At 31.7% G+C, this 58,179-nt stretch overlaps 6 protein-coding genes, 1 long non-coding RNA gene and 1 pseudogene across 9 annotated transcripts; 4 read left to right on the top strand and 4 right to left on the bottom strand.

Annotated features, from left to right (window-relative positions):
- Positions 1-23,942: 23,942 nt before the first annotated feature.
- Positions 23,943-25,373, top strand: LOC124945088. 3 transcript variants are annotated; one of them, XR_007099970.1, is made up of 4 exons: positions 23,943-24,174; positions 24,378-24,919; positions 25,136-25,187; positions 25,281-25,373. XR_007099970.1 is itself a non-coding variant. In XM_047485461.1 (3 exons), exons 1-2 carry the CDS (start codon positions 24,044-24,046, stop codon positions 24,874-24,876), a joined length of 630 nt encoding a protein of 209 aa, XP_047341417.1. In that variant the 5' UTR covers positions 23,943-24,043; the 3' UTR covers positions 24,877-24,919; positions 25,136-25,373. The 3 variants fall into 3 exon arrangements, 2 of the variants coding, with proteins under 2 accessions (XP_047341417.1, XP_047341416.1); XM_047485461.1 differs by having other exon boundaries at positions 25,136-25,373; XM_047485460.1 differs by lacking the exons at positions 25,136-25,187; positions 25,281-25,373 and having other exon boundaries at positions 24,378-25,034.
- On the bottom strand, positions 24,713-25,636 carry LOC124945089. Its single transcript, XR_007099971.1, has 2 exons — positions 25,585-25,636; positions 24,713-25,484 (listed from the first exon to the last, which is right to left on the bottom strand). It is a non-coding gene; the product is annotated as an uncharacterized LOC124945089 (long non-coding RNA).
- A 13-nt stretch (positions 25,637-25,649) lies between these two features.
- On the bottom strand, positions 25,650-28,957 carry LOC124945087 (putative disease resistance protein RGA3). The gene has a single exon (XM_047485459.1). The coding sequence runs from the start codon at positions 28,955-28,957 to the stop codon at positions 25,766-25,768; it is 3,192 nt and encodes a 1,063-aa protein (XP_047341415.1). The 3' UTR covers positions 25,650-25,765.
- A 5,976-nt stretch (positions 28,958-34,933) lies between these two features.
- On the bottom strand, positions 34,934-35,287 carry LOC124910098 (putative invertase inhibitor). The gene has a single exon (XM_047450719.1). The coding sequence runs from the start codon at positions 35,285-35,287 to the stop codon at positions 34,934-34,936; it is 354 nt and encodes a 117-aa protein (XP_047306675.1).
- A 7-nt stretch (positions 35,288-35,294) lies between these two features.
- LOC124910097 lies at positions 35,295-38,065 on the top strand (annotated as a pseudogene).
- Positions 38,066-45,714: 7,649 nt separating this feature from the next.
- On the top strand, positions 45,715-50,357 carry LOC124946119 (homeobox-leucine zipper protein HDG5). The gene is made up of 11 exons (XM_047486684.1): positions 45,715-45,859; positions 45,965-46,138; positions 46,210-46,415; positions 46,482-46,599; positions 47,430-47,627; positions 47,705-48,313; positions 48,377-48,595; positions 48,666-48,840; positions 48,920-49,188; positions 49,283-49,378; positions 49,456-50,357. Exons 2-11 carry the CDS (start codon positions 45,983-45,985, stop codon positions 49,900-49,902), a joined length of 2,493 nt encoding a protein of 830 aa, XP_047342640.1. The 5' UTR covers positions 45,715-45,859; positions 45,965-45,982; the 3' UTR covers positions 49,903-50,357.
- A 4,057-nt stretch (positions 50,358-54,414) lies between these two features.
- LOC124910096 lies at positions 54,415-55,026 on the bottom strand. Its single transcript, XM_047450718.1, has one exon. The coding sequence runs from the start codon at positions 55,024-55,026 to the stop codon at positions 54,415-54,417; it is 612 nt and encodes a 203-aa protein (XP_047306674.1).
- Positions 55,027-55,168: 142 nt separating this feature from the next.
- LOC124910095 (putative nuclease HARBI1) lies at positions 55,169-56,380 on the top strand. Its single transcript, XM_047450717.1, has one exon. The coding sequence runs from the start codon at positions 55,169-55,171 to the stop codon at positions 56,378-56,380; it is 1,212 nt and encodes a 403-aa protein (XP_047306673.1).
- The last annotated feature ends 1,799 nt before the right edge of the window (positions 56,381-58,179 follow it).

Genomic DNA, 58,179 nt, shown 5'->3' with positions numbered 1-58,179 from the left:
CAAATTCAATGAATTAGCTTGTTCCTAAAGCTAAGAATCCAAATGGGGAGCATCTAAGAAGAAGAACAAGGGCATAGATTTCGATTTTTTTATATTATTATTAGTAGTTTTTTTTTTTTTAATAGTAGGGACACCCAAATGGTAGAGTGAGGTGGGTTTAAAAAAAATTAGGATAAGTTTAAATAAATATTAAAAAAAATTAGATAAAACGAGTTAATAAAGGTAAATTTTACCATTTTTTAATAATTGAATAAACAAAATAATGAATTATATTAATTTTTTTTAAATTAAGGGTAATATCACATTTTAACCGTAAAAAAAATTCGAGATATACTTCAACCCACCTGAACTCCTACATAGATATTCTTTCTTGAATTTAATTTTTGTGTTCACTGGTATACATTCTATTACTGAAAATTTCCAAAAGACTTGCATCAAATGGTGTGCTTACAAATGAGCTTACTAATACTTAGTATGCTACTATAAATCAAACTAAAATACCATAACTTAAATTCAATAATAATAATAATAATAATAAAATAATCTTTTGGTTCAAATGAGGTAATAATAAATGGATTATGAGAAAAAAGTAAATGTCTAGAGTGGATTAAATAAATATATAGTTTTATAAAAAAAAATTACTTGCTTGGATAACAAAATCTAATATTATAATTTGATAACTTCAAATTAATTTGAACTATTTTGTGTTTAACAGTTAAGGGAATAAGCCCCGACTTAATCATTATTGATAATCAATATTGCCCCCACACTACCCCAATTAGTGCAATCACATTTGTTATTGAGCATCTTATTGTTATTATCTTTTTCTTCTACATTGCCACATTTGTTTATTAATGAAAAATAATATTGTAATGAATATTCCCTATTATCTCTCCAACCCTTTGTCCTATACAACAACCCCTAGTCCCCTATTGTTAGGTAGTTCAGATCTTCTGCTACCGATTGCCGTGTTCCCCTGTGGCGCACCAATCAGATTGCAGCATTATTAATTTAATAATAAATCAATCTGGGCAGGAGACGGAGGGAGGGAGAATCCGGAATCCGGGTTTAGGCCCGGGTTCACACAAGACGCCGTTAACGGAAGCGCCCGTTAACGCCAGGAAATAATATAATATTCAGATAATACCCAGATAAGATATCTTCGCTCTGATCTACACGCCCGTTGCCATGACCCTCATGTAAACCCCGCATACCCACCCATGAGAAGAACGCCTGCCGTTCATGAAAATACACTTACACGTCCATGTAAAGACCGAATTGACAGTCATATTATATTTACGTTTTTTAAATATTAATTTAATTTATTAAATAACACAGGCAGCGATATAATATTCGCTTCAAGTAATTCAATCTTTTATTTTCTTGGATTTTTTTTTTTATTTTTTTTATTTCATTTTTTTTGCCTCGAGACTCTCTGGAGCGAAGATATATTTGCTTCAATTCATTCTAATAAAAACCTCATGTAAAACCCACCTACCCACCCATGAGAAGACCGCTTGACTACCATGTAAAGACACTTACCCGTCTATGTGAAGACCAAAATTACATGGATTTTATATTTCCGTTTATTAAATATTAATTCAATTAATTGAAGATGACATGCAGCAACCGAACAAATCTTCGCCTCAATTACGGGCTAGGTTTTTTTTCATATTTTTTTTTTATTTTTTTTTTTTGCCTGGAGACTCTCTGGAGCGAAGATATATTTGCTTCAATTCATTCTAATAAAAACCTCATGTAAAACCCCCCTACCCACCCATGAGAAGACCGCTTGACTACCATGTAAAGACACTTACCCGTTTATGTGAACACCAAAATTACATGGATTTTATATTTCCGTTTATTAAATATTAATTCAATTAATTGAAGATGACATGCAGCAACCGAACAAATCTTCGCCTCAATTACCGGCTAGTTTTTTTTTCCTATTTTTTTTTATTTCTTTTTTTTTGCCTGGAGACTCTCTGGAGCGAAGATATATTTGCTTCAATTCATTCTAATAAAAACCTCATGTAAAACCCCCCTACCCACCCATGAGAAGACCGCTTGACTACCATGTAAAGACACTTACCCGTTTATGTGAACACCAAAATTACATGGATTTTATATTTCCGTTTATTAAATATTAATTCAATTAATTGAAGATGACATACAGCAACCGAACAAATCTTCGCCTCAATTACCGGCTAGTTTTTTTTTCCTATTTTTTTTTTATTTCTTTTTTTTTGCCTGGAGACTCTCTGGAGCGAAGATATATTTGCTTCAATTAATTCATTACTTTTTTTTCTTTATTTCAATTTTTTCGCTGGAAAAGAACATTTGTTCGCCTAGACCATGTTCCATGTAAAATGGATTGAATAGTCCCTTCTCGAGAGAACACTTATTCGCCCCTAGTCCCTGTGTCATGTTACATGGAATGAATAGTCGCTTTTCGGAAGAAGACATGTTCGCCCCGGTTACATGAATATATATACCCCCTAATATGATTATTTTATTATCATTTCCGCCCGATTCATCTCTATCTCTTCCTGCCTCCTTTTCACGGCGATTCGTAACCGGCTCCCCGTCGACCGAACCTGAATCCACATCTTCACGACTCCACAATGGTACGTATTCCTGACTAGTAGCTTTTAATATTTAGGATTATGGAACTACTACACTAGATTCTGTTATGTGATGTTGTTGTCTCTTTAATCTTTTGGAAACCCTACTCTCAAAATGTTACCTTGACTGTAAATCAATGTTATTTAGGAAAACTTACCTAGTGTTGTGTTTTGTGATATTATTTCCCTGAAACCCTAGTACATACTCACAAAGACCGTTTTTTTTTTCATGCACGTGCAGGCTGCCTCAGCATCCGTCCAAAACTTTGGCAAAGATTGGATTTTATGCCCAAATCAATTAACAAGTGAAGAGATAGTACTCTTCGTTACATTTCTCCCTTTTTTTTTTCCATATTGTTTAAGTTTTCATCCTGTTTAACTGAAATATTTATGATTGTTCTTAAACAGCACTTGATGCAACAATATGCTAACACATGTGGTGCCACGGTGTCAATGAGGTGGCGAGACGATGTTACCCACGTCATAGCATCCACCGATTCTAATGGTGGATGCGGTCGCACTATCAAAGTATTGAAGGGCATATTGAACGGGAGTTGGGTCCTTACCATTGATTGTGAGACTCTGTTATTCTTAACCCTTTACTGTTAACTCAATATTCATTTTCACATATATGAAACTAAAAACACCTATTGCTTTTATACAGGGATAAAATCATCAATCAGATTTAACTGTTACGTGGACGAGGAACCATACGAGGTGCAGCGAGATAATCATGGGACTGTGGGCGGTCCAAGAGCTGGCAGAATGCGTTATTTGAACAATGTAAGTTTTGTCTTATTCCCTCCTCCATATGATATTCAATTGTCCATCATTACTAATAATGTATTGTATTTTCTTTCAGCTGCCCAAACTCTTCGACAGTTACACCTTCATATTTGCAGGGGAATTCATCCCGGCTTACAAACTTGATCTTATGGGGTTTGTAATTGCTGGAGGAGGTACAACTAAAGAAATGGAGAATCCATTTGTCGAGCCCGAGGACGACAAAACTATAGTTGTATACGACAAGTCTAGGCACGATGTTAATGAACTTGTTTGGGTATTTGAGGCAGAGAATCCTCTGAAGACATATTTGGATGTGTTTGGTGTTCCTCACACAAGCTTGCTAGAATCCATTGCTGCTTGTGATTTGCAGCCTTTGTTTTTGTAATAGACATGTGTTGGTTTAATTTTTTACTTAATATTTGAATATTTTGCATTCTTGAAAATTCAATGTCATATTTGATTTCAGAATTATGTTTTTTGTTCTTCGAATTGTTTTTTTTTTAAACATCAGCCTTATATTTAACTAAATCTTGAAACATTAACAAATACTGTATAAATTGAAGTATAAATTTGATAAATAATTAATATTTTTTAAAACTACTGTCAAAATAATATTTGTGAAACAATTGTCAAAACAATAATGTGAAGAAATCTTCGCTTACTGATTGATTGATTGATTTATTAATTTAATTTCATAATAATTTTTGTCATTTAATTATTAAAATGAAATAATTTTTTTAACAAGTCACCTCACCGCCACCTAACACAGGTTTCATTAAATGCTGCATGCAGCAAGCCATGCTGCTAAGCTAGACAACTTTGTACTCTTCTCTCTCTCTACTGTACGACCATTTCTTCGCCGGAGTTATACTACATTGTCTACCATCGACCTCTCCTTCGCCGGAGACTTCATTATAATATCAATCCGTCTTCCTAAATTATAAAATGGTTTGTTTTTGAATGTCATCTATACCTCCTTTACTTTTCTTCCCAACCTTTTCTATGTTTTTTGAATCATCGACATGAAAAGGTCATGTTCTTTTTGATTATCAGGAAGGAATACGTATCAGCGAGAATGATATGGACGAGAATGATATTATTGATTTAAGGTAACATTTTTTAACTTCTCCAATTTTTGTAGTGCACATGTAAGCGAAGATCTCTTCACTACTACATTATGAGATAATATCTTATGAAGCGAAACTATATTCTCCTAATATTACATTCTTCATACTGTTGAAGTGAAGCATTCTTCGCTTATATTGTTTTCATTTTCCAATAATCTACAAACCTTTATTTTCCACTTGTTCAAACTGAACAGCGAATCTGCTACTTGTCGTCGTCAATTGAATTTCGATGGAAACGGCCAACCTTTGGAGGACATCGAATCCAACTTAATTCCACTTTTAGGTAGAGAATTTGAGAGTGAAGAAGAAGGCTACGTATTCTACTTAGCATACGCTAAACTAATAGGATTTGGTATAAGGCGCAGTTCAAAACATGTAGACAAGGAGGGTAAAATACTGGATAGAGTTTTTTGTTGTAGTGCACAGGGTGAACGGGGAAAGGACAAACGTGATGTCTATGTGAAACGTAGACGTTCTGTGACTCGGTTCTGTTGTGAAGCGAAATTGAGGATAAAGCGTGCAGACAATGGAAAGTTCCAAGTGGTAAATTTTATTAGTGATCATAGTCATCCTCTTGCAAGTCCAAAGAAAACTCACCTGTATAGATGCCATAGGAATATTTCTGCAGTTGCAGGCTTACATATCGAGATGGCCACTAACGTGGGAATTCCTCCTAAGTCATCACATGCTCTAATGTCTAAACAAATCGGTGGAAGGGAGAATCTAGGTTTTCTTCCTGAGGATTACAAAAATTACCTGCGCACGAAAAGAACCAGAGAGTGTAATTTTGGGGAAACAGGGGGTGTATTAGAGTATTTGCAGAACAAACAATCCAATGATCCTGGTTTTTATAATGCTTTTCAACTTGATGCGGACGATTTGATAACGAATATTTTTTGGTGTGATTCCAACATGCGGTCCGATTATTCATACTTCGGAGACGTGGTCAGTTTTGACACCACATACAAGAAGAATAATGAAGGTCGTCCAGTTGCGCTTTTTGTAGGTGTCAATCATCACAAACAATCAATTCTTTTTGGAGCAGCTCTATTATACGATGAAACTGCGATGACTTTTGATTGGTTGTTTGAGACTTTCACCAAAGCTATGCATGGGAAAAAACCAAAAACCATTCTTACAGATCAAGACGCGGCCATGGCTAAGGCCTTGGCGTCTCAATGGCCCGAAACAAATCATCGTCTCTGTATTTGGCACATATTTCAAAATGCAGCCATACATCTTAGCTCGGTGTTCCATAATTTCAGAGATTTTTCTAAGGATTTTTCTTCGTGTATATATGATTTTGAAGAAGAGATAGAGTTTGTTGAAGCTTGGAATCAAATGTTGACAAACTACGGGCTTGAAAACAACGATTGGTTGAAACGCATGTTTAGCATCAGGCGAAAGTGGGCATTAGTGTATGGACGACAAATGTTTTGTGCTGATATGACGACAACACAGAGAAGTGAGAGTATGAACAGTATGTTGAAAAGGTACTGCTCCTACAAACACAAGTTTTTAGAATTTTTCAAACACTTTGAAAGACTACTTGATGAAAGAAGATATGATGTGTTGAAGGCTGATTTCAAATCAATTACCAGCCAACCAAGTCTTAACTATCCAGTTTTGATCTTAAAGGATGCCTGCAAAGTTTACACCCCAGAGGTCTTTAAGTGCTTTGAACAACAATGGTTTATGTCGCATGATTGTGGTGTTGAAATGTTAGAGGATGTTGACACACACAGAAAATACAAGGTAACACCCCACACTAGGAGATGCTCTCATACAGTTACAGTTCATAAGAATGACGATAAGAATATCGAGTGTAGCTGCTGTAAATTTGAATTTGGAGGGATTTTATGTGCTCACATCCTAAAGATTTTCACAACGATTGACGTGTTGAAGATTCCTCCGGCGTTGATATTGAAGAGGTGGACAAGAACAGCCAAAGATGGAATATTTGGAACTGATCCAACCGTGGACAGTACTAATGTTGATCCGAGTGAGCTTCATAACATAAGATACAGAGATTTGTGTGGGTTGTCCATGCATTTATTTAACAAGGCAGCCGAAAGAGATGACACTTACAATCATGTCAAAGAAATCATGCTGAGCCAGTGCACGTTTGTGGATAAAAAATTGCAGGAGAGTTTAAATATGCAAACTCCACCAACCGGTTTATCACGTTCGGCCGAGGGTGCCCCTGTGCAAGCAAAAGGAATGAAAACTAAGAAGCCAACAAAGTCGGGTAAGAGAAGGAAAGGTGGACTGGAGAAGAACTCAAGAAAACGAAAATCAACAAGAATAACTAGTGAATCACATATTCCGGTATGAAATTGCTGACTTACCCTTCTTTACTAATAATTGTGTTATTAATATTCATATAATAACATACTTTTAAATAAATTTGATCTTCCTTTCCAGCCATCAAGTGCAATGCCAACGACAACTCCTCAGTTCTCAACTCCTCAACAATGGGACGAAAGTTTCAGCATGGACGCCAATACTCCGTTCACTGTTCTTTTGTCATCTCAACTATCGAATTCCAGTTTCATGTGAAATCTGATATGTATATAGTATTGTATGTACGTTGGATTTGAAACAAAGAATAAGGTCGAATGTATGCATGCGAAGTTTTATGAAATACCAAATGAATGACCACACTAATTCATTTCTAAAAAATTACAAACACCTATATGAATCGAATATTTATTCGCCCCAAGTCAACTAATATTAAGTATCCTTTTAGTTGCAAATTGAGAAAATGAAACATAATACTGAGGCGAAGATGTTTTCGCTTGAACCTAACCATCTTTGTCTGATGAAATTGATCTTTATGTTGAAACTGGTATTTACATGTCGTCGTAAGTGCAGTGACATGACATGTCATCCCGCTTCTCATGGATGAGATGGTGGCTTTACATTATCAGTAACGTGAGGCGAATATGTATTCGCTTCATCGAAAATATGTATTAGAGGCGAATATTTATTCTCTTCATATTTCTTTCATGAAATTAGAGGCTTCACATACATATTTTATGAAGAGAAGGTGTTTGAAGCGAATATTTATGCGGCTCATGTTTATTTCACTTAATTTATTCATTTAACACATAATTGAACAAGTATTTGAAAATCAAATTTCATAAAAAAAACACTTCATGTAAACACGTTCCTAAGTGTGAGGATGTGAAGTAACAATTTTTTAGAATTGAAATTACACAACATATTCTTTATTGTAACAATAAATCATTACAATTATAGGAATAGTTTAATTACCCCATCTGTCTATGAGTACATTATTGTACTCATGTGAACTAAAATTATTTGTAAAATTTAATTACACAATATGTATACAGTTCCTAAATCATTGACTTATCCATTTACGGCAGGAATTGTAGACCTCGCTCCTGGCCTTGTTGAGCTCCGAGCCAATGACACGCCAACAATATTCCATCCTCAATGTCCTTATTTGGTTCCTTACATTTCTTTTAACTCCAAAGCCAGTTTTCCACCCCTTCACCTCACCTTCATACGTCTCCATGTGTCTCATGCAATAAATGCCGCAGTCAGTGTAATTCTTTGAATCCTGCCATGGCAATTTCAGACATGTCTTTTCCAAACCGCCATACTTTTTAGCAAGAACGGGGTCTACGTCGTTCATATATTGTTGAATGTAGTCATCCTGATACATCATTACAAACAACATTATGTAATGTATTTTAGTGCTACTAGAATTCCAAAATTGAACTGTTTTAAATTTTAATTGTAGTGTCATACCAAGATTTGTGCATTCTTATATCTTCTTTCAAAGGGCGATTGCATAGGTGACTCGCGGTTATCAATTACTTGAAATTGCCTTTGTATGAAGTTATAGCAAACAAGGTAGAAATGTCTGTCATCAATGATTGGGAAAAACAACTGTGGATAGAATTAGAAAAGATTAGATTTGAACTGAGTGGTAAATGATATTATAAGGTATGACAGCCAAAGATGTACTTACGAGGTCCACTTCCCAGAGGTCCATTTTTGAAATTTGGAAAGCACGACCTTCTAGACAGAACCTGTCATTGAATTTTTCTCGCGTAGTTATCCCACCTTCACGAAAAATCTGTTTACAGCAGTCTTTAGTCTCACAAGAATAACATAATTGATAAATAACAGTGCTAGTACAACTTACGGTGAGCACGGTTGTGTAGAAAATCTTCTTGTAACGAGATTTGACATTTTTCCTACAAAGGTTGTGCAAAATGTATGACCAAACATCAATAATCATACTGTCTACCCAGGTTTCATTAGCCATTGTGAGCATGTCCCCGCGCGTCACGTGTAGACATAGGTGTTCCGCAATAAATAACATTTCACTGCATGGAAACAGCAAAACATTTTTCAAGATGGTGTGCAATTCCTATTTTTTATGAATAATTAAGCATTTGCAGCAAACATTACCTTGGATCAAGTCCTCCAGCAAATACGAAACCCACAAAAATCTTCTGAAAGTTTGTTAGTTTCTTGTCATCCCTAAACATTTTATTGAATTGTGGTGTTTTCAAAGCTGTAGGCAATTCCAATGCTTTAACCCATTCTGTCGTTCGCATGTTTGGACGAGAAGAGCCAGTTTGAAGTGGCGGTAGTACACTGGAGATGCCTTCTTCCGGTTCATTCATTACTATCTCCAAAGAATAGGCGGTGTGAAATGGCGTTAGTAGACTGGAGATGCCTTCTTCAGGTTCATTCTTCACTGTCTCCAATGACGAGGCGGTTTGAAGTGGCTGTGGTAGACTGGAGATGCATTCTTCAGGTTCCTTTTTAACTATCGCCAAAGAAGGGGAGTTTTTGTTGGTTTCGGTTTTGATGACATCGGTTAACCAATCAGTTTTCAAATTTCGTGGGGCTTTTCTTTGGACATTTAAGGCCTTTGAAGGTCCTGCTTCCTCATTTTTTTGGATAATTAGGGTAGGAGGCAAGGCTGGGGTGGTTGTAGTGCTGGGGTTCGTGTTGGTTTCTGTTTTGGGAGTAATTGGGTTGGCTTTGGTTTTGGCTTATGCCATTGGAGGGGTTGTGGTTTTGAGTGGAGGAATGGGGTTTGCTTTGGGCTTGTCTTGTGCCATTGGAGGGGGTGTGGTTTTGAGTGGAGGAATGGGGTTTGCTGAGGGCTTGTCTTGTGCCAATGTAGGGGGTGTGGTTTTGAGTGGAGGAATGGGGTTTGCTGAGGGCTTGTCTTGTGCCAATGGAGGGGGTGTGGTTTTGAGTGGAGGAATGGGGTTTGCTTTAGGCTTGTCTTGTGCCAATGGAGGGGGTGTGGTTTTGAGTGGAGGAATGGGGTTGGTTTTGGGCTTGGCTTGTGCCATTGGAGGGGGTGTGGTTATGATTGGAGGAATGGGGTTGGCTTTGGCTTGTGCCATTGGAGGGGGTATGGTTTTGAGTGGAGGAATGGGGTTTGTTTTGGGCTTGGCTTGTGCCATTGGAGGGGGTGTGGTTTTGAGTGGAGGAATGGGGTTGGCTTTGGCTTGTGCCACTGGAGGGGGTGGGGTTATGATTGGAGGAAGGGGGTTGGCGTTGGCTTGTGCCATTGGAGGGGGTGTGGTTTTGAGTGGAGGAATGGGGTTTGTTTTGGGCTTGGCTTGTGCCATTGGAGGGGGTGTGGTTTTGAGTGAAGGAATGGGGTTGGCTTTGGCTTGTGCCACTGGAGTGGGTGTGGTTATGATTGGAGGAAGGGGGTTGGCGTTGGCTTGTGCCATTGGAGGGGGTGGGGCTGGGGTTTGGGTAACTGTTTTGAGTGGAAGGGGGTTCTTGTGGGATTGGGGTGTTGGTGTGAGGGTGGGTTGTGTGTGGTCTAGGGTGTTTAGAGGATGGGTGTTGGATTTGGCTTGGTTGTCTGCGTTGATATTTTTTTGGATGTTGGGAGAAAGTGTGCTCTTGTTGGATGGGGCCGTTGGTGGGTGGTTGGCTTTTGTCTTCGTTTCGGTGGAGGGGGTGAATGTGTTCTTGTTCGATGGGGCCGTTGGATTGGTGTTGGCATGGTTGTTGGTAGGAAGGGTGTTGCCTTTCGCTTGGGTGGTGGCTTCCGTGTGGGGGTTAATGCCACTTCCTCTGGGCTGCTGCTTTTTGTTTTGGTCCAGACTCCGCTGTAAGCCTTCCCTCAGGATTGCATTGGAGTTTAGCACCGTGGCCAAGGGCTCAAACGCAGACTGTACAAGTTCCATGGCGTTTATCTGGTGCATCTCATTCAGATATTTAGCCCCTTGTGCCAATTCTTCGGCAGCGGCAGCAACCTTCCTCAAACATGACGCCAGGTTTTGTGTAATTGGAGCATGCTCAGTTGGATGGTCATCTCCAGTTTGTGGTGGTGTTGGCTGCACATTTTGTTGCATCGGTGGTTGCTCATTCGGCATGGCTATGCGAGCAACCACCCTACCATGTCCAAACCCCCCCTGTGCAGCCTCATACTCAACCCTTTCGTACATCTTCTTCTCGTCCCAGCATCCTAGAATAGGAAAACTCCTTGAGATCTTACTGTTTACCTTGAACTCAACCACACGGTCCAAGTAGCACAACTGATACATTAGCATGAACAAATATATGTTACGTTCAAAGTCATCAAAAAATTATGAATGGACAACCTCCAGCAAATAGATTTCTACACTCACCAAAAGAAAGGTTAATGGTCCATGGAAATAGGATGTCTTCTTTGCTTTCCACTTATAAACACTGTCGACTAGCCCGTCTAACGTGAACTTGCACCAGTTGTAGTCTTTGATTTTAGATACATCCTGGAGGGATTTCAGTACTTTGAATCTGAAAATAAAAAAGTAGTGACTCAAGCCATGTAAAATGATATTGAAGTTCTAAATGAGATCACAGAATTAATGCTAGGTTCTTTGGGTTTACCTGCACTGTGGATTTTGGGATGTCCACAAAAAACTGGATACAACAAACACCACGAAGTCCATCTTGAAGTTACTGTCTCCTTCTGTGTTCTGTAGAATTTTGTCAGGCATTTGGTAGGTTGAAGGACCTCCACTGTTCTCGAATCCCCATCTCCTTCTCCACGCCGTGAGATGTTCCTTGTACACCTTGTCGTCCGTGTGATTTCCTAAACACTCTGCCACAACTAATTCACCTCTGGGTATGTTCAATACACATTGAACATCCTCTTCATCAATCTGCATCTCCTCTCCACTGTGTAGGACGATGCTCCTCCTTCTGGGATTGAATAGACTCACAATGCACCGTGAGAATTGAAGTGGGCATTTTGATATGCCAAGTGACAGAAGGGAACCAAATCCGATGTCCTTCACAGCCTGCTTCTGTTCTTCAGATAACCTGTTAATCAGGTGATGAAGGCCCGATGGAGAGGTTCTGCTCTTGAAATCGACATCAGGGTCACGAGTCCTTCTTCTTTTCTTCTGAACCTGGTTCTCACTAAGTGCTTCATTCGCCGCGTTGGCCAGAATATCCAGTGGTGTCGTGGGCGTGCCTGATGCATCGGGTTTTCGTTTCCTTTGTTGAACACTACATTATCATTAGCAAATTGGATTACTTACCTAATCCAAATAGAGTCAAATTTTAACAATTGTAACATTCGCGTAATTACCTTAGTGTGTTCACTTCAGTCGTGGATTCAGTATATGGAACTATTTGCATATCGGAATCCTGATTCTGAGATGTTAAAGTCACATTTAGATTCTAACGACCTAAACTAAGAAAACGAAATAGACACAAGCATGCAACCGTAAATACTTCTTACCATTTTCGCTGGAGCCGAAGATACTAACCGGAAGACAAATGGGTTCGTAGTCGAAATGCCGGAGACGACAGCGCTAGGTCAGATGGTAGAATAACCTGGGTGTCTTACGGCCGAATTCGGGCTTCAGATGTTTTACAGTTTTACTATGCAAAGTGCACTCTTAGTGTGAATGTATTTTCATGAGGCCGTATCGGTTTTCACAAACATGAATAAGGAGTTTCTCATGAACTTCGTACGAGTCGAAGCGATATTCGCTTTTGTAGTGTGAAAGGTAATTATGCATTATGAAAAGTAACATACGACAATAGACGAGGATGTATTCGTGCAGAACTCCGCACTGTACGAATATATCTTCGCTTAGTACATGTCTTTCATGTTTCACATTATTTGAAAAAAAAATCCCACAAAAGAAACAACTATTTGATTCTCAATGCTGAATAAGCGAACAAATCTTCGATCTGCCAATCTAACAGATCGTATCCAATCTAAAGGAATGACGTTTGATTCGATGGTAGCGATTCACTGACCGGCGTCACAAAGTCTGAGACTTTGTGACAGTTGACTTGACATGTGGTAATTTTTTTGGCGCTTCATTGTACTAATTTCCTTTTTAATTGAGCTGTCAATTAAATTTTTTTATAATTTTTTTTGGAATATAAATGACATTGTATATATTTTACTTTGACGCTCATGTAATAAATATAAGGTTTGTTATGTATGAATAATTTAATATTTCATATAATGTTAATTATAGTAAATGTAATATTTTAATTTATGACCGTAGTCTTCAGCATTTTTTAATATAAATTTTTGATTCCTATAATGAGTGTAACAAGATAAGATCAAACATCACCTAAACTTTTTAATTAACAATATATAAATTATGATTGATGTTCCCTATCTAAAATAATGAAGACTGGTCCGATTCGATGTATAATGATTAGTTTAAGATATGATGTAACGTACAAAAATATGTCGGCAATGAATTATAAATAAAAATGAAATGTGATCCAGGGGATAGAAATTGAGAAATGGTTTGTAGCGAAGATTTATTCGCGTTAGTGTGTTTGCCACCCACATTCATTCATAATTTAGGTATTCACATACAAGCTTTGTTGTACTTACATCAGGTGTAAAGGGTATTCTCATGTAGGGGTTGTGTGTTTCACATGTAAGTCAACCTAGAATCCATTCAAGCGAATATTTATTCGCTTCAGATTAGTTTCTCATAATTTGCAAGTTTCACTGAACACAGATATATGTTCGCTTCTTTTCTTGTATAATTAGATGATTGCATGTGTTTAAAAATAGAAAAATGTTGTGCAATTGGAAACTGTATTAAAATATACTATTTCTTACTTTTTGTGATGTGACAACAATACTGCACACTGTTCCGATTTGACATGTCATGACATGCATAATACTTTTACTGAATCCATAGATATGAAATGATTTCTTTATAGGGTTTTATACAAAAACACACCTCTTTTTCAATGATGACATCTAATTTCTGCACGATGTGACAAAACAAAGGATTAATGTTAATATTAAAAGAATAAGATTAACAAATATTAAAAATAATTAAACTTAAATTAAAAATAATAAAAGCTTAATAATTAAACTTTAATTAAAACTTAATAAAAAGAATTAATGTTAATATTAAAAGAATAAGATTAAAAAATATTACAAATAAATTTAAATAATTACTATACATATAAAACCAGTTCAACCAAACACCCTTATAATTTTACTATTGGGATAAATATACTTTTATAATTATATTGAAATAATTATAACAGTGTACTACTGTCTACCAAACACATCCTACGTATTATATTGAATATAATTTTATAATTATTCATGAAAATGTGTTTATTCATGTTGAAATAATTTATTATCTAATATAATGTGAATGACAATATTGAATAATGTATTATTTTTAATATTATTAAGTGTTATTACATTTTCGTGAATGAAATTACTTTTTCATGATGTGACAAAGTGACTACACACTGTTCGGATTTGATATTTCATCACGGGAAATTTACTTTTTCTGAATCAATAGATCTAAATAATTTATGAAGAAAACAGATTTTCTTTTTGCTATAAATGTAGGGATTACATGAACAATCTTCGTCGGCAGCATGAAATATCTATTGAGCGTTTTTGTTGAGAGTGTGTGTTTTTTTCATATAGTTTGTTGGGATGTATCATTTGGGAGATTCTCTGTGATGGAAAACTTGTACAATCAAGATCAAGTGGTGGAAAACATCTTCAGTGTACACGAATGCTTGGTAACTCAAGTAGAAACTACCGATCAAATGAAGATCATTCGTGTACACTGCTGTGGTTGCTTCCCTGGGATGTATCATTTGGGAGATTCCCTGGGATGGAAAACATCTCAAGAGATAACTCAACAGGTGTAGGACCCCAGTTATGCGTGAGAGATCCGCTGTGGTTGCTTCAATGGAGATGCCTTGAAGCTGGAGATGCAGATGAATATTGTTAAAATGTACAAATGTTTATGAAACGGGGAAATGTTTATGAAACTTGTAATGAAAATTTGTACGTCGAATGATAATATTTATTTGTTATTTATATTTTCATGCAAATGTCATTAAACATTAATAAAATAACGAAATTGTTAAAAATAATAAAGTATTATCATATCATTGCCATAATTTTAAATGTAAGTTTTGGTCCGATTCGATGTGTAATGATTATAAATAAAAATTATATGTGATTAACGGAAAGAAATTGGAAAATGGTTTGTAGCGAAGATTTATTCGCGGCGTGTAATTTCCTCCCACATTCGTTCATCATTTTGGTCTTCACATACAAGCGTTGGTGTACTTACATCAGGTGTAAAGGGTATTCTCATGTAGGGGTTGTGCGTTTCACATGTAAGTCAACCTAGAATTCATTCAAGCGAATATTTATTCGCTTCAAATTAGTTCTGCACACGAATATATGTTCGCTTCTTTTCAAATATAATTAGATGAAGTCATGTGCTTAAAAATTGAAAAAAAAACATAATTTGCAACTTCATTAAAATACAATATTTATTAATTTTTTTGATGTGACAACAATACGGCACACTGTTCCGATTTGATATGTCATTACAGGCTACATACAGTAATCCATAGATATGAAATGATTTCTTTATAGGGTTTTATACGAAAACAATCTTCTTTTCTTTTTTGAATGATGAAAGATATTTTCAATACATTTCCGTTGAATGTGGTCGACCTGAAATATGAAGATCAAGCGAATATTATGTCGTTTCGTAACAATGTTTTGTTTCATATAGAAACTTACAGGCGAATGAATCTTCGTTTTCCAATTCATTACAGTATGACATGAAAGTGTCAACAATAATATGTAACTTCAAAGATTGGATGCGACATCATCTTCGTTTTTAAGGGTTTTACAGGCGAAGATCCAATCGATTGATCAATCGAAGGGGTTTACATGAACGGATCAGTCGTTTTACATTATACTTCGAATTGATCATGACATCCAAATTGCAATCAAAGAATGAATCAAAGCTAACGACAATGAGTCGATTTATATCACTACAGAATAAACGAAATACATAATGTAAAATATAACTTCAGACTATAATCAAACATAACTTCATAATATTGATGAATACACAAAAACATTCCATAATCCGTTTACATAAGTACTGCACAGATTAACCAAAAATATAGATGTTCAACAATAAAAATGAAGCTCTAGTCTGATTCATGAGATGATGACTCGTCTATCGGTCCTGTCAACGACACGACCTCATGTTCGATGACGGGTGGAATGTATAGCTGAATGGCTTCGTTCACAGCATTGATCCATCGGTTGGGGATGAAAACCGTCAAAGAATTTTCAATTATTGATGCGTACTCTAAGTAAAGATGTTGAGGAGTAAACATGAAGTCCTCCGGAGGATTGTCTCCATTTGAAGGTAGGGGATTCCGTAGGCCAAATTGTCTGTATATGACACTTGTGCAGTAGGAGGTAGTTCCCTGAAGGCCCAACAAAATGATGAATGGAGAACCCCTCATCTCGTACATCATTTCAGCAAACAGATACCACGGAACAATGAACCTAATTGGGTGAATATCCGAAATAAAATTCGGAGGCACGAGTCCATTGACCCTTTGCACTTGTAGATTGGCAAAGGAAGTGTAGGGAATTGAAGGACGGGGCAACCAATGCAACTTGTCTAACAACCAGAGGTATAGAACCAAAGGTGATCCACGGCGAGAATAGTTGTTTTCCTCGGGAACAAATTCGTTAAGACCAAGTAATGTCTCAGCAAGTACCAGGCTAGCCAGGTTTGGGGCGTTTCCCATCAGTGCAGGAACTACCCGTAGGAGCCTTTCCGAAGGCCGGCGTCCTGCAGCCGGACATAAAAAAAAATGAGCCAGAACCACAAGCATGATCAGTTTGCTTTGTGTGTGGTTGATGGTCCTCTCAGCTCCCTGGACACGCCAAATGTACTCGTCTATGTTTGTCATATTCAGAAATCCATGTTGGAGGGTAAACAAGAGAGCATCAAACATTGTACATCCATAGAAGCTGTCGCAAATGTGGACGGCCATATGAGGATCTTGATGGACAGGCAAGATCATGAGTGCATTTGTACCACACCTAAGGATTGAAGCAAAGTCCTCTAGCGTCGGGCATATGTGCATTTCCCCAATAACAAAAGAACGAGAGTCCGTATCCCATCTGCTTTGCATGTGGGCCATCAGTCCGTCGTTAACGTTTATTCGTAATAGAGGAAGAATCTCATCTACATGATAGACACTAAAAGGGACAGGGTCATCGTTGATCAGACTTAAGTATCGCTCCAGTTGTTGCTGCGATAAAACCAGCATGTCTGGGTCCATCTCTACATCCATCTTATGAGTTTTACGCTTAATGAATGAAGGGAAGACAACGGTAGATAGAGATTCGGGAAGGAGTGAGAGTGTAATGTGAGAGTGAGAGTGAGAGTGAGGGTATGAGAGTGATGATCTTGATACAGCAGTAGTTGAAGTTAATAAATGAGTTTTCATTCTGGAATTGACATCAATACATACCACAGGTAGGTGCATTACATGTTGCGAGGATATCTTCGTTTATGAATTGGCAAACATATAGTGAAGAAGATATCTTCGTCTCGGATATTAAAAATATGGATTGCACCAAAAAATAACATAAGAAGATATCTTCGTTTCGGATATTAAAAATATGGATTGAACCAAAAAATGAACATAAGAAGATATCTTCGTTTATGAATTTCAAAATTTACAGTGAAGAAGATATCTTCGTCTCGGATATTAAAAATATGGATTGAACCAAAAAATAAAATAAGAAGATATCTTCGTTTATGATTTTGAAAATGTAGAGTGGCGAGGATATCTTCGTTTATGAATTTAAAAACATATAGTGAAGAAGATATCTTCGTCTCGGATTTCCAAAATATGGATTGCACCAAAAATGAACATAAGAAGATATCTTCGTTTAAGAATATTTAAACACACGGTTAAGAAAACATCCTCGTTTATGATTTTTAAAAAATCGGTACAAGAAGACACATCAAACATCAATACATTATAACTCCATACATTAAGATCTGAACTGCCTTCCATACATTAAGATCTGAATTGCATTATAAGTTATAAATCAATATCAAACATCCATACATTAAAAAATGTGAATTGACCTGTGTAAACATAAGAATTACTGTACAAGTATAATTCCGTGTAAGACATAAAAATCCCTAATATCTTGATCTAATTGCAGTCTTTATCTTGAACCTATTGACATTGTGCTCAGACATAAGAATTCTGTATAAATATTTAATCCTCAACGTACTCAAAGCTTCTTCGGCCTTCAAAAGAACAAGAGAAAGTATAAGAACATCTAAAATTGTTCAATGTCATCTACTAAAAATTAGATATGGTATAACACTTACATTATTTTCGTTGATGTCAATAGACCAATTCTTCGCCGTTCCTCTATATGTTTCCATATGTCTCATTAAGTATACACCGCAGTCTGTCTTGTTTGTTCTGTCTTGCCAGTCCAGCTTTGGGGCCGTTATCCTGTATTTTTTAACCTTGGCAGCCATTCGTTCCATGCCTTGACTTAACAAGAATTTCACAAAACAATCGAGTTGTTTACTCAAAGTGACATACTTGTCCAAAATTTTCATTCCATGAGGACGGCCGGAGTTGTCAAGTACAACGATTTTGGAGTCCTTAATATTCACACAAACAAGGAAGAAATGTCGGGAAAAGACAACGGGTAGGAATATCTGCAAAAAGAACACAAACATTTATTACTTTATTGCATATTCTTTACTTGGAATTGAGGGATATGTACAGACCACGTCAGCGAAGATGAGGTCTTCTTTTGTGATTTGGTAGTTCCTCATGTCTTCTTCAATGGATTGGGAAAATAAGGTGGCATCATGCTCCATATTAACCTGCAAAATAAGGGCAGAGCATCAAAGTCATGAACATTGAAGGATACATAGCAAAAAAAAAGCAGTTCATGCACTTACATGTGAACATGATGAGAAACAAATTATTCTTGGTTCATGCCTTGGCAACCTACGGCATTTGAAGTGCACAATTATGGACCAAGCGTCAATCACTTCGCTCGAAATTTCGCGACCCATTTGCATTGAACGAAGTAATTGACGGGTAATATTACCAGGTGCACCTTCGTACAGAACGTCACTGAAAAATACATTCATTTAGAAGACCATAACTAAATAATTTCATTTTTAAAAATTATAAAAAAATGAGAACTAACTTACGTTGGAGGCAGGTCTTCATCAAACACAAAATCGGCTAATCTCTGCTCCTTGTTGGTTATTTTGTGGTCCAACATATCAGCAACCTGTTGCATGTAGGGGGATCGAAGGTGCACAGGAATTTTTGAGATCTTCCTCTTAGGATATTCTTTAATGTTGATGCGTCCCCCCCCATCACCTTCATCTTCATCTTCAGAAGATTCAACGGCCTTAGAAGCCTCAACCTGTTGCTGGCCATCACCATGATCAGTTGGTGCAACAGACTGACCTTGGGGTTCCTCAACATTTTCCTTCCCTGCACCATGATCATTTTGTTCAAAATGATGAGATTTGGGTACCTCAACCTGTTGCTTGCCTTCACCATGATCACTTGGTGCAACAGACTGAGCTAGGGGTTCCTCAACATTTTCCTTCCCTGCCCCCTGATCATTTGGATTTTCAGGCGGAGATTTTGGTTCATCAACCTGTTCCTTCACTTCAACCTGATCATCGTCTTCAACAGTGGTTGTCTGCACTTTGTGTGCCCCATCCGGTTCCTTGCATTCACCCTCATGATCAGTTGGTTCAACAATGGGTGAGTCATCTTTGTTGGGCAGAAATGAATCCTCATGTTCGTCCTGCTGAGGAGGGGGTGACTTGGCTTGACTGTGATGAAATACAGCCTCTACATCTTCCGGTTCAACAAGGACTGATTCATCTAAAATGTCCTCACGTACATCCTCAACAGATTGCGGTTGAAGAGGTGGTGACGGAGCATCATTGTGCACAACGGCAACATCGAGATCATTCTGTTCTTCGTGATCGGATGGATTTTCTTAATTTGACATCACTGAATCCTCAAAATCATTCAGTTCAGCCAGTGCTGGTTGATGGTCTGCATGGTCATCCACTGCATGGTCATCCACTGCAGTCCGACATGTGTAATCAACCCGGGGACTATTGACTTTCAAGCCCGCACACTGTAAAGTGTCCCCAAGTGCATCCCTTGTAGGATCTTCCACACCTACATGAACCGGACCATCGATCACCACCTTCAAGTGTTTCATGAAGCCTTCAGACTCTCTGAGGTTCAGGAAACCGGCCTCAAAAAAGGGCTTCGGATCGATGTTGCGTTTCTCCAACTCCCCTGATAGGTAATTCAGCTGTTGGGCTGTATCTTTAAAAGTTTGCAGGATTTTGGATGTCAACAACTGTACATTATGAAAAACATACTTCATTAATCTTGAAAACAGGATAATAAATAACAATGGGAGTCAATTTATTGTTTCCACATACCTCATTATCGTCTTCTTTTACTTCAACCGAGTCAACTGGATTCTCGGGTTGTCTAACTGCTAGGCGCGCCCTTGCCCTGCCAAGCCCAAAACCACCGGCACGACCTTCTAAGTTGGTAAACTCCAACACGCTGACGTCATCCCAACAGGAGATGATTGGAAATTTTCTTTCGTAGGGGATACGTTCACCTTCCACAAAAACACCATCTAGGTAGCAAATCTGGAGTAAAGGAGTGGGAGACATGTTAGAAAATATTACATATCTATAAATCATATATAAGAGAGGCAACAATACTTACCGATAAAAGGGTTATAGGTCCATCGAAATATGGATTTTTATTTTTACTTGCTTTTTCTTTCCAACTTCTTACACTGTCAACCAATCGTTGTAGTGTAAAGTGGCACCAGTTCAGTTCCTTTATGTTATCAACCTCCATTAAGGATTTGAGAATTTTGAACCTGAAATGAAAAAAATACATTTGTCAGTATTCAAAAATACAATTAGATATATAAGAGGTTTGAATACATGTTTACCTGGCTCGTGAATTTTGAACAGGACATAAAAAACTAGAGACAACAAAGACAACGAAGTCTATTTTGAAATCGTTGTCTGCACTTGTGTTACTTAATATCTTGGGGATCATAGAAAGTGTTTCGGGAGCTTTGGAGTCTTCCCCGGTCCATCTGGTCTTCCAATCCCTCAAGAAATTAAAATAAGCAGGGTCCTTAGTCTTGTCCAACCCAACGGACTCGACTACGTTCATTGAGCCTCTAGGGAGGTTCATCACGAGCTGTACGAGATCTTCATCGATACGGATCTCATCACCGTTGGCCAATACCAGAGAACTCTTATCCGGGTCAAAAGATTGGATTACATGTTTGGAAAAATGAGCAAGGCACTTGGAGACGCCCATTGTAAGAAGAGAACCAAACCCGATTTCCTTAACGGCTTCCCTCTGTTCTACGCTCAATTGAGGAATGAGTTGAGCGAGGCCATGAGGTGATGATCTGGTTAGAAATGTCACTTTACGTTTCTGGCGGGTTTTGGTTTTTTGGGGAGAGGGGGGAAACTCTTCATCGAATGGGGTAGTAGACGGAGAAATATTAGTGGTTTCTGGGGGTGGTTCTGGTAACTCTTCATCGACTGTTGGATTGGAGGTAGGAATAACATTTGGTTTTTTTTTTAGGGGGAAAGGTGGTGGTAAAATATCATCAGTACCTGCAGCAACATCAGTAGCTTCGACAGCAACTGTGGAAACTGATTCAGCAGTCGATGAAGACTTAGTATTCGTCTTCGGATTTCTCTTCCTCTTCCTTTCATAGGTCCTACAAGTCATTAATTTTGGTGGGATAGCATAAATCAGTATTATACGAAATAAATTGAATAAACATGTGTAAAATTAGTATAAACACAATAAGATCAACATACCTCTCTGGTTTAGTGCTGGGATTGACGTTGGATGCCGGAGTGGGTGCAGTTTCGTTTTCGTTTATGCTCCTACAAACTTGCAAGACGACCTCTCGGGAGTCGATGGGATGATCCACTTCCATGTTCTTGCCTTGGTTACCCGACATGTTCAGAAGATATCCTTGTAGTATAAACGAAATATCTAGGGTTCGACGTTCAGTGTTTGGATTATCGCCGGGAGATAGAGAGAGAAGAATATGAACAGTTGCTTATGAAAATGAAATTGAGGGAGAGTCGGCTTGTAGCGGGAAATTGAAATTATATCAACTAGTCATGGAAGCGAATAAATATTCGTTCGATATCGTAACTTCTTAAAAAAATAATAAAAATAAATGCAAAGTAAAAACTATTCATCGAAGCGAAGATTTATTCGCGGAATGTAAATGCACGGGTAAGTGAATTTACATTACAGGCAAGTTGGCTTCTCATTGGAGGGGAGGTGGTTTTACATGAACGTGAGGATAAAATTATTTGAAAATAAGAAATCTTCGCTTTCAATCATCTACTCGAAAAACATAATTCAAGCGAATATTTGGTCGTTTACTGATTGTCAATTTAATTTAATTACATTAACATTTATTAATAAACGGAAAAAAATAAAAAATAAAAAATAGCCTGGTAAGTGAGGCGAAGATTTGTTCGGTTGCTGCATGTCATCTTCAATTAATTGAATTAATATTTAATACATGGAAATATAAATTCCATGTCAGTTTGGTCTTTACATAGACGGGTAAATGTGTTTACATGGTAGGCAAGCGGTCTTCTCACGGGTGGGTATGGGGGTTTTACATGATGTTTTTATTAGAATTAATTCAAGCAAATATATCTTCGCTCATGAATGTCTCCGGCAAAAAAAAAAATAAATACAAAAAAAAAAAAAATCCGGTAATTGAGGCGAAGATTTGTTCGGTTTCTGCATGTCATCCTCAATTAATTGAATTCATATTTAATAAACGGAAATATAAAATCCATGTCATTTTGGTGTTCACATAAACGGGTAAGTGTCTTTACATGGTAGTCAAGCGGTCTTTACATGTGTGGGTAGGGGGGATTTACATGGGGTTTTTATTAAAATTAATTGAAGCAAATATATCTTCGCTCCAGCGAGTCTCGAGGCAAAAAAAAATTAAATAAAAAAAGTAAATAAAAAATCCAAGAAAATAAAAGATTGAATTACTTGAAGCGAATATTATATCGCTGCCTGTGTTATTTAATAAATTAAATTAATATTTAATAAACGTAAATATAATATGCATGTCAATTCGGTCATTACATGGACGTGTAAGTGTATTTTCATGAACGGCAGACGGTCTTCTCATGGTTGGGTATGGGGGGTTTACATGAGGGTCATTTCAATGGGCGTGTAGATCAGAGCGAAGATATCTTATCTGGGTATTATCTGAATATTATATTATTTCCTGGCGTTAACGGGCGCTTCCGTTAACGGCGTCTGGTGTGAACCCGGGCCTAAACCCGGATTCCGGATTCTCCCTCCCTCCGTCTCCTGCCCAGATTGATTTATTATTAAATTAATAATGCTGCAATCTGATTGGTGCGCCACAGGGGAACACGACAATCGGTAGCAGAACATCTGAACTGATTGTTAGGGTAGTCTCAATAAGACAATGTCACCAATTCTGTTACACACTTCTTTGTCATGACAAAAATAAAAACAAATCATTTAATATATATTTGGAAGCATTCTAATTCATTTTTGTATATTCATATTAGTTTAAATGATTATGATAATATGTGTTACTATGCATATAAATAAAGAGAAATGATTTGAGGGAATTTGGTGAGGAAATGACTTGGCATAATTTTATTTGTTGAAAAAGTCAAATAATTTCTCTCTTTACTCCCACTTTTACATTTTCCAACTAATAAATGTGATGACAAGTCATTCCCTCACGAAATTCCATTTCTCTATCACTCCTCATAAATAAATATAAACAAATAATTTTAAGTTGTCCATTAAAGACTTTAAAAAAACCTAAGTTTTAAATTATGTTATTATTATGTTCGATGTTAAGAAAGGCCCAATTAGGCCCAAGAAAAATGGAATTGTATATAAAAAAAAGAACGGTGGTGATGAGTGTTGTGGCGGTTCTGTCGGGCATATGTCGGTGCCCCTACGATGATGATGATGCAGTTATCATCGGAGAAATAGAAAAGATCGAGAAAAGGAAAGTTGGATTGAAATTAAAAAATGGTTCTTTGGGAGATCACTCTTGGAACTGCATATTTTCTAGGTTTGAAGCGAACTTATAGGTTGGCTCTCAAGATTCAGCGTCGTCTTATCACCCCTAAGCACCCTAAGATCCGCAACTTCGTTCGCGGGTAAATCTTCAATTCCCTTTTCATCTGTGTTTATCTGGATTCCGTCGAGTTTTTCTCTTCTTTTGTAAATTTATCATTGCGATTTCAATAACAATCAATTCAACTCATTGAAAGTAAATTATAATAACCTCCTGCTGCTGCTGCTGCTGCAATCAATTCAACTCATTATCCAGCGAACTTCAGATTTCTTTTGATTTTTACAGGAAGACACGAGCTGCGTTTGATGTAGCGTTGAGATTTCACAAAAACATACAGGAAAGAGATATTGAAGTTGGTCGGAATTTTGGCAACTGGATTCTGAGGTGGCTTGACAAGATGAAACCGTCAGCTCAGATACGCTGCGGTCACCCCACCACCACCACCACCGCCGCCGCCGCCGAGCAATCTCCTGCCGCTAGTGGTGAGATGACAAAAACCAATATCAAGTCTGACACGACAAACAAGTTACCTAAATCGTCTTCTCCCCACAACACTACTGGTGGTGGCCTGAGAAGATATGGAACTAATGGTGACAGTCATTCTGGTAGGAATCTTTTTACTGCATCTGGAAATGTTTGGTCGAGACCGTTTGAGAAGACAATGATGAGGCCATCCGGGGTCGTGATTCAGCAGAGGTTCTTGAGTATTGGGAGAAGAAGAGTGGGTTTAGAGGAGGGCGTCATTCGTAAAGACATAATGCAGTGGATCATGCAGCATGCATAACAACTAGAATTACACTGTCAAAAGCTCTCTTTCTTGTAAAACGGTTGGGAGAAGCATATAAATAATCTTCAACTTGTTTCATGTCCTGTACATTTTTACTAAAATTTACATCTTTCTTTATACTAGCGCGATTTAGGCAAGAAAGAAGATTGAATTTATCATGATTTTGCCTGAATCACGAGTTGCTTACAATCACTTACTTATACTGTTCTTGATTTATAACATAATAAAGATATGAATCATATGATATAATTTACAGAATCAAATGAAGACAAACTAAGAGTTTGGGAAGCGATGGAGAAGGACGATTGGAACAGTGGAAGAACAATCAGTGAATCTGAAAGGTTCCTTCGTCTTTACTCTTTAATTTCGTGCATTGTTTTTCCACTAATCAAAGCGTTGATTATGAAGACCTGCATTTATTATATGAACCTCTTGGAGTAAGTAACTCTTTTCTTTTAAAGAATCATTAGTATATTTCCATATTTCAAATCGTTTTCATCTGCCATTTTGAGATCAGTGATAGGATAGTTCAGGGTGAAAGATAATGTCTGGTACAGATCTTAGGATCATTGCTATTCTATTTTTCCTTGCAATATTAGGTTTTTCTGTAAGAAAAAAAAAGAGATTTTCAACAAGTTGTAGAGAAATTATCATCAATACTTCTAACAATTTCTAATTGATGGGCCAGAAGAGCTAGATAATAACCTCTGCTTTTAGTTGTTGGATGATGATGGAGATATTGACTTCATTTGAGAACCGAACTTAGTCTGAAAAAAAAGGCATGGAAAGGTTAGTATATAACATCATTGTCATCATCGAAATAGCAATAACTTTAACATGAGAGTGAGAGAGACATACAGACTAAGATGCAGTTGATGAGCTATTCTTACTTTAAGAAATCTACTTTGAAGTCACGTCCAATTCTTGCTTGATGGGAGCGGATCAGCGGGATAATGTAATCCGCCTCTATCAATGGCACCAACATAGGGCAATCATAGATGGACAAACACTCAACTGAAATGATGTTTTCCCATTCTTCCAACGATAGCATCAAGTTAGGGCAGTCCTTCAATATTAGATGCTTCAGAGAGTCCATTCTCGTGACTCCTCCTCTTGAAAGAGACACTAGATTGTGACAATCCCAAATCATTAACTTCTCTAGTGAAGTGAGTCTTACCATTTCTTCATCAAACAAATGACTTAACTTGGGGCAAGCCCAAATTTCCAATTCTCGAAGAGATAGGAATGACCCTAGTGTTGATGATAACTGTAGAGGAGGCTCTTCAAGTAGATCACACTGTCTTATTTGGAGAGTCTTGAGAGTAGCATAATGGTTCTGAAACATTCCCTCTGGAAATGAAACACTTGTTTTGAATCCAAAAAGGAAGAGCTCAACAAGACCGCTAAGATTTGAGATGTTATATAACAACTCATCACAACCATCACCATGGATAATTAAAACCTTTAGTGATTTGAGATTCGACAATGATTTTAGTTTTGGACATTTAGCTATTGAAAGTTCAAAGAGACTTGGGAATACTGTTAATATTCTTTCTGTTGTTGTAGGAGACACTAAATCCCTCAAATTCATCATGTTTTTTATGTGAAACATCTCTAGCTTTGGTAATAATACTCCATTGTCATTGCCACTTTCACTAACAAATATGTGCTCAATATTTTCCATCTCCGAAAGGAAAAGATATCTTAATGAATGAAGCTTCCCCAACCATTTAGGAAGATTCACACCTTTGTAACCAGTCATTCTCAAGTTCTCAAGGCTTATTGGCCCTTTCAAAGCTTCAGCTACAACATCATGTTTATCTTTGTCTTCCTCTTCATCATATTCCCAATGTAACTCTAAATTTCGAAGATTCAACCTTTTATCTAGATTTACTCCTGTAGCAACTGTTATATCACTAATTCTTTCAAGGTTCATGATTCTTAAATATCCTCTGAGATCCAGTTCTTTCAGTTGATCTACTTGACAATCTCTTTCCTTACCTATCACAAACAAGCTTAACGTCTGTAGACGTGTCAATTGCCCCATCTTGGGAGGCATGCTTTTTATTTGATTGCAATACATTAGATAAAGATGTCGGAGGCTAATCAAATCTTTCATGTTCTTTGGCAATCTTACGAGATTGTAACAATTATTGAGGTTCAAGGTCTGTAAGTTCCAAAGCCTACAAATAGAATTGGGTATTGTTGTTATCTCGGTTCTTGAAAGGTTTAAATATCTAAGATGCTTTAGATATCCTACACAACCCAAAACTTGATTTGCCCTCTTTGCGTCGATTGTTTCAAGGACACGTAAAGATGGAGATTGCTTCAAGAGATCAAACATGTTTACATTTGCGAGCTTCTGATTATTAACAAATCCTTCGCATAGTATTATTGATTGCAAGCCTTTAGCACTACCAATTTGTTCAAGAAAGTTATTAGTTGTTGTCTTGCTAAAATCATTACACACAGTTATGTGACGAATTCCTTTCTTGAAAACATTGCTCGAGGTGGCTTCCATTATATAACATTCATCTTCCATAATAGATAGGGCAAGATCGTGCATAAGATCATGCATCTTACACGTATCAGTATGAAGTTGTCCAAGATATGACACTTGTTCTATTGTACTCTCTTCAAAAAAGGATCTCAAGAACAACTCATTCCAGATCATATTTCCAACATCTTCTAGCTCTAGGTTATCAATTGTTGGAACTAAATCATGAGCCATCCAAAATTGAATCAGTCTTTGTTTTTTAATGTTAGTGTCCTTTGGAAATATAGCACAATAGGCGAAGCATCTTCTCAATTCATAAGGGAGATCAAAGTAACTCAACTTGAGAATAGGCAAAATAGAATTGTTCTCGAGTGATTGCTCCCATATTCCATTATCTCTTATTCTGCACCATTCTTTGGATCCCATCTTGAACTTCAATTGACTGCCCAATGTTTTTGCCACTAAAGGAACACCTTTACATTTTCTAGCTATTTCTCTTCCTATGTCAATAAGGTTTGGATTTTGCGGTATTCCATTCATAAAGGCGCGTTCTTTGAATAGTAGCCAACTGTCATCGTTAGAGAGCGATGATAAATGAATTGGCTCGGCCGTTCTCATTATTTCGGCCACCTTTAATTTACGAGTTGTTGTCAAGATGAAAGCACCTTCTGATCCACAGTTCAATATATCCTTCAGGTCATCCCATTTCGATTGATTTTCGTTCCAAACATCGTCTAACACAATCAAATATCTTTTTCCTTTCAATATATCTCTAACTTTCATCTGCAAATTTTCTAGGAATGAGATGCTCAAAGCTCCTCTTGTTTCGTTTTCAATAATGGCTTTGAGAACTTGATTTATATCAAATTCCTCGGAGACACACACCCAAAATCTAGGATTGAAATGCTTCAACACTTGTTCGTCGTTGAAGATCATTTGGGCAAGTGTGGTTTTACCCAACCCTCCGATCCCAACTATGGGAAGAATTGATAAATTTCTAGCAGCATTAGTTTCCTCAACTAAAATATCAACAATCTGTTTTAACTCATCATCTCTCCCGTAAATACAACTCTCGGTCAAAATAGACATAGTTTCACGCGATCTACCAACACTATACTCTGTTTTTCCTTCATCCTCCCTTGTTTCACGTAAATGTAACTTTTCTCGTTCAAACGAGACCTGGTCTAGTTTCTCTTGAACATCCTTAATTTTATGATTGATCTTAAGACGTATCAAAGTATCACTAAAGGGAGTTAAGATTGAATTGATTACTTGCCTCGAAGATGAAGAGGAGGCGTTACGACTTTTGACTTGATGGCGAATTTGTTCGGTGGTGCACTCATCTATGATGTCCCGAACCTCGTATGCTACATCTTTGAGCTTTCGCAACCAATCTTTCATTTGGTCATCTTTCTCCTTGAGTCTCCTTCGATCTGCATCTTTTAGTACGGCGTTGATGCATGATAAAGTGCTGGATAACTTTAGAATCTGGTTCTTGAAGCACCATAGAAAAGATAACTCGTCCTCAACAAGTGACAACATGTTTGAAATCAAACAGTTGATTATAGCTGCATCGGCCATTGTTGTTTGCTTACTTTGAATCTAAGAAACCATAGCTCATATATATTATTATGTTCATTTTGTGTATGGGATCAGCCAACAAAGAACATGAACATAAATCAACCACGTGTTGAATGGGCCAAAGCAAATGATCCAAAGTGTTACCCTACTTTGGTGACTTTTTTGTTGAGAAATATTGAATTATATATTAACGATTGAACAATGAAAAAAGGTCTCTTTTTTTTTCAAATAGGGAGAACATCAAAATGCATAGAAATAAAACACAAATGAGCTGTGTGTTTGCAAAAAGAAAACATCATAAAACTGTCTAACCAGTGAAAAATGAAATATTTTTAATCATTAAATTATTCTTTTATATCATTAAGTTTATGAAAAAGATAATTAATTATTACTATTTTACATTTATATGCACTCAATTTTTTATGTTTTTCTAACTACACTATTCCAAGTTGACTTGAAAAAAAAAATTCTAAGTTGGTTTGGAGATAATATCTGGTTTTAAAAATAAATAAAAATATTATAATTTGTTTGATATGTTTTTAGAAAAAATTAGTTTTTGAAGTTAATTTAATTTAATAAATTTATTATTTTTTAATAATAATAATATTTTTATAAGTTTGGTCAATGAATAGATTGAAATTTGATTGATAAAGAGAATGAAGAGAAGATAGTTGTGTTTTTAGAAAAATAAAAAAAGTTTCTAAGAAATTGTTAGATTAAAAATTAAGTTATTTGGGTTTTAAATACCCAATAAGGTAGTTTAAGTTTGGTTTTTAAATTTTAGATCTAGACATTAATTAACTTAAACTCTAAATGAAAATGGAAGTTGAGGTCACTCTGCAACAAAATTGAAGTTAGAATGTGATGTATGAGTTTTTGTAAATTCCAAAAAATAAACTAATTTAGACAATTTTATGTTTTTAAAATTTAGTAAAATCCTCCTAAATAATCTAAAGATTAAACATATTTTAGTGTCTTGCAAAACTTTTAAAATCTCAAATTAATTTTAAAATTTTTACTATTTAAAAAAAAAAATCAAAATTTAAGTAAACTTTTTAAATATTTAAACTCCATTTTAAATTTATTATTATAAAATTTACTAGTATATAAATAATTTTAATTTTATATTAAAAATAAATAAATTTATATTTATAGATTAAATTTTTTTATTATGTATTTAAATAAATATTTTTTATAGTGATATTTATTATTATTATTATTATTTAATATTTAAATAAATATTTTTAAAATTAAATTTAATTATATATAATTAATATTTTCTTAAAATTAAACTCTGACAGATTTTTTATTTTATTAATTTATGCCAACTATTTTGACTAAATTGATATCTTTAAGATAGTTTAATATGGATTATTTTGAAATTTTTAATTTTTATCTTTTTTTTAACAATTAAATCACTTAATTAATCTATCAAAATAATAAAATATTTTAATTTCTCTTTATAAAATTTAAATATAAACTTTTACATCTAAATATTTATTTTTAAAAACATTTATAAAATATCTTAAATAACCAACATCACACAAACTTAAGTGTAATTCTTTATTAAAATAGTGATTAACCTTATGTCAAAATACATTTTTAATTCAGAAAACTTATGAGATCATTTATTAAAATAGTGATTATTTTAGAAGATTTTTTAATTTTTAATTGGTTAAATTATAAATTAAGAATATGAACACGTACACTTTATCATTTATTAATGTAACCGAGTGCAAACACTATTTTGAATATAGACATAAACATCTTTTAATGTTGATTATGAATGTACATTTTCAAATTGTGCAGACATATTCCCATATTCCCAGTAGTGTACTCATGATCTTGTAGGATGAGAAACCACTAGCTACATGGCCATATTCCCAGTAGGGTCCCTAGTCGTATCTTTTCCCCACGAACTCATGATCTTGGAGGATGAGAAATAACTAGCCATGTAGATGGCCATTTCAACCGAATAAGTAGATGGCCATTTCAACCGAATAAACTAATTTAGGATGCTGTTATAAATGAGAACCGAAGTTTCAGTTGAAATTATAATGTATAGACAGAAATACAATTATATTATTTTATTTTTATTATTGTTAAATGGTAATTTTTTATTTTGGTTAGATTACAATTATTTTATTAATTTTAAATGATAATGCATATTTTTATTTTTAAATGTAGATGGCCATTTCAACCGAATAAGTAGATGGCCATTTCAACCGAATAAACTAATTTAGGATGCTGTTATAAATGAGAACCGAAGTTTCAGTTGAAATTATAATGTATAGACAGAAATACAATTATATTATTTTATTTTTATTATTGTTAAATGGTAATTTTTTATTTTGGTTAGATTACAATTATTTTATTAATTTTAAATGATAATGCATATTTTTATTTTTATTAATAAAAAAATCTTAATTTGTTTTGAGTCAGCAAACTAAACAAAAAGATAATAATGATGTTATTTAAATAATTAAACTAATCAAAATTTATCTAATATATAAAAATTAAAACTTTTTATTATTTAAAAATAAATATTAAATATAACAAATAATTTTAAATTAAATATATTAAAAAGAATTTATTCAAATTTTAAATATTTATTAATAATAAAATATTTTTTTAATTAAAATTAAAATTTAGATAAATATGTTTTTTAATATTAAATAAATTTGAATTTTTTATTAAATAATATATATATATATATATATTTATATATCATTTTTTATAATATTATTTTTTGTAATAATGTTATATAAATATTTTTATCAAAACATTTTATAATATTAAAAAAACTAAAATAATTTAACATATTTTTCATTATTTTTATTTTAAATCTAATCAAACCTTTAATATATGTATTATATATATATTATTATTATATGTATTATTATAATTATATTTATTATATTTATTACTATTATTATTTATTATTATATTTACTATTATTATATTAAATTTATTATTATTATTATTATATTATATTTTATATTATTATCATTATATTATATTATATTTTATATTATTATTATTACATTATTATTATTATATTATTATTATTATAATATTATATTATTATTATATTTTTTATATTATATTTATATTTGTTATTATTATTATTATTATTATATTGATGATATATTTCTTCCTAATATATGCATAATTATTTTTAAATGATATATGCATTAATTTAAGATTATTATTATTATTATATTTATTATTAATATTATTATTATTATATAGATTATTTTTATTTTAATCTTAAAATTGACATTTTCATCGTTTGGTTTTTTTCCATTATAATAAATATAAAAAGTATATTTATATTAATTATTTTATAATCTATTATTATATAACTATACTTATATTAATTAGTAAAAGTATGAAATCTATTGTCTATAAAACATCAAATTTTTATAATAAAATAAATAAATATTATTTTTTAATTTTTATAATATATATATTTTAAATAATATTATAATAAAATATATTTTTTTAATAATTATTAATATTAGTAGTACATTTAAATGTTCTTTCTATTATTTTAATTATAGTTTTGAAAACCGACCCGATCATCAACCCGGTGAAGAAACTGGGTCACTAGGTTACTAGTTCAATCGGTGGGTCAATTAGTTCAACTAGTGAGTTTCATATAATAATAAAATGTTGATAATAACTTAAATAAAATTAAAATAAAAAGAGACTTAACTACATTATGTGATGGACAAATCTTCAAATCAAACTACAATCTCAATTTTTTTTTTGATAATTATGTTTTTTTTTTTTTGAGAAAAATAGGTTTAAGTTATGACTTACAATAACATCTTAAATTGTTTTTAGTATGGTAAAAACGAAATCAGCTGATTCAGTTAGGAGGTGGAACTTGAGGTGATTGAAATAATTTGTCATTCTCAATGTCTAAAACTAGAAATCTGTAATTTACCCATATAAAACTAAAAATATGTTAGCTCAATGGAAATCAAAAAAGTGGGAAAGAAAATTAAGAGAGTGATAAGTGAGAAATAGAAGACGTGATTTTTTTTAAAAATACGATAAACTCGTTCGGTTAACTCGGGCTACAGGATTTTCGGTCCAACCGACGGGTTGACCAGATTTAACTAGGTTGATTGCAATTTTGATTTTTTCATCAACCCAACATGTTTTTACGACCGACTCACTGGGTTTGCTAGTCCGACTGGCGGACTGGACCGGGTTTCAAAAATATGATCTTAACCATAGTTTTGAAACTCGGTCTGGTTATCAACCCGGTGAAGGGACTAAGTCACTAAGTTACTAATTCAACTAGTGAATTTTATATAATAATAAAATAATACAAAATAACAAAAAATCATCAAACTACACATAAAAGATAATTCAGAGACTTAATAATCACTATATTAATTATCAAATATGACCCTAAAAAAAAAACTAAAAGATCATGGTTTGATTCCATCTACAAACGCTTTGAGTTTATGCGGGGATCATGGTTGTGGGGTGTCATGCTAATTCTTTTTTAATTCTAAAAAAAATATGAACCTTAAAATAATATCAAACTACTGTCATCAACTATATGAAGTTTGAACTTCAAAATAAGCTAAATTTTGACAAGATAATGATGACAATAACTTAAAAGAAGTTGAAATAAAAGAGATTTAACTGTATTATGCGAGGGACAAGACTTCAAATCAAACTACAATCTCCGATTTTCGAATAACTATGTTTTTATCTGGAAAGGAAACTAGGTTTAAGTTATGATTTACAATGTCACCTTAAATCGTTTTTTAGTCGGGTAAAAGCGGAATCAACTTATTCAGGTAGGAGGTGATGCTTGAGGTGAATGAAATAATTTGTTATTCTCCGAGTTTATAATTAGAAATCGGTAATCTACCCGCGTGGAATTAGAAATAGGTAAATTTAATGGGAACCAAAAAATTGGGAGAAGAGAACTGAGAGAGTGATAAGTGATTAAAAAAATAAAGTGAGTTAGGGTTAACCCGAGCTGCCGAATTGCCGTACTTTTTTACATATTTTACCTTGAAATTAAGTAAAACTAAAATAAATATATATATATATATATAGGTGAATTAAGTACTGAATTTTTTTAAAGTTTTTATTAAAATAGTAAAAATATAACTGAAAATAAAATGGTAAAGTGAGTTAGTTTATTGGTATACTTTAGACTTATGTTATTTGAATATATTGATTTTTATGTATTAAGACGTATTAATTTGAGTAAACTTTCAATTATTTTTATTAATGGATAAGATTCCGTATACATTATTTGAAAAGAAAACAAATTAAATTTGTCAGTAGAAACTAAAAATAGTAAATCAGATTTAGAAATTAAATTAATGAAAAAAAAGATAATATTGTAGAAAATGTGATTCAAGCAACACAAGTGTAAAAAAATTTCATTTGCAAAGGTTAATATGTTTTCTTTTCCTTCTCTAGTTTTTAGGTGGAGTAAAATGTGACATGTTACTCATTGTGTTTCAAGTTTCAACTTGATATATTTGATTGATTATAGCTTAATATTCAATTTCGATCAATAATAAGAATAGATTATAAAATTTAAAATTTTGTTTTGTATGCTTCCTGATTTTATTGAAATGTTTTCTGGGAAGCTTGTTGCAGTTTGTTATGTTATCATGTCTTGTTTAAGAGTATCATTTTTTGGCCTTAGTGAAGATTTTAATATTTTGTATCTGTTTAGTTTGCTTATATAAAATAATCATAATCAAGATTTTGAAGAAGATGAAACTGATATAGTTAAATTTAGAAGAATGTTTAGAATACCTTAGATAATTAATGATATGAATCAAGATTCAAGCATTTCCTCAAACTTTTTATTATTATTTAGAAATCAAATTCAATGCATATATAGGCATATAGCAATTTTATAAAAAAAAAAAAAAAACTTAATAAAATTACAAATTCTAAAAATTCTGCATTTGTATAAACTAGGTACTAATTGCTTGACGACACCAAAGAAGCCAATCTGATGATGCATAAGGCAACGTCACTGAGCTGAAAGAGGTCGTAGTACTGCTTCGACAGAGGGGACTCTCCTCCTCCCCCAAACCCATCATCGCAGGTCGATGCACCGTCCATGGCTGCAGTCATTAGCAGGTTTGCAACTCTGTACCGCTGAGAATAGAAGGCTCCAATGGCATCCAACATCATGGTCACGCCTTCTCTGTAGAGCTGAAGGCAGTCTCCGAGTCGTGCTACTGCAAATACGTCCAGATCAATATCTTTTTCAATCAGCATGTTTTCGATCGTGGAAACAGTCGAGGTTGCATTTTTTATGGTCAGTTCCATGGCCACGATGCCCAGGCCGTGTAGATTAGTAAGGTGGCTGATTGGGATTGTTTGGAGGGAGGTTTGACAGAAGTTGATGTTTAAGGTTGTTGATTTGTTTGCGCATCGCTCGCAGGTTTTGTTGATGAGATCTGGACTCTGGAGGATTGTTATTGTTGTGAGGAAAGCTGATTACTTCATGGACAAAGAATAAGATGGTCATGAACATGACAGGTAAAGAAAAAGAAGAAGATGCCACTATAATAATATTTCGACTCATTTTATTTATTTATCTCTTTCTCTGTTTTCATGGTAGCTTGATTTATAAGAGAGATCTTCAAAAGGTGGACAGGGGATTTCATGGTCTGAGATGGGAAGTTTCCTATAATAAATGTTTTGTTTTCTTGTAGAATCATTTCACTATTTAATTTATGCAACATGACAAAATTTTGCAATGTGTTAAAGATAGTACAAACCACCCATGCTAATATAATTTAGAATTTAAATTTAAGGTTTTTCTTTTTAAATTTAAAAATAAATATTGAATTTTAATGTTGAATTATTGAACTTTACCACTACTAAGTTATTATAGTCTTCATAAAATTAATTTGTTACTAAATATAATTTGAACAATCTTTTTCATTTTTTTTTTCCAATGACGTGATCTTTTGAATATGAATTTTTACACTTTGATTAATGTATGAATCTCCACCAAGTACTAGTCAAATGTTTATCCGTTTAAATTTAATAGAAGTTATAATTATTTTATTTTATAAGGATTAGTATATAAAATCTTTTAAATATTGTATAGATAAACATTTTATTATTGACTCCATTTATGTAAATCATTATTTAAAAAAAAAATTAGGGTTGGATGTTCTCTGGATCATCAGATTGAGGTTTAAAACCACGATCATTACCCAGACCTTCAAGAATCAACATCGATGATGATGATGATGAAGAGGACAACGAATCTGTACCAAATGAAACTCCTGCAGTCCTGGAAATCAGGTCCAGCAGCACGTATGTGCGCAAATAGAGAAATCAGTTCTTCACAAAAGGTAAGCCCTTGAATTGTTTGAATTACTAGAATGCGATGATTATTACGATGTGGAGAGCAGCACTTACGATGCAATGGTAAGCGCATCATGCATCGAGGCAAGATCAATCAGGGGGGTTAAAACTTAAAAGGGTGTATAATCATATGAATATTTGTGCTTATGATCTCCAGATCAGTACATGAGCAATAAAGTATTGCTGATGCATGTGAAATGCGGGATGATGCTTGATGCACGCAACCTGTTCGATGAAATTCCTGTTATAAGAATCTTGTTTCATGGAACACAATTATAGGAGGGCTAGTTGATTCAGGAAACTACATAGAAGCATTCCATCTTTTCATAACAATGTGGCATGATTTTTCTGAAGCCGGTGCTCGCACTTTCGCCACAATGATCAAAGGCATCGGCCGGAATTGGAATCATTTCCATCGGAAAACAATTCCTCGCATGTGCTTTGAAAACGGGCTTCATGTTCTTTAATCGACATGTATGGAAAAACCGGGAGTATCGAAGACGCTTGATGCGTCTTCAACGAGTTCCAAGAAAAATTGCATGTTCTTTAGAGCACGCAAGACAAGCCCATGCAGGTCTCGTTCAACACGGTTTCGGTCTAGACACGGTCGCGAGCACATCGCTAGTGGATTTCTATAGCAAATGGGGAAGAATAGAAGACGCTAAGAACGTGTTTGAGAAAATGCCACGACAGAACTTGATATCATGGAACGCGTTAATCGCCCCGGTTATGGTAACCACGGCCGAGGAATCAAAGCAGTCGAGCTTTTCAGATGAATGTTTCGCGAAGGAAACCAACCGAACCACGTGACCTTCCTCGTAGTTTTATCGGCTTGTAGCTACTTAGGGTTATCGAAACTCGGATGGGAGATCTTTGAATCGATGGCCGAAGCCCACAGAGTCAAGCCTCGCCCAATGCACTACGCGTGTATGATCGAGCTCTTAGGCCGGGAAGGGTTTCTCGAGTCGAGGAGTCTTTCGATTTCATATCGGAAGCCCCATTTAGTCCAACCGTGAAAATGTGGGCGGCTTTGTTGACGGCTTGTAGATTGAAGAAAGATTTGGTTCAGGGGAAAATAGTAGTTGAGAAGATATATGGCATGGAACCGGAGAAGCTTGGAAACTACGTGGTGCTCTTGATCATATACAATAGTCTCGGCTTGCTAAGGGAAGCTGCATGATGTGGTGAAGACGTTGAAACGAAAGGGTATCGAGATGCATCGTGCAAATAACTGGATTGAAGTGAAGAAAGAGCAACACATCTTTTATTCAGGAGACAAGTCTCATTATAGAAAGAGCAACACACATCTTTTATTCAGGAGACAAGTCTCATTATCATACGAAGGAGATATATGAGAAAGTTGAAGAGTTGGTTTCGATGACCGCCAAAAAACGCGTTTGTTTATGTTGCGGAGAATACGTTTTTGCTTCCGGATGTGGATGAGAAGAAGGAGAAGATGGTGTTTTATCATAGCGAGAAACTAGCTATTGGTTTTGGGTTGATCAACACGGGTAAGGCAACGCATTGCAGTTGGTGCAAAGTCATCGAATTTGTGTGGACTGTCATAGTGCGATTAAGCTGACAAGCGATGTTTTAGAATGGGAGAATGTTGTTAGAGATGCTAGCAGATTTCATCTTTTTAAGAATAGTTGTTGTTAGTGCGAAAATTATTGGTTAAACAGAAAGAGGACAGCTTTATTGATACTAAATTGTTTGTGATTTCAATTGTTCCAAGTTATTGGTTTGTTTATTAGATGCTTAGTTAGTCATATTCTAGTCAAATATGACTAAGAGTCCATTTTAGAAAATTTTGAGTTTCTATGGTAAATGGTATGGAATTATAAAAGGATTAGTGTTCTTAGAAATCAAGAGAATGATCATAGCAAAGAAAAGTAATAGAACTGTACGTGTTATAGATTTTAGATAGGGAATTTAAATGGAATGAATTAATTATTTGTAAGAAATGTTTATTAATGAATAAATTTTGACTTTCCTTATTCTAGCTTTATGTTTGTACGAATCTTTTCCATCAACCAAGCTTCCATTAAGACTAATTTCTTTATTGATTGTGGAATCCTTCCAATTTTGTGATTTTTTTTTGGGCTTTTTGTTAGTTAATTACATTTCTTTATTCAAAATATTTGTTTCGTTCATTGAAATTGAAATTTATTTTTAATTATACTATAATTTATTATAATTTAATTGTAATTCTTATATTTAAAAATATATATAATAAAAATAATTTGAATATATTATTGGTAAAAAGTTGGTATAGTGTTAGATTCTCATTAAATAAAATAAAATATTTATTTAAAATTTAACTTCCTAATTTAAATAGGCATGTTAATTTTATGAGAAATGATTAAGTAAGGAAATTTGGTGAGGAAATTTGGTGAGGAAATGACTTGGCATAATTTTATTCGCTGAAAAAATCAAATAATTTCTCTCTTTCCTCTCACTTTTACATTTTCTAACCAATGAAGTTGATGCCAAGTCATTCCCTTCCCTTACCAAGTCATTCCCTTCCCTTACCGAATTCCCTCTCTCTATCGCTCCTCTAATTTTATATATTTTAAAAAAATATTAGTTATCTTCTTATATTTAATATATATATATATATATATATATATATATTAACTTGCAAAAATTAAAATAAATAAATAAAATATGGATTTAATATTTAAACTTTTAAATTAAAATAATATAGGTAAAGAATATAAATTGAAAATTATAAAATTAAATCTAATAAAATCTAAAATTTAATTTTAATTTTAATTATTTTATTAACCTAATAATTAGTTTTACTTCTATATGTATTTATTAATTTTAAGTTTATATTATTTTAATATTAAATCTATAATTTTTCAAATAAAAGAACAATATTTTATTTATTTATTTATTTTACTATACACAATTATAAATAATAATGTTTATTTCTATTTATATACAGTTTAATCTATCATTATTTATTAACATAAAATAATAATTTATAAAATACTAAATATTATAATGATATTAAATATAATAAATATTATTGTTTAGATTAAAAAAATAAAAATAATATACAATTTTTAATAATTATTAATATTAATATCCATAATAAATATAAAAAAATTCAAAAATATTATAAAAATTATATTATATATATATTTATTAAAATAATTTTGTTTATTAACTTTTTTTTTTTTTCTTAATTTATATATTCCTATTATTTATTAATAATAAAATAAATATTTTTTAATTATAATTTAATAAATAAATTTGAAAATTCTATTAAATAATTAATTAATTAATTAATATATATATATATATTTATTTATTTTTTACTCATCATTCTTTTACAATATTTTGTTTTAATAATATTAAATAAATAGTTTTGTGTAATAATTTTATAATATTACAAAAACTAAAAAATAATTTAATATATTTTTCATTTCAAATATTTGAAATTTAGTTAATAATTATTTTTTTATAAAAAATATATTATATATTTAAAGAAATATCTTAAAATATTTTAATTTTGAAAAATATTAAATTATAATTTTGAAAATTTAATTAATAAATAATATTAACAAAAAAAAATAAAATAAATGAAGAATCACTTACCACTAATTTTGCATTTTTAATATAATAAATAAAATAAAACAAAATATATTTATATTTAAATATAAATAACCATTTTAATTTTTTTATAATTAAAATAATTTTTAATAAAAAAACTTAAAATATAAGTAATATTAATTCTTATTAAATATTTTTTAATAAATATTAAATTTGTACATAATAAAAAAAAATTAAAATATATAAACCATGATTAAGTTAATTAGGTTTGATATTCCAGTTGGATGTTGATCATCCATCAAATAATAAATAATACATTAACATGAAATAATAATAATTTATAAAATACTAAATATTATAATAATATTAAAAATAATAAATATTGCTTAATTTTACAATATTTTTATAATAAAATATATTTTTTAATAAATATTAATATTACTATCCTTAATAAACTAAAATAATTATAAATATCATATTATTTATATATAATTTTATTTAAATAAATTTCAATAATTATATATTTTTTATCATTTATTAATAATAAAATAAATATTTTTTAATTAAAATTAAAATTTTAATAAATAATAATTTTTAAAATATTAAATAAATTTGAAATTTTTATTAAATAAATAATATATATTGTAGACATATTATTTTTTTGTGTAATAATCTTAAATAAATATTTTTATCTAATAATTTTATAATATTAAAATACTAAAAAGTAAATTAACAAATCATTTATTATATTTATTTTAAATCCAATTAATAATTTACATTTTTATAAAAAAATTTATATTATATTATGTAAAAAATATATTAATACCTTATAATATTTATTTTTTTGAAAATTATTAAATTAGAATTTTAAAAATTTAATTAATAAATAATTATTAATAAGAAAAAATAAATGAATAATCTACTTATCTCTAATAAAAAAATCTTTATGTTTATATTTAAATAAAAAGAATAATTGAAAAAATTTAATTAAAAAAAATAATATTTTTTTAAATAAAAATAATATAAATTCTTAACAAAAAAATTAAAAATATTAATATATGTAAATATTAAACTTAAAATATTAAAATAAATAAATAATATATTTTTTAATTTTATATACTTATTTTCTAAAATAATATTATAATAAAATATATCTTTTAATAATTATTAATATATATATTAATAATTTATATCTCAATTTCTAAATGTATTGATTTTATCTAAATTATATCTAAAATTATATCAACAACCTCCTCTGGAACAATTCCGGAACAACAACATTTGGATAATAGTTCAATAATTAGGAATGAAATATATTAGAATAATAGAACATGATTAATAATTTTTATTATTATTATTATTTATTATTAATATTACTTTTTATTATTATTTTATTATCATTATTTTATTATAATTATTTATTATTATTATATTTAGTTATTATTTATTTATTTTTTTCTTTATTATATTTATTATTTATAATAATATTTATTATTATTATTATTATTATTATAAATAATAATAACATTTGCATATTTCAATAATTAGGAATGAAATATATTAGAATAATATAGCATGATTAATAATTTTATTATTATTATTATTATTTATTATTAATATTACTTTTTTATTAATATTTTATTATAATTATTTTATTATTATTATTTATTATTATTATATTTATTTATTTTTTATTTTTTATTTTTTTATTTTTTTTTTAATTTTTTTCTTTATTATATTTATTATTTATAATAATATTTATTATTATTATTATTATAAACGTTAAAAACGTACATCAACACATAGATGAACATGCTTTATCTTAACTTATCCTTTTTCAATTTAATATTATTATATTTATTATTATTATATTTAATTATTATAATAATAATAATTATTATTATATTTTTTACTATTTTTATTATATTTAGTATATTTATTGTTATTATATTTAGTATATTTATTGTTATTATTATTATATTTTTTACTATTTTTATTATATTTATTATTATTAAATTTATTATTATTATTATTATATTTGTTATTATTATAATAATTATTATTATTATTATAATAATAATAATAATTATTATTATTATATTTATTATAATAATAATAATAATAATTATTATTATTATATTTATTATTATTATATATGCAGTTTGTTAAATATGGTAAAAAAAATAATATAATGTTTTTTCTCATTTAATAATATTATTATATTTATTATTATTTATTATTATAATCAATTGTTAAGAGTTGATTTAAATTTTTAATGATTTATTTTATTTTATTTAAAAAAGTTTAATAAATATATAAATATATATATATATATATATATATATATATTATTTGTGATATTTTAAGTTATATTATTAAAATAATTGTTTTTAAATATAAATTTAATAAAAATAAAATAATATTTTAATATTTATTTGATTAATTAAGTTATTTGATGATTAAAAAATTATAATCTTAGTAATGTGATTGTGAGAGATTAAAAATAAATTTTAAAATTTTAATAAAAAACAAAATTAACTAGTATTGTTAGATTTAATGGTTAAAATGTTTAATTTTATTTAATACAAAATAATTATTGTGTTACTGTCCTAATTTAATATAATATGAATTTAATCCATTACTTAAAATTTTAATATTTAAAATTGTTGTGTTACTCTCTTAACAATTATTGGGTGTGTCAATCTGGCATTAACACCTTGCCAATATGGTTGAGACATTAGTTGTTAGTGTTTTTTTTTCATAATATAGGAGGAAAATAATGGATTAATATTTCAAAACAAAATGCCACTTTAATTTGAGAAACTAATTATTTCTATTAAAGTAATTGTGATACTCTTATAATATTACATTTTATGTTGAGACTAGTCAATTCAATATGAAAAAAAGTGACATTTCTTATTGTTCACATTTTGCAGTTATTTTTGTAATTTGGTTTGCACTTATTTAGTTTTTAATAAATTTATTCTTTTACAAATATAGTTTTTTTTATTAAAATTAATTGTATAATTTATACTTAGTTTCAACTCAAATATTTTTAATTGATATCAAAATTAAAACTTTTAATCTCTTAAACAAAACTTTTACATATTAAGATAATTTTTTTTTATTTTAATAACAAGGGAAGATATACTGTCTATGGCATATTAAAAAAAAAATTAAAAAACATCTTGTTATCATTGGTTGAATTTTAAATTAATTATAATAAATATTATTATAATATTTAACTCATTAGTCTATAATACAAATTATTATATTTTTTTAATAACGAATTCTAAAATATAATCAAGCACATTAAATAAAAATAAATTTGAAAAAATAGTTTTCACATAATGCACCCCAATTTCTTACCTAACACCTACAAAGTGACTTAGTTAGACTAAAAAGTTTAGTATTCATAACATTCAACATGTACCATCTCTATTGAAAACACAATTTAAAATAAGAGTTACAATTATGAGTCAAATTAGTATTATTCTTAGAAGTTTAATTTATAATAATTTTATTAATATAAATTTTAATAAATTACAAATTTTATAATATTTAAGATATAATAAAGTCTATTATGAATTAATATTGAAACTTTATAAATTAAAAATATGTTTAATACACGGAAATAGTAAAGGAAAAACATATTTTTAAACTAGAGTGTATTTATCTATTATGTATTTGTTGATATTATATAGGGTGAATAAGTAAATTATAATAACGAAGGAGAGTACAATCCCGCCACATGACGAGAAATTTAACCCACCAATAAATTTAAAAGTAATCAATTTTTTCCGAATAAATCAAAATATGGCATCATCGGTCATTTACATCACCAAACTTCCTAGCCATAAAATAATTAAAATAATATATTACAAACAATCTATAACATTATTTAGGATTTACAAAATCCAGAAACCATAGAATCTGTATATTGGATTTGGTAAATCCTTGCATTGATTTACTCCTACCCGTAGAGCTTGTCTGATCTTGGAATATTTGAATAATACTATATCATGAATTAAAAATATTATTGAGTTAAAAATAATTGATTTTAGAATATTTAGGTTAAATTAAAAATTGTTTCATTTATTTAATCACAAATATCACAATCAAATTATAAAAATTTCAAATCAAGGTATAATTTCATTATTATAGAAACACACTATTAGTATCATGATCAAACTAGCCAAATTAATGTTAAAAATATATTGTTGTTTACAGATTAGACAGCATACAAAACAATGTTTACCCTTCTCACAAATCCCATTAATTAAAAAATAATTAGGCAGAAACTAATACTGTTAAAACTTTTTATTATTATCAATATGTTAAGATTATAATAATTATTTATACAACTTTATATATAAAATTTAGTTTGTAAAAAAAATTTAAATTCCTTGAAATAATTATATAGACACGAAAAGTGTTGAAAAAAAAATCATTTAAACGTATTGCTGATCTAATTTATATACATATATAAACTATTAAAAGTTTATTTAGTAATTTAAGTCAGAAAAATAATTATAAAATATCAAACATCACGAGTTTAATTATCATTTAGAACACTATTTGATAGAGATAATGTCTCCCAAATTACAATTATTTGCTGTGTTAATTTTTCATATCCTTTCAATTTTTATATAATATATATATTTATATATATATATATATATTTTATAACAAAATCTTATATTCAAAATAAAATATTCAAATAAAAAACATTGATACATTAATTATCAAGTTTAAATTTATTTTATATTCACTAGTTAGTTTTTTAATTAATTAACTTTTCAACTATTTTTTATTAATCATAATAAAGATAAATAATTATTTTTTTAATAATATATAGTTTATTTAAATTTTATATAGTTTAAATAAGTTTCTAATAAATTATATAGTTTCAAATATGATTTATTCATAAATTATATGTATATCAAAAAAAAAAAAAAAGGAAAAAAGAATAACGTCCGTCAATGGGGACAAGGATATAGTGGGTTGACTTTAAGGAAAAAAGAAAAACAGAAACGGCTAGAAACATCCAATAAAAACAAGACATGTGTACAAAACAGATGACGGGTATTCTGGCTGGGAAATGGCAACGCATCCGTTACTTTTCTCTCACTCCATTAACCGTTTCTCTCTCCTCCATTAATGTCTTCAACTGTAATAGTAAATATGGGAAGACTATTTTAGGTAGAATCCATGTCAGCAACAAAATTAAGTCCCTCAAATCCCAACAACAATTCAATTAAACACCTAAACTTTTAAAATTAATAGTATTATAAATAAATTATATAATTTGTTTTCTATCTAATAGAGACAATTCAACTTATTACAAATTTAAAATTCATTATATAAACCTTCTACTAATAATATAATTTTAAGAAAATAACATAAAAATATACATCATCTAATTTCTTCATTCTATTAAAAAATTCAAAATATTTATAATTTGTATACATGAGTTTTTAATTTTGATAAAAATAAATAATAAAAACATGATAACATTAATGACGCTATAAAAACTTTCTTGGTCAAATATTTTAATACAAAGTGAAACAAAGAAGTCTTAAAAAAAAAGCACTGTAAATCTAGTTATAAATTATTTCTTAAGATTATATTTGAAGACACTTACTATCAAAACAAAAATATATATATATAAGAATAAAAAATTACCCAAATAGAAGATGACAATAATGTCCTTGGTAGTAAAAAAAAAATTACAATGCCTAAGATTTAAACACGCGGCTTGACTATTTAGTCTACATACATTTGCTACTTTTTTAGTGGCTTCTATTATTCTTATATAAGTACTCGGAGAGTCACTGTGTGTAACAGTGATATTGTAGTTGGTGAGAGAGAGAAGAGTTATAGAGAGAGAAAGACGCCATTAAAGGAAAGGAAGGTGGGAAATTAGACGGATCTTTTGTCCCATTTTCGAAATACCTGGTATTCTTTCTCTTTCTCTTTGATCTTATTTCTTTTTTAAACTGCATTCTTCAACTAGCTAGTATCTTGTTTTTGAAATTGACATGATAACAATGCCGTGTTAAGGATAAATCAAGGAATAGGATGTATGGAGATTGCCAGGTGCTTACGTCCTCATTGGGAGGAGGAATGTCGACGGACACCCTGTTTCCGTCGCAGGTGGTCGGTCAGAACCCTAATTTCAACTTCATGGCTAATTTGCCATTCCATTCTTACCCTCATCCTCCTCCATTAATCCCTGTAAGCTCCTCCTTCTCTATCTCTTATAACCCTTTTTTGAAATTAACATATATTTGTGTTCAAATTGGTAGAAAGAGGAGGTTGTTTTGATGAGAAGAGGAGGGAAGGATGAGATGGAAAGTGGATCAGGAAGTGAACAAGGAGGAGTTTCAGGGAATGATCAAGACGGCTTCGATCATCATCTTCAACAGCATCATCAGCAGCAACAGTTGCAGATAAATTCAAAGAAGAAACGCTACCATCGTCACACGGCTCGTCAGATCCAAGAAATGGAGGCGTGAGTTATAAAATAAAACATAAATTTGATTAAAAGGTATGAGTGATTTATTTGAAAACTATGTAGGTTGTTCAAGGAGTGTCCGCACCCAGATGACAAGCAAAGGCTAAAGCTCAGCCAAGAACTCGGTCTCAAGCCACGACAAGTGAAGTTCTGGTTCCAGAATCGCAGAACCCAAATGAAGGTGCGCGCGCACGTTAGCATCATTATTTTAAATTGCGCCTAATATTTCTTCTTTACCTACCGTGTGTACTTAAAACCCTAGCTAGAAGAAAGAGAATAGCTAATACATGAAATGAAAATCTCTCTGCTAATAGTAAATGCAGACTGAGAAATTAAATATCTTTTACAAATAAAATAAAATGTCTGGCTTTTTTGAATGGTGGAAGTAAAACTAAGCCATCATATCATCATTAACAAGGGCACAGAGTGATTTTTATTATGTGGGAACGGAGAAGATGAAGCCATTAACTGGGGGATACAGTTGCTTCTGAATCACCATTAATATGCTAGCTATAGCTAGCTATCTTGCTCCATAAATTGGAGGCTGTAGTGCGCAGTCAACCCCACTTCCTACATAAATGCATGTCCACTTTTAATAAGTTAGGGTTAGGGTTTCTTTATATTTTCTTCACCATGCAAGTCTAAGCAATTCATTTTCTCAAATTTTCTTTTAATTGTTCCTTATTTGAAATATATAAATGACATTGTTTATAAATAAATAATAATAAGAATAAGAACATAGCATGTAGTTCATTCATTTCTCTTTCTCTATATATCATTTAAACATACAAGGACAAAATAAATGTGATCTGAGTATACTGGAAGGTCGACATTATTGAATTGATATATTTTTTCTTACATTTTACATCATACTAGCACATTGAATATTAATGTCCTGTTTACCATTCATTTAGTAATCTTTCGGTCAATTTGGTAACAATATTAACAATTTAATAATGGAAATCTTATCTAAGATCATTGTTTCTATTTGTTAATTAATGGAAATTGCAGGCTCAACAAGATAGGTCAGACAATGTAGTATTGAGGAACGAGAATGAAAATTTAAGGAATGAAAATTACAGGCTTCAGGCTGCCCTGAGGAGTATAATTTGCCCTGCTTGCGGTGGTCCTCCCGGCATGATGATGGGCGATATCTGTACCTCCGAAGATCACAACCTTCGCCTCGAAAATGCACGTCTCAAGGAAGAGGTACTAGCTAGTTACTAGATCTATCTAGTTTTTAATTCCCCATTTTGAAACTACCTCAATTTATTATTCCTTTGCAGTTTGAACGAGTTTGCTGCATTGCTTCAAGATATAGTGGAAGGCCACTTCCATCAATGGAACCGGCTTCAGACTCTCTTCTCCATCCTTCCTTGGATCTAGACATGAACATCTTTTCAAGGAATTTTCACGACCCCATCTCAAATTGTGCAGACATGTTCCCAGTAGTGCCCATTGTCCACGACAATCCTCATTTCGTATCTTCTCCTCCCGAACTCATGATCTTGGAGGATGAGAAACCTCTAGCCATGGAGATGGCAATGTCATCTATGGATGAGCTTATCAAGATGTGTCAGTTTGGGGAGCCATTATGGATGAGAAGCGAAGGTGGTTCTGGTTCTTCAACTGATCGTGAAACGTTGAACATGGAAGAGTACGGTAGGATGTTCCCGTGGCTGAAGCAACAACAATCCGGAAACAACAACCAGATGATTAAGATGGAGGCCACCCGCTGCAGTTCCATGGTCATTATGAACAGCATAACCTTAGTTGACGCGTTTCTAGATGCTAACAAATGGTTGGAGCTATTTCCTTCAGTTGTTTCACGAGCAAAGACTCTTCAAATCATCACATCTCCTGTCTCCGGTCATGCCAGCGGTTCCCTTCATCTGGTAAGTGTACAAGTAAATGACAAAAGTTGTTACCTTTTTGTAAATATGTTTTTGTATGGGCAGATGTATGCAGAGTTACAAGTGCTTTCTCCATTGGTGCCGACAAGAGAGATGCATTTCCTTCGTTACTGCCAACACAACCCGGAAGAAGGAAGCTGGGCAGTTGTTGATTTCCCAATTGAAAGAGGAAACTTTCACTTCCAATCTAATTCATTCCCGAGATGGTACAAGAGAAGACCATCTGGCTGCATCATTCAAGACATGCCCAACGGCTACTCAAGGGTAATTATATATATATAATTTTATAAGCGAGGTTAGGACTGACTGTGGACATTATTTATCATCTTATAAGGTTACATGGGTGGAGCATGGAGATGTAGTAGAAGATGATATTACAGTCCATCAAGTATTCAATGAATATGTTAACAGTGGAATGGCTTTCGGTGCTTCCCGTTGGCTAGCAGTTTTGCAGAGACAGTGCGAGAGGTTCGCCAGCCTCATGGCCAGAAACATTTCAGACCTCGGAGGTTTGTTCGTTTATTTGTTGTTTGGTTGGTTAATAATTGGAGATCAAATTTGTTACTAACTTAGACCACAATTAAATAGTCATACCTTCCACGGAAGCTAGGAAGAACTTGATGAATCTTGCTCAAAGGATGATTAGGACTTTCTGCACCAACATCAGCACCTCTTGTGGCTTGTCGTGGACAGCCTTGTCCGACTCATTGGAAGACACGGTCAGGATCGCAACCAGGAAGGCTACTGACCCAGGGCAGCCCAATGGGTTAATCTTAACCGCTGTCTCGACTACGTGGTTGCCTTATCATCACTTCCAGGTGTTTGATCTCTTGAGGGATAAGCAGCGCAGAGCCAAGGTCTGTTATTATAATTATATTTATATATGTCATTAAGTTACAAACATATATAAATGGGTTTTTTTGAAAATATTTATTTGTTCATTTTGTACAGCTTGATGTTCTATCTAATGGAAATTCGTTACATGAGGTGGCACATATAGCAAACGGATCACATCCCGGGAATTGCATCTCTCTCCTACGTGTCAATGTCGGTTATATATATATATATATATAAATTTGAATTATTTTTTTTTACTTTAAACTAATAATTTTATAAATATGCAGGTAGCGAGTAATTCGTCACAAAACGTGGAGTTAATGTTGCAAGAGAGCTGCACGGATGATTCTGGCAGTCTGGTCGTATACTCGACCGTGAATGTTGATGCCATTCAGCTAGTGATGAGTGCCACCGTGGACGAACCGTCCACGTCATCATCATCGTCAGCACCGTCCTTGTTGGCATCGTCCATTCCTCTCCTGCCTTTGGGATTCGTGATTATACCCAATAACAATGGGTGTCTATTGACGGTTGGACTTCAAGTATTGGCTAGCACAATTCCAAACGCAAAACTCAGTCTTTCTAGCGTCACGGCAATCAACACCCACATAACCAATGTGGTGCACCAAATTAACGCAGCTCTTGGCGGTGGCGGCGGCGGCGGTTCTGGTTCGGTGATGTTTGAGGGCGAGACATCTGGTGTTGGACTGCGGGTCCAACAAGAAGAAGACTAAACTAGGTGGTTCCTTAATCTTTTCCTTGCCCACATGTGGTAATTACCAAAAACCTCCCTCTCTAATTTGTTTTTGAAAGGGATGTTATGGGTAATTAGCTGAGAAGGGCAGGGGTAAGAAGGGGAGAATAATAAAAGACAAGAAAGATATTGGTGTGTTTGTTTCTTTATAAATTTGTTATTATTAATTAGTGTGTGTGGTTTTGGGGGGAAGGCTTGGAAGTCAAGAGCGCACCAGATGACGGGGAGCCTTTGCTTTTTTTGGTTGTTTTGAAGTGCTAAAATGCGCAGGATGCGTAAGTTTGGTAGTAATGTGGCCAAATTTGCAAAGGGGTGTTGGTGATATATGTGGTTCGGGAATTGACTTCTACTTGGTTTGTTTGGTACTTTAAAAACTCTTTTATGGTTTATTTATCATTAATTAATTAATTAATTAATTGCTCTTAATTTGTTTTTTCTTTTCTTTTTTAATTAATTTTTTTAGTTCTGCACTATTTATAGAGGGGAAAAAAATTAATATTGTAGTTTTGATAAAAGAAAACTCTTAAACATTCTCTCTTTTAATAAACTGTTTAAATTTAAGTATAGTTTTTACAAAATTCTTACTATTTTAAAATAAACTTACAAATATTATGAAATAAGTTAAGTTCAAGATAAGCCCATATGAGAAGCCCACTAATTTATAGAATGTGCAAATGTGTCAGTTAAAGCCCAGTAGGAAAACTATGTCAAATGTTTTAAGTTGTAACTTTTTCTATATTATGTTCACAAAAATATAATTTCATTTAATTTTTGGAAATATCTTAGAATTTTTAGTTGGAGATGCTTATTTTTCAATGAAGAACCTCTTTAAGTATATTGCCTCCATTAAATTCTTGGGAGTCCTCTATTTTAGTCACTGTTTTCAACCCTGATATTTCGAATCTTAGTTAAGGTTATTATGAAATTGCTAATTAAAGAGAAGATAAATCAATGGAGGATAAACAAGAATCAAATTCAAGTTGTTAGGTTAAAATTATTTTAATAACTTATTTGGATTGGTATCATGTTTGTTTGAACTTGTATGCCTCTTAATTAGTTGTAAAGGGAGACTCTATGTATACTAGCTAGCTATTGTGACCTTTATGACTTTTATAAAAAAAAAAAAAAGACATATAAGCCTATGTTAAGTAGACATGGGTTATAAAGAATAGGTTAATTAAAGAAATTGAGGAATTTTTACCAAAATTCAAATGCATAAATAGTTCACTTACCAAAATTTCCAAAAGATGCTAGATCAATAAAATACTCATTTTAACTCATTTCAATTTAAATAAATATATAATTTAATAATGTGAAGTTATAAAACTTCTTGGAGTTACATGGGGTTTGTTTATCTAATTTTGTCACCAAATTATAATATTTAATTAAAACCCATATAGTACATATGGACCCAATGTTCAAATGTAGACACAAGGGGGAAATTGCATTGCATGCAGAAAAAAGATGAAAAAAAAATGGCACTTTTACTTTATGCATATGTGACGTGCCACGTTTTGAACCTCGGAGAATGGAACATAATTAAATCCTCTCTTTTATTTATATATATTATTGTCCATTTCAATAATATCTTCTTACATTAATTATTTGTAAATAATACAAAATATAACTCTCCAATTTCTAATGTTATCTCCAGATTGGGGGTGGAGTAGGTAATGTCAAAAGTAACACAGAATTATTTGTTTAATAATTAAAATAATGTAAATTAACTTATGTCATAAGGGTCATGGTTTCATTTTTAAATAAGAAGATAATTAAAATATATAAAAAAACATCCTCCTTTTTGCCTATCTAAACTTTAAGACAATATATATTGATTGCTAAAATAGTGGTAAGAGTCCATTAGGATCTTCCCAAATGTGACACCCCTAACTTGTAAAACTACCCAATTTAGACCCATCCTTGTCTGTCTCATAAAAGATACACTTACATATTTATATATACATGTATATCTATCTATATTATAATGTCCCTAAACCTTGATTAAGACTTTATACATATATACTTGACCATATCACCAAACAATTATAGAATAAGATTGCATCACTATTAATCCTAGCTCAACCATCTTTTGAACAAAATATCATTTTATACTCATTGCTAACAAAACAAAGTAAAAAAAAAAAGAGTTTAAAAAAGAAAAATGAAAAAAAAATGAGCAAGGTACAAGTGAATGGAAAACCAAAATATTACTAGTGTAGTTTTTTATCCGATAATAGAAACCATAAATTCAGACTGAGAGCTCGTCGTAATATATATATTATTTATAAACTTATTCTCAAAGATCTACAATTTCTCTTCGTTGCTTCACATTAATTAACATATTATAATTTCCATGATTTTGAGTAAACAAATGGTTCTAAAACTACTTCATGTTTCTTAGTGGGAGCCATGGGCTTCATTTTAATTATAAGATTCCTTAATTAAGCTATTAGCTAGTGGAATTTTTATAGATATATTCCATGGTGTTTTTAAAAAATATTCATTTATGGTCAATCTCTATCTTTGTCACTAATTAACATATAATCAATAACCTTAAATTAAAATAGTTGAGATTGAAAACACTCATTAATTATCGAACTTTTAATGAACTAGAATAATAATTATAGATTCAATAATTTTTTTAAATAATCATAAAGTAATTCAGGTAGGTGGAAATATGCGAAAACAAAGAGATTAACCTATAACACATAAATAAAATGATTTATACAATTAAAAAAACATTATTTAACCTTTTTCCCAATACAAGACTGTTTGTTTGTAAGTTTCTATGAGATATTGTGTCTTTTTGTGATCATCTTTACATTGCTAAACTTGTTAGCATTTTAATACTAATGAATGAAGAATTAATAAATTACTTTATTTGTTTCTCTTATTAAAATAGTTATTTAAAATGAATAAAGTGATAGTCAAACTCATAGTCATTGAATTGAACCCACATAGATGAATATATATATATTCACAAACAACCATAATTGATTATAAAGAGAGTACATGATCACAACATCCCACCCTTTATGGCACAAACTCCTTAAAATGTGTTAAAAAATCAAATTCAATCATTTTTAAAATTATCCAAATGAATGCCATGCACCTTTCATCCAATTAAGTGATGGGCCTATTAAAGTTTATTTTCATATGAGATTTAGAAATGTTAAGAAATACATTTAATCATTCAATTGTGTTTGAATGGACAAATATAATATAATTAAATTTATTAATATATACATAATTTAATTCATAACATTATTTCATCTAAATTAATATTCAATTAAGATATTTTAAATTATTTTTTCTAAGCTTTGATCCGTAATTTGGGCACATCCAAATTGGGCCTATATACGTGGAGTTATTCAATTATAATATTAATGTCATTAGTTAAAAACTTGTTATAAACATATATATTATTATTGTAGGTGATAACTTTATAGTATAATTTAATAAAAATAAAAAAATAAATAATTAGGCAGGTGAAGGTGAGTTCCCATGCACAATGGGGAGGGTGGTGCATTTGTCGGTCCCTTTAGATGATTGCTCATATCTTTGTTTTATATGATTTGGAAATATATATATTTCACTTGTTGTGGCTCAATTTGTATAGTTCACTAATTTTCAGGGATATGTTTTATAAATGGAGACTGAGAAAGGAAATTGACAGATGTCAAATAGATAAAGCGAGTAGAAATGATGTTGTAGGAACGCGAGAGTAGGAAAAAAAAAGTGAAGAAGTAGTTGGCATAAATAGAGGCGTTGAGAAGATACTTTATTGTAATAGTGAATGTTCTTTCCCCATTTAACCCCTACTCTATTTGTATTTTTAAATACTTTCTTATTTCTTTTTTAATATATAAATATGATTTTTTTAAAATTTATTTTCGGAAATAAAGTAACACAAACAAGAAATGTTATAACCTATTTTTAATATATTTTAAGGGCATCTCCTCCAACCCTGCTGCAAACTGGGTTTGCAGTAGCCCATTCTCCTCCAACCGGCCTCCAAATTCTTCGGCCAAAATAAAGTTTCGGCATATCTAGAGGAAGAAGACGTCATATATGGCGGAAAACTGTTCAGGCCTGCAATTATCCAAAATATGTGAAAAGGTCCTTGTACTTTTTTATTTTAATTAAAATTTTCTTTAAGTTTTCTTTTATATTAAACATTTATTTAATTATATATATTTATAATCTTTTTGTATTTATTTATAATTTATTTAAGTATTTAATAATTTTATTTATTTATATTATAAATTTATAATTATAAATAATATTGATAAAAAAATTAACAATTTTCAAAAAATATAAAATAATAATAATTCGTTATATGTTATAAAATTTAAAAACACACTTAAATTACTAAAACAATACTTAAAAATAAAAATTACAATAATTAAAATTACAACATAAATAATACAATAATTAAAATTACAACATAAATAATACAATAATTAAAATTACAACAAAAATAATACAATAATTAATAATATGATAAATTAGCATCACTTCCTCCAAGATTATTGAAATATCCTGAAAATGTACCCGTCGCGAATGGATCTGGTTGATCTTGATTTTGAGCTCTTTTTTCCATTATTCGTGCTTGTTCAGCCTCAATAAATGTTCGAAGCTGTGGATCTCTTATTTTACTCAAATCTTTCAATAAAATTTTATTTTCTTCCTTTATCTCTTTCAATGCATTATGATATTGCATTTGTTCATTTATCCTTCTTAGTTCTTCAACCATTTTTTCGCTTGTTTCCTGCATACCATTTATATGTAATGATGTATTATCATCACTTTTTCTTTTCAGTTTTGCCCTTTTCACTCCAATAGGTCTTTCTGACGGAGAACCAATTACTGAATCGTTTAGGTTAAGAGAAAAGGAGGAGACGCCGGGGGATGCCTGCCCAACAGAATCTGGAGTTGGATTTTCCGACTCGGAAGAGGGATAGTTGAAAGATGGATTTCTCCTGCTACTTAAAGAACAATCTTTAAATTTTTCAAAATTTTTTACAATATCCCACACATGATCGAACTTCCAACCTGATTTGAACTTCGTGTCTTTTGTGAACAACACTTTAGCTTTGAGCATCTGTTAAGTTCAAATAATTAAATACAATGTGCATGAATAATAATTTTAAAAACTATATCAAATAATTAGTTAATACTCACAATATCTTCATTAAATTCATCAAGAAGCTATAGTATTATGTCATAGTATCACTCGTAACAATATGATCATCCAACATCTTCTTGAACAACAAAACGAGCAAGTGTTCCATGGTGGTTCAATTCCTGGACATATTGTTATTAATCGTGATCGGGAGAATGCCCATCATAGGTTGTACAATGATTATTTTTCAGATAATCCAGTGTACAATGAGACCATGTTTCGTCGGAGATATCGAATGTCTCGCTCATTGTTCATTCGAATTGTTGATGCAGTCAAAGATCATGATCGCTACTTCCAACAACGATGGGACAACACAGGCAGACTTGGATTATCTCCAATACAAAAAATAACTGCTGCTTTTCGTATGTTGGCATATGGTGTTCCAGCAGATGCCACATATGAGTATATTAGAATTGGAGAGTCCACTGCAATTGAAAGCATGAAAAGGTTCTGTCGAGCTATGGTTGAAATATTTAGCGAGCAATATCTCAGAAGGCCAACATCAAATGATATTTCTAGACTTCTTTATGTTGGCCAGAAACGGGGATTTCCTGGAATGTTAGGCAGTTTAGATTGTATGCATTGGAAGTGGAAAAATTGTCCAACCGCGCGGGCTGGACAATATACAGGCCGTAGTGGAAAACCTACAATCATTCTCGAAGCTGTAGAAGATTATGATCTTTGGATATGGCACGCATATTTTGGTTTGCCAGACACCAACAACGATATAAATGTGTTAGAGTCATCTCATTTGTTCTCGGATCTAACTCAAGGTATTTCTACTCCAGTTCATTATGTAATCCAAGGAAAAGAATATAACACGGGCTATTATTTAGCTGATGGCATATATCCAAAATGGTCTACTATTGTGCAAACAATTCATGAGCTTCGTGGTCCGAAGAAAAAATATTTTGCAATGAAACAAGAAGCATGTAGAAAAGACGTTGAACGTGCATTTGGAGTTCTTCAATCACGTTTTTCTATTGTAGCAGGACCGGTACAATATTGGAGAAAAGAAGTGATGCATGATATAATGACTACGTGCATAATTTTGCATAATATGATTGTTGAGGATGAACGTGACCTTACTGCACCTATTCAAATTGAAACGGAAACGCTTTCACCGGAGGGCGAAATGGTGATAGATGAAAATACTCGATTTCAAGATTTCATTTCTCGATATGGAAAAATTAGAAACAGAGAAGCTCACATAGAACTTCGTAATGCATTAATTGATCATCTGTGGGAGGAGTACACCAATTCCGAGAATTAATATCATTTTTATTTTATAATTTTTGTTTGTTTAAAATATTATTAAATTATATTTATGTGTATGAATTATTAATTTATAAAAAAAAAATCATAAACAAATGAGAAAAGATTGGGGTTAAATTTATAAAGTTGATAAATATATAGATAATATTAGTAAAGTTAAAAAGTTGATATAAAAAAGAATATTCTGAGAATATTCTTTTGAGTTTGGAAATGGGTTTTTGGGTTGGAGATGAATTATTGTTTGATGTGACGTGACGTTTCGTGCATTTTAGAGATGAAAATGGGGGTGAGGGTTGGAGATGGTCTAAGTGAGATTTGAATCTTTTAAATAAAGATTTTGGTTTTGTTTAAGTTACTTGGTTAGTTTATTTTATTTTATTAATTAAATTATTAATAAAAATATTAAATTATCTTTATTTATATTTTTAAAATTATATTATAAAATGATATAATTTATTAAATATATTTTAATTAAACCCATGCCAAACAAGCTCTAAATACGTGTTTGGTTTAGAGATTTTAAAAAAAATATATCCATGTATAATAAAAATGAAAAATACCGTTTAAATACAACGATAAAACATGACATGAAAATAACAAATAAAAAATACGAAAAAAAAATATTTAAAAAGTTATAGAGCTTTGTAAATTCTCGAGAATAACGATTAACTCTCCGACAGACTCTATTGACTTTTCTGAACGAATCTCAAAAAACATCATAATAATAGTATTATGAATGGTACGAATCGGACGACTACGATCGTTTAAAGTTCGACGATTTCTCTACAATCAGATAGTCCACTAAATAATAATTGAGATGGTAATTCAAATATGTAGGACTGTCATATCTACCGAATAAATCCAAACTTTTTAACAACTATCTAAAAACTCGGGCATCACTCAATGAATCCTAGTAATACTTCACAAAAGGTTTAAAATATCAGTCACCCATCAACAATGCAAAAGTAAGTGAGTTGCGGATTCAACCTCTTCTTAACATATACGCTAGCCATAACACAATTTTTTTTATGCACATATCATCTGTTAAAATTACACCATGAATAACGCTCCATCTCAATAACGAGATCTTGGATGGAATATTTGATTCCCAATTTTTTTCCAATAAAAATTATATGAAATTATCTTAGCAAACAAATTATAGCAATGCTTCATATAAAAACTATTCATATTTTGTCAACGCATAATTTCTTATTCAGACTTTGTGTCATATCAAATGTAAAACTTTATTATAAATCCTCATGATCTTTTCATATATGTTTGGTTTAAAAATTACCATAATCACGACCTAGTAGATATGAAATTCTTTTGTTGAAAATAATTAAAATAATTTTTAATATTATAAGAAAAAGTAAAATTAGTTTAATATTAAGAAGGAAATTGAAGATTTGAGCATTTATTTTTAGATTGTTCTATATTAAAAAATTATTATTATTATTTAAACATAACGCCAAATCATAACATAAGAAAATAAATATAAAAAGTAATACAAACATATAAATGTGGAAAAAATACACACAACTTCGTAGGTACTAAAAAAACAATTAACTCCTCGATCGATTCTAAGAATGCATTATAATCATTACGAATGATACGTATCGAATTATTATTATTATTGAAAATTCGATAATTTCTCTCAAATGAGAGAGTGTATTGTAAAAATAATTGGAAAAATGGTATATCTATATATATATATAAAACAAAAAAAATAAGTTTATCAAGAAGATCTACATTTCTTATGTAAATATAAAAAAGAGTCTACTAAATCTCTTAAAACAG

Source organism: Impatiens glandulifera, chromosome 7, assembly GCF_907164915.1.
Source record: "Impatiens glandulifera chromosome 7, dImpGla2.1, whole genome shotgun sequence".
NCBI classification, from domain to species: Eukaryota; Viridiplantae; Streptophyta; class Magnoliopsida; order Ericales; family Balsaminaceae; genus Impatiens; species Impatiens glandulifera.
This window is presented reverse-complemented; position numbering and strand designations above follow the sequence as displayed.

Coding starts and splice junctions, on each gene's coding strand:
- LOC124910096 (XM_047450718.1), bottom strand. CDS start 55,026: ATGCTCAAAGCTAAAGTGTTGTTCACAAAAGACACGAAGTTCAAATCA.
- LOC124945087 (XM_047485459.1), bottom strand. CDS start 28,957: ATGGCCGATGCAGCTATAATCAACTGTTTGATTTCAAACATGTTGTCA.
- LOC124910095 (XM_047450717.1), top strand. CDS start 55,169: ATGATCATCCAACATCTTCTTGAACAACAAAACGAGCAAGTGTTCCAT.
- LOC124946119 (XM_047486684.1), top strand. CDS start 45,983: ATGTATGGAGATTGCCAGGTGCTTACGTCCTCATTGGGAGGAGGAATG. Junction 48,314..48,376: donor CCAGCGGTTCCCTTCATCTG/GTAAGTGTACAA, acceptor TTGTATGGGCAG/ATGTATGCAGAGTTACAAGT. Junction 48,596..48,665: donor TGCCCAACGGCTACTCAAGG/GTAATTATATAT, acceptor TCATCTTATAAG/GTTACATGGGTGGAGCATGG.
- LOC124945088 (XM_047485461.1), top strand. CDS start 24,044: ATGGTTCTTTGGGAGATCACTCTTGGAACTGCATATTTTCTAGGTTTG. Junction 24,175..24,377: donor ATCCGCAACTTCGTTCGCGG/GTAAATCTTCAA, acceptor TGATTTTTACAG/GAAGACACGAGCTGCGTTTG.
- LOC124910098 (XM_047450719.1), bottom strand. CDS start 35,287: ATGGAACTGACCATAAAAAATGCAACCTCGACTGTTTCCACGATCGAA.